Below are 72,089 nucleotides of genomic sequence, written 5' to 3'. Positions count from 1 at the left end.
TGTTCCCTATATTTGCATTGGTGGCGAACTATGATGCCCAGTGGATGTAATATGTGTAATAGCCGTGATAGCCTAGCGTTAGTTGCTTTCTTATTTATTTCCTTGTTGTCTTGTTTATTTGTTTGCTTGTAGTCATTGCAGTTCTTTTCCGCGGTTAGCTAGTCGCTGCAATAACCTATTTTTTAAAACTAGGCCACAATAATCATGGGCTAATATTTACTGTAGTGACACTGGGCCTCCTACTGGCCGTAGAAACAGTGGGCCTTCTATGGGTCGTAGAAACAATGGGCCTTCACCTTCTACGGGCCGTAGAAACAATGGGCCTTCTGCGGGCCGTATCATCAATGGGCCTTATACGGGCCGTATGATCGATTGGCCAAACATGGGCCAAACAGACGACATTATGGCCGTAAACGGGCTAGAGTTGGAATCGTCTGTTCATGGGCCGACCATAATGGGCCATCATTAATAGGCCGTATTTGATGACGCTATGAAAACACCCAACGTATTAACGGACCACAAACGGGCCGACTGTAACCATGGGCTGAATTTGGCCCACAAGCAGAAAATGACAGTAACGGGCCATAAGTAAACGAATACTAGAAATGAGCCCAAGAATAAATGTGCTCTGAGAAGGCCGAAAGATAGCATGGGCTGGAAACTACCCAACAGAATAACGGGCCGTTAATGGGTATAAAGTGATACACTGCTCATTACGGGCCAGTTTCACCACGGGCCATTAATGCGTGTAAAGTAGGGCTGGAAAAAAGCTCGAAGCTCGCGAGCTAAATGAGTAGCTTGTGACTCGGCTCGAATCAACTCGAACTCGAAGAATAACGAGTCGAGCCAAGCTTTAGTTTAAGATCGTTTATAGACCAAGTTAAATGAGCCAATCTCACGAGTACTCGTGTAACTCGTTAGGCTCGTTACAAAAGATCAGCCACTCTCAATACAAAAAAAGATAAGCCACTCAGCACCCTACGTTCCAGACGCACAACACAAGGCCCAGCCATTGAAGACCCACCCGCCTAGGAGACTCATGCATTACAAGGAAATTACAATTGTTTAGTGATATATATGTTTAATATATACATAATCATTTTTTATCATTTGAGGGTTTTATGTTCATATCTTTAACGAGCTTAACAAGCTAAACGAGCCAGCTCGCGAGTTATATGAGTCGAGTTAATCTTGGGTTTAAGCTCGTTATAGTAACGAGTCGAGTCGAGCTAGCTCATTAACGAAACGAGCTCTAGCGAGTCGAGCCGAGCTGGCTCGACTCAGCTCGAATTCCAGCCCTAGTGTAAAGTGATACACTGTTCATTACAGGCCAGTTTCACCACGGGCCGTTAATAGGCCAAGAGTTACATAGGGCCTCATATGGACCAAAAGACGTCATGGGCCATACGTGAGCCAGAAGTGAAAACCGGCTGGAATCATATTGGGTGGCCCAGATGACGCTACTGGGCCTAATTCGGATAGGGCGTAACGGGCCTTGGGTTAGCGGGCTGTAAATGGGCTATATGCGAACATGCCATTAATAGGCTTTACATGGGCCAGCCCGCCACCTTTTGACCAAGTCAAATGGGTCGGCCTTTTGACAGGAATGGGCCTCTATTGGGCCGTGCGACGTGTCGATGTATCATAGGCGCCTTCTGTCCAATGAGTGGATGACATCTGTCCCAACGATGAGCCGACACGTGTTTCCTCCAGCCAATGATAATTTTACATGTGGAAAATCCCCATTGGTCGGGGCTGTTAACGGGTTATCGTATCCAAAACCCGACCCGATAGCTTAATGGCGTTCCGTTACGGTGGATGCCATGTGTCGGTCACCCTTGACGAAAGCACTTCTGTGATGCGGGATTTATCGTCATGGAAGTGGACACTTCCGTGATGATAATTTTGGTAATGTCATGGAACACTTCTATGACAGCACATGTATGACTATCTTGATTCTGTCATAAAATCGTCATGGATGGACATGCATGACAGAAAATGCAACCTACTGTGACAAACACGTATCATCACGGAAGTGTATTTTTTGTAGTGTAAGTGGCATGCTTTACCATAAACCATTTATATGGAGACATACCCATGGGATTTTTATATGCAGTTCTATAAGCCCATAATGCATCATCAAGTTTCTTGGACCAATTCTTTCTAGATCTATTAACAGTCTTTTGCAAAATTAATTTGAGCTCTCTATTGCTAAGTTCTACTTGACCACTAGACTGTCGGTGATATGGAGATGCAATTCTATGATTAACATCATACTTAGCAAGCATTTTACGAAAGGCACCATGAATAAAATGTGAACCACCATCATTCATTAAGTATCTAGGGACTCCAAACCTCAGAAAAATAACTTCTTTAAGCATCTTAATAGAGTTGTTATAATCAGCACTACTAGATGGAATAGCTTCTATCCACTTAGTAACGTAATCAACATCAACTAAAATATGAGTATACCCATTAGAGGAAGGAAAAGGTGCCATATAATAAAAGCCCCAAACATCAAATGGTTCAATAACAAGTGAATAGTTCATAGGCATTTCTTGACGTCTAGTAATATTACCAATTCTTTGACATTCATCACAAGACAAGACAAACTTACGGGCATCTTTGAAGAGAGTAGGCCAATAAAAACCGGATTGCAATACCTTATGCGCAGTTCTATCTCCAGCATGGTGTCCTCCATAAGCCTCGGAGTGGCACTTGCGTAGGATCTGTTCCTATTCATGCTCAGGTATACAACGTCTAATAACACCATCTACTCCTTCTTTATAAAGATGTGGGTCATCCCAGAAGTAGTGTCTTAAATCATAGAAGAACTTTTTCTTTTGCTGGTATGTGAAACTAGGTGGTATAAATTTAGCAACAATGTAATTAGCATAATCAGCATACCACAAAGCTGTATGAGAAGCATTTATGACAACTAATTGTTCATCAGGAAAGCTATCATCAATAGTAGTGGGTCATCAAGAATATTCTCTAACCTAGAGAAGTTGTCTGCAACGGGGTTCTCAGCTCCCTTTCTATCAATAATATGCAAATCAAATTCTTGTAGCAGGAGAACCCATCTAATAAGTCTAGGTTTAGCATCTTTCTTTTCCATAAGATATTTAATAGAAGCATGATCAGTGTGAATAGTTACTTTAGAATCAACAATATAAGGTCTGAACTTATCACAAGCAAATACAACTGCTAAGAATTCCTTTTCAGTAGTAGCATAATTTCTTTGAGCACTGTTTAGAGTTTTGCTAGCATATTGAATAACATTTAATTTTTATCAACTCTTTGTCCTAGAACAGCACCTACAGGATAATCACTAGCATCACACATGATTTCAAAGGGTAAATTCCAATCAGGTGGCTGAACAATAGGTGCAGAAATCAAAGCTTTGTTAAGTATTTCAAATGCTTGTACACAATCATCATCAAAGACAAAAGGAATATCTTTTTGTAATAGGTTAGTCAGAGTCCGGGAAAATTTTGAGAAGTCCTTAATGAACCTCCTATAAAACCGGCATGACCAAGGAAACTTCCTATACCTTTGATGTCCTTGGGACACAACATCTTTTCAATAGCATCAACTTTAGCTTTGTAAACTTCAATAACTCTTCCAGAAATTTTATGCCCCAAGACAATACCTTCATTAACCATAAAGTGGCACTTCTCCCAATTCAAGAAAAGGTTAGTTTCTTGCATCTCTGCAAACTCGATCAAGGTTGCTCAAGCAATCATCAAAAGAGGATCCATAAACAGAGAAATGATCCATGAAAACTTCACATATCTTTTCACAAAAGTCAGAGAATATAGCCATCACGCATCATTGAAAGGTAGCAGGTGCATTACATAAACCAAAAGGCATACGTCTATAAGCAAAGGTATTGAAAGGGCAAGTAAAAGTAGTCTTTTCTTGATCATCAGCTGACACAGGTATTTGAGAGAAACAAGAGTAACCATCTAGAAAGCAAAAATGTGTATGTTTGGATAATCTTTCTAGCATTTGATCAATGAAAGGCAAAGGTTAATGATCTTTTTAGTAGCTTTATTTAATTTGCAGAAATCAATTACCATCCTATAACCTGTAATAATTCTTTGCGGAATAAATTCATCTTTATCATTAGGAATGACAGTAATACCTCCCTTCTTAGGGACACAATGGACATGACTTACCCATTGACTATGAGCAACGGGATAAATTATACTTGCTTCAAGGAGCTTTAATATTTCCTTTCTTACCACTTCTTTCATCTTAGGATTTAGCCACCGTTGGTGATCAATAACTGGTTTGGCATCTTTCTCCAAATTTATTTTGTGTTGACATAGAGTGGGACTAATGCCCTTAAGATCATCAAAAGTATATCCAATAGGAGCACGGTGCTTCTTCAGAGTTTTCAATAATTTCTCTTCTTCATGCTCTGAAAGGTTAGCAGTAATAATAACAGGATATATCTTCTTTTCATCAAGATAAGCATATTTAAGAGTATCAGGCAATGGTTTAAGCTCAAACACGGAATCACCCTTGGCTGGAGGAGGATCCCCTAGGATTTCAACAGGCAAGTTGTGTTTCAAAATAGGACCCTGTTTAAAGAATACCTCATCTATTTACCTTCTTTCATTCATATACATACCATTTTCATGGTCTAGCAAATATTGTTCTAAGGGATCAGTAGGAGGCACGGCAATAGAAGCAAGACCAATAATTTCATCTTTACTAGGCAATTCTTTATCATGGGGTTGTCTATGAAATTTAGCAAAATCAAACTCATGAGACATATCCCCTAAACCAACAAAAACAATATCCTTATTGCGGTCTTTCTTAGCATTAACAGTATTCAAAAAGGGTCTACCAAATATAATGGGACAAAAGTCATCTTGTGGGGAACCAAGAACAAGAAAATCAGTAGGATATTTAACTTTCCCACACAAGACTTCAACATCTCTAACAATCCCAATCGGTAAAATAGTATCTCTATTGGCAAGTTTAATGGTAACATTGATATCTTCTATCTCAGCAGGTGCAATATCATGCACAATTTCTTGGTATAAGGAATGAGGTATTGCACTTGCACTAGCACCCATATCACATAAGCCATGATAACAATGATTTCCTATTTTAACAGAAATAACAGGCATGCCTACAACAGGTCTATGTTTATTTTTAGCATCAGGTCTACCAATTCTAGCAGCTTCATTGCAGAAGTAAATAACATGCCCATCAATATTATCAGCCAAGAGATCTTTAACCATAGCAATACTAGGTTCAACTTTAATTTGCACAGGGGGTTTAGGTGTCTTAATATTACTTTTGTTAACCACAGTTGAAACTTTAGCATGATCCTTTATTCTAACAGGAAAATGTGGTTTCTCAATATAAGCAGCAGGAACAATAGGATCATCATAAGTGATAGTCTTTTCTTCAACATTAATAGGTGCAACTACTCTTACTTCAATGGGAGGATTATATTTAAACCACTTCTCCTTAGGGAGATCAACATTAGTAGCAAAGGATTCTCAGAGTCAAGTCCATATTTAGTGCTAAATTCACGAAAAGCATCGGTATCCATAAAAGATTTAACACAATCTAACTTAGGTGTTATACCTGACTCCTTACCTTCGTCGAGGTCCCAATCTTTAGATTTGCGTTTAATTCTTTCCAATAAATCCCATTTGAATTCAATAGTCTTCATCATAAAAGATCCAGTACAAGAAGTATCGAGCATGGAACGATTACTGAGAGAAAGCCGAGCATAAAAATTTTGAATAATCATTTCTGTTGAGAGCTCATGATTGGGGCATGAATATAACATTGAGTTAAGCCTCCCCCAAGCTTGAGCGATGCATTCTCCTTCGCGAGGCCAAAAATTATATATATAATTACGATCACGATGAACAAGATGCATAGGATAAAACTTCTGATGAAATTCCAATTTCAATCGCGTGTAGTCCCATGATCCCATATCATCACATAGCCTATACCATGTCAATGCATATCCCTTCAAAGATAAAGGGAAGGCCTTCTTCTTGATAACATCATCGGGCATATCTGCAAGCTTAAATAATCCACAAACTTCATCCACATAGATTAATTGTAAATCGGGATGCAATGTTCCATCTCCTGCAGAAGGATTAGCTAGCAGTTTCTCTATCATACCCGAAGGAATTTCAAAGTAAACATTTTCAGTAGGTTCAGTAGGTTGAGGAGCAACTCTTTGCTCTACTGGTCGGGGTGAAGATACCCCGAACAAGCCCCTCAAAGGATTATGTTCCATAGTAACAAGTGACAGTAAATTTCAGCACACTATATAAATTTTTCCTTACCAAAGTCCACCTACCAAAGGCGCTTCACTCCCCGGCAACGGCGCCAGAAAAGAGTCTTGATGACCCACAAGTGTAGGGGATCTATCGTAGCTTTTCGATAAGTAAGAGTGTCGAACCCAACAAGGAGCAGAAGGAAATGATAAGCAGTTTTCAGTAAGGTATTCTCTGCAAGCACTGAAATTATCGGTAACAGATAGTTTTGTGATATGGTAATTTGTAATGATTAGCAAGTAATAAAAGTAAATAAGGTGTAGCAAGATGGCCCAATCCTTTTTGTAGCAAAGGAAAAGCCTGGACAAACTCTTATATGAAGGAAAGAGCTCCCGAGGACACATGGGAATTATGGTCAAGCTAGTTTTCATCATGTTCATATGATTCGCGTTTGATACTTTGATAATATGATATGTGGGTGGAACGGTGCTTGGGTGTTGTCCTTACTTGGAAAAGCATCCCACTTATGATTAACCCCCATTGCAAGCATCCGCAACTATAGCAGAAGTATTAAGGTAAACCTAACCATAGCATGAAACATATGGATCCAAATCATCCCCTTACGAAGCAACGCATAAACTAGGGTTTAAGCTTCTGTCACTCTAGCAACCCATCATCTACCTATTACTTCCCAATGCCTCCCTCTTGGCCCAAACAATGGCGAAGTGTCATGTAGTCGATGTTCACATGACACCACTAGAGGGATGACAACATACATCTCATCAAAATATCAAACGAATACCAAATTCACAAGACTACTTATAGCAAGACTTCTCCCATGTCCTCAGGACAAACGTAACTACTCAAAAAGCATATTCATGTTAATAATCAGAGGTGTACTAATATGCATAATGGATCTGAACATATGATCTTCCACCAAGTAAACCAACTAGCATCAACTACAAGGAGTAATCAACACTACTAGCAACCCACACGTACCAATCTGAGGTTTGGATAGAAAGATTGGATACAAGAGATGAACTAGGGTTTGATATGAGATGGTGCTGGTGAAGATGTTGATGGAGATTGACCCCCTCCCGATGAGAGGATCATTGGTGATGATGATGGTGATGATTTCCCCCTCCCGGAGGGAAGTTTCCCCGGCAGAACAGCTCTGCCGGAGCCCTAGATTGGTTCTGCCAAGGTTCCGCCTCGTGGCGGCGGATTTTCTTCCCCAAAGCTTGCTTATTATTTATTTCTCGGACGAAAGACCTCATATATCAGAAGATGGGCATCGGAGGGCCACCAGGGAGCCCATGAGGCGGGGGGGGGGGGGGCGCCCAGGGGGTAGGGTGTGCCCCCCACCCTCGTGGCAAGGGTGTGGGCCCCCTCTGGAACTTCTTTTGCCCAATATTTTTTATATATTCTGGAGATAACTTCCGTGAAGTTTCAGGACCTTTGGAGCTGTGTAGAATAGGTGTAACACCCCGGATGTAACCTACCTTATTTGTACTCCAACTCTTGCCATTTCTGGCACTAAGTTATGTTATTTCCTTGTTGTCGGGTTTTTTCTCCGCGTGTTTTGTCTTTGTCATGCATCTCATATCATGTCATCATGTGCATTGCATTTACATACGTGTTTGTCTCATGCATCCGAGCATTTTCCCCGTTGTCCGTTTTGCATTCCGGCGCTCCTATGTCCCCCGGTGCTCCTTTCTATCTCTTTTCGTGTGTGGGTGTTAAACATTTTCGGATTGGACCGATACTTTCCAAGCGGCCTTGGTTTACTACCGTTAGACCGTCTGTCAAGTTTCGTGCCATTTGGACTTCGTTTGATACTCCAACGGTTAACCGAGGGACCGAAAAGGCCTTGTGTGTGTTGCAGCCCAACACCCCTCCAAAGTGCCCCAAAACCCATCTAAACCTCCTCCATCATCTAGAGCGTTCGATCATGATCTCGTGGCTGCAAACCGCACCTCATTTGGAGCCTCCTAGCTCCTCCTACCTCTATAAATAGATCCCTCCTTGAAATCCCAGGTCTCCTCCCCCCTAACCCTAGCAATTTCCCCCGCAGCGTGCCGGACAACATCCGGGCGCGCCGGACATCGCCACCGCCGCCAACCGGGGACTGCCACGTGTCCCGAGCCGGCCCCGACTTTGCCGTCGACCCTGCGGGCCTGCGAGGCCCAGCGCCGGCCCTCCCGGCCTGGCTCCTCCCACCGCTCGACGCCGCCCGCTCCTCGGATCCCCGCCGCCATCGCCCTCGGCGCTGGCACGCTTTGCCGCTCCATCTGTCGCAGGCCACCGCGTTGGCCGCCGCGTCCCTCGCCGGCGTCGACGACCGCGGCCGCCGTCTCCTCACCGGACGGCGCTGCCCCGCTCCGGCTTCCCAGAGCTCCGCCGCCCTCACCGCCCGGCGCACCGGTGAGCCCCTCCTCTCCTCAGCAAGTCCGACCACCACCGCGGCCATTTCCAGCGAACCTCGTCGTGCGAAGCTACAGTGCCCGATCTGGATCTGAGATCCGCGCGGTTGACTTTTTCCCTCCTAACCCTAATTATTTTGCAATCTTTGACACATCATAACTTCCTCATCGTAGCTCCGATTCGTGCGTGTAGCATATCAAATTGTTCGTCTCGACGAGTACATAATTTCATCTCATTGCATCATTTTCATTTGATCTCATCTTGATGCCCGAAATGCTGTTGGAAGAGGGCTATGTGAGGATAGTTTTAGATCTGTTTCAGCAAATGCACTTTTGTCATTTTTGCCATGATTAATGTGTGCATGCTATGATCCTGAGCTCTACATGTGTTTTGAAGAATGCCATGCCATCTTTACAAGGGTGTATGCCATGTATTTTTGTGATTTTTGTGGTGACTATCACAAGCATGCAAAGTATCATACTCAATGATGCTGATTTCAAGGACTTAGAATTTCACTAAGTCCTTGCCCTGTCATTATTTTTATGCCATATGTTCATGTTGTTTCCTAGTGATCCGTGCCTCTTTTGAGCATGATCAGTAAGGATGTTTTGTAGATAATCTTGTGCTCTCTCCATCCATGTCTTTGTTTGCCATTATGGAGCACCCTAGCTTGAGTCAATCGAGCTCTACTTTTGCTATAAAATGTTCCTGGCAGATTGTTAACATGTTTTGCAATTTTGCCGAGCTTGTTGTTGTTGATCCGTGAATGCTATGATGTTGTTCTTGCCATGTCTAGCTTCTATGCCATGTCTATTTTCTGGGTGTATGCTTAGTTTCTCTTGCAATGCCTCGTAGTGAGTGCATCGAGCTCGTAAACATGCCTACTCGTTATATGTTTTGCCATGCTCCAGTTTTTCGCTAAGTCTGAATCTGTTTATGTTGTTGCTATGTTCACATGCTTGCAATTGTATTTTCTGGTCCCTTTTGGCTCATGATCACTAAGGGACTTTTGTTGTATGCTTCGAGTAGCTTCATGCCATGCCTTGCTTTGCCATGATATGTTCTTGTAGAATGTAGTTATCATGCTCTAAACATTGCTTCCTGGTGATAAATTCCTGACATGCTGTTAATTTCCCTAAGTCTGAAACCTGTTATCATTTGCACTTTTTCCATGTTTGTTTGAACCTGTTAATGAGTGAATTAGCCGTAGCTCAGTGTTCATCTTTTGTCAAGCATCATGAGTGGATCCTTGTCATGTATTTTTTTGCCATGTCTGAGTGCAGTAGCTTATTTATCTTGATGCATTTAGAAGGCTACTTGCTGTTAATCGCGGACCGGTGCCATATTTGTTTTGCTTGCCATTTCCAAACCGTGCATCCGATTCCGGTGATCTTTATATCGATTTCAACCAAAATCAACTCCCCTTTCCAGTGGCACTCTTGGATTTCCAAGTTGAGGCCAGGTTCAATCATTTCCTTTCCAACTCATGCATATGCATCACATATCACATCCCGCATATCATACCATGTTTGCATCATGTTGTTTGTGCATTGCACGTGGTTGATTGTGTTCCTTTTTGCTGTTGTTCTTGCTTGGGTAGAGCCGGGAGACGAGTACGTGATCGAGGAGCCCTTGAGTACACTTACAAGGATCAAGGCAACTCTGAGAACTTTTGCAGGCAAGATGACCATACCCTCAAAATCACTTCTATCTTTGCTTGCTAGATGCTCGCTCTTTTGCTATGCCTATGCTACGATACCTATAACTTGCTTATCATGCCTCCCATATTGCCATGTCAAACCTCTAACCCACCTTGTCCTAGCAAATCGTTGTTTGGCTATGTTACCGCTTTGCTCAGCCCCTCTTATAGCGTTGCTAGTTGCAGGTGAAGATTTGGAGTTCGTTCCTTGTTGGAACATGTTTATTGTTGGGATATCACCATATTATCTTCTTTATCTTAATGCACCTATATACTTGGTAAAGGTTGGAAGGCTCAGCCTTATGCCTGGTGTTTTGTTCCACTTTTGCCGCCCTAGTTTCCGTCATGTCGGTGTAATGTTCCCGGATTTTGTGTTCCTTACACGGTTGGGTTATAATGGGAACCCCTTGACAGTTCGCCTTGAATAAAACTCCTCCAGCATTGCCCAACCTTGGTTTAACCATTTGCCACCTAGCCTCTTTTTCCCTTGGGTTTTCGGAGCCCAAGGGTCATCTTTATTAAACCCCCCTGGGCTAGTGCTCCTCTGAGTGTTGGTCCGAAATGGGCAGCCTGCGGGGCCACCTCGGGGTAACTCGAGGGCTGGTTTTACTCATAGCTTGACCTATCTGAGTGTGCCCTGAGAATGAGATATGTGCATCTCCTATCGGGATTTGTCGGCACATTCGGGCGGTGTTGCTGGACTTGTTTTACCATTGTCGAGATGTCTTGTAACTGGGATGCCGAGTCTGATCGGATTGTCTTGGGAGAAGGAATATACTTTTTTGACCATGAGAGCTTGTGATGGGCTAAGTTGGGACTCCCCTACAGGGATTTGAACTTTCGAAAGCCGTGCCCGCGGTTATGGGCAGATGGGAATTTGTTAATGTCCGGTTGTAGATAACATGAAACTTAACTTAATTAAAATGCACCAACCGCGTGTGTAACCGTGATGGTCTCTTCTCGGCGGAGTCCGGGAAGCGAACACGGTGTTGCAGTAATGTTTGACGTAGGTTGTTCTAGGATCACTTCTTGATCATAGTTGTTCGACCGTGCTTTTGCCTTCTCTTCTCGCTCTCATTTGCGTATGGTAGCCACCATATATGCTAGTCACTTGCTGCAGCTCCACATCATACATTTTGCCTTCCCTATAAGCTTAAATAGTCTTGATCGCGAGGGTGTGAGATTTCTGAGTCCCCGTGACTCACAGATTCCTTCCAAAACCAGATGTAGGGACCGATGATACCGCTCTAGATGATATGACTAAGCTCAAGTGGGAGTTCGATGAAGACTCTCATCGTTACTACGTGTCTTTCCCAGATGATCACAAGTGGTGCCCAGTTGGGGCGATCGGGGACTATGTTGCATTTGGGGTTTATCCTCATTTTGGTTCCCTAGTCGGACCTTGAGTGTATTTGGATGAATGTAATGTTATTTATGATATTTGTGTGACGTGGCGAGTGTAAGGCAACTATGTATCCTTTTTCCCTTATTGTATTACATGGGTTGTTGTGAAGATTACCTCACTTGCGACATTGCTTTCAATGCGGTTATGCCTCTAAGTCGTGCTTCGACACGTGGGAGATATAGCCGCATCGAGGGCGTTACAAGTTGGTAATCAGAGCTTCCCCCGACCTTAGGAGCCCCCTGCTTGATCGAATCATTGGCGTTGTTGAGTCTAGAAAGATGTTTTGAGTCATTTAGGATTATATATATTGGAGAGTTAGGAATTCTTTTTACTCCTCAGTCCCTTTGTCGCTCTGGCAAGGCATCTTGATGTAGAGTTTTGACTCTTCTCTTCTCAAATTTCACTAAAAAAAATTTAGGATCACGCGGGTATCTTGGAATCGTTCCGATGGTTTTGTGATGAGAACATTGTTCTTGGTGCCTCCTGACATCTAGGGGTTGTGGCAGTGTCCCGGGGAGTTGAGCTCCGAGGTGTTGTCGTCACAATTTTATCGTTGAGATTCTGGAATACCTGAGTTTCACCGACATCAAAAATCTCTTTTATGCAGTTGTTGGTGAGATAACCTCGATGCCACCCAGTACTGGGGTAGGAGTTCGGGAGTATTGCCATAACTTGTATAACGAATGCTTTTCAAAGGTTGAGGTAAATGATTTCCGAAGTTTTCTTGGTTATTTGTTGAAGGATGGATACAGCTGGATGTAGGATTTGCTAGCTTTGGGTGAGATATTATGCTTCCCCTGTATCCCCAACACCTGATTGCATAACCGGAAAGGTTCGGGAGTTTCATAGGTGGGAATTCTTGTAGCTCTAGCATTTCTTCCGTGAATACTTGGTTTGGGATTGGGTAATCCTCACTAAGTATTTGTTCTTGTCCGTACCTTGTTGTTTTATTCTTCTACCTCTATCTAAGTGGCTTCTCAATTTATGGAAGTGTGACCATGTCGATTGGAATGTGTTCGTTCATTTTGTTTGGATGTGAAGACTATATGTGCAATTTTGATCCATTTGATTCAGCTTAAATATTTGTCTGTCAAGATGCTAACGGATGTCACCCTCTTCAGGATGGCTCCTGCTAAGGGTCAGAATCAGAATCAGGATCCGCCACCACCACCTCCACCTCTGGAGGCATGGAAAGCTGTGATGGCCGCTACCAATGCAAACACGCAGTTGATCATGCAAATTCTGCAAGAGCGCAACCAAGGGAATCATGGCCATGGCAACAATCAGAATCAGTTTGCTACACTCAATCAGTTCCTCGCTAATCAGCCAAAGACCTTCAGCAACTGTGTCGAGGCCTCAGACACTGATGATTGGCTCGTGGATATCTGCAAGCATTTCGAGTGCAGCAATGTCAGGCTTGAGGACTTTGTCAAGTTTGCCTCCTTCCAACTCAAAGACCAAGCTGCAGAATGGTTTCAGCAATACAAAGATTCCAGAGGTGGCTGTGTGATTACCTGGGATGAATTCCGTCAAGACTTCAAAGCTCATCACATTCCTCAGAGTGTTGTTGAGAGCAAGCGTGAGGAATTCCGCAACCTAAAGCAAGGCAGCTTGTCTGTTTACCAGTATAACATTCTGTTCCAGAGGCTCACTCGTTTTGCCAAGCAAGACGTCCCTGACGAGAAGAGCATGATTTATCAGTTCAGGGGTGGCCTCAGAGAAGATCTTCAACTAGCTCTCGTCCTTTTTTGAGCCGAAGAAGTACGATGAGTTCTACAATATGGCAATGAAGCAAGAGACTGCTCAACTCAAGTGCGATGCTTCCAAGAAGCGAGTCAGAGATGCAACTCCTTCTTCCTCAACTCAAGTGGCTTCTAAGCAGCAAAAGTATTGGGTGCCTCCTCCTCCTTTCCGTCAGCCTTATCAGCAGAAGAGAAAAGGTGGCGATGGATCTTCCCACCCACCCAACCCAGGCTTTCAGAACAAGACTTCGTCTCAAGCTCCAAGATCAAGTGCTCTGTATCACCGTCCTCTCTCAGAGGTCATGTGCAACAAGTGTCAGCAGAAGGGTCACTATGCCAACAAATGCTTCAATCAGAGGCGTCTTCCTCCTCCTCCTGTGAGATCTTCCAGTACCGCAGTGGTCAAGCATAACCCCAAGCACGCCAAGGTCAACTTGTTGAACGCAGCTCAGGCAAAGGACTCGCCAGATGTGATTATGGGTAACCTTCCTGTTAACGATGTTCCTGCAAAAGTACTTTTTGATATGGTGCATCGCATTGTTTCATGTCAAAGTCATTTTTTGCCAAGAATGAATTCGTTTCTTCTCATTTGGGTAAATCAATGGATATCGTTTCTCCCGACAAATGTTTGAGTGCCAGTTTGGAGGTTCCAGATGTTACTATCATGTTGGGCGACTATAAGTTTCTTTCTTCCCCAATGGTCCTCGGTAACTCGGATATCGATCTTATTCTTGGAATGAACTGGCTTTCTAAGCACAAGGCTCAGCTTGATTGTGCTGCCAGGAAGATTCAATTGACTCATTCGTCTGAGGATGTAATTGTCTTTGCCGCTCATGATGATACCATCTGACTATTTTCTCTCAATGAGAAGGGTGAGCTGGATGCCATTTCTCAGATTCCAGTCGTTTGCGAATATCAAGACGTCTTTCCAGAAGAGCTTCCATGAAAGCCTCCGCACCGACCAGTTGAATTCGTCATCGATCTTGAGCCTGGCACGGAACCTGTTTGCAAACGTCCTTACAAGCTTGGACCTGAAGAGTTGAAGGAGCTGAAGAAGCAACTCGATATTCAAGAGCGAATGGGTCTCATCCGACCAAGTTCTTCTCCATGGGGTTGTGGTGTTCTTTTTGTGAAGAAGAAGGATGGAACGGACCGACTTTGTGTCGACTACCGTCCATTGAACAAGAAGACTATAAAGAACAAGTACCCACTTCCAAACATCAACGAGCTGTTTGAACAACTCAAAGGTGCTCAAGTATTCTCCAAGCTTGATCTCCGTATGGGCTATCATCAGATTCGCATTTGTCAACAAGATATCCCCAAGACAGCATTCAGAACAAGCTATCGTTCATATGAATACACTGTCATGTCTTTCGGCCTTGTCAACGCTCCGCCAACATTTCTCGCATGATGAATTTCATCTTTAACGCCTACACAAATGACTTCGTCTTGGTCTACCTCGATGACATTTTGGTCTTTTCCAAGAACAAGGAAGATCATGCCAAGCACTTGCGTTTGGTGTTGGATAAGCTCGGAGAACATCAGTTCTATGCCAAGTTTCCAAAGTGTGAGTATTGGCTCGATGATGTTCTCTACCTTCACTAGTGCAGAACCGGGCAATAGCACCGGTTCGTAAGGCCCTTTAGTGCCGGTTCGGTAACCAGCACTAAATTGTGGGCACTAAAGGCCCCCCCTTTAGTACCGGTTCAGCACGAACCGGTGCTAAAGGGCAACCACGTGGCACGAGCCAGCTCCATGGGCGCGTAGGACATTAGTACCGGTTGGTAACACCAACCGGTACTAAATGTTTGGGTGTGTTTTGGTTTTATTTTTTATTTTTACTTTAATTTTGTGTTTTCAATTTAATTTAGTGATTGTTTTACATTATAATGAGTTGTTAAATCATTAGGTGAATGTACTGCAGATTAGTTTGACTGGATGTGTGGATCCTAGCTAAGTCATCAAGTATATGTCATATCCATATTATATATACTTGATCACCTAATTAAGTGATCGAGGTAATATGGATATGGCATATACTTGATCACTTAGCTAGAATCCATCCAGTTGAAACTAATACGCAGTTTCTTTCATAAATGATATAATAACTCATCATCATCATCATCATCATATTAATATGAAAACTCTTGCATCATATATATCATCACCAGCAACAGTTTTCATAGCAAAGATATCATCGAGTTCAACATGGTAATGATATAATAAGCGTTCATAACACCACAAAAGCAAATCACTCTTTGAGATTAAGTTCAGGACGAAGAACACGGACATGAGAGGACAAGTACTAAGAGCATGAACTAGCTAATTAATCACTCATGCTGCTCTCTCTCTCAGGTAAAATAGCATAGAACATGTATAGCTTTGCTGATTCATCATATCGAAGCATGCAGATGAACCTGTCTCCTAATCGTGGGTTGCGCTTCTGATAGCTGCCCCTAGTACTTCTCTGTGATCGTTCACAATTTTGCTCCAGTCTTTTACTATTAAGCATTCCTCGCTATTAGAAATCCTGAATGCACTAAAGTGCATTGTAGGATATCTTGGCCGTAAGCTAACAATATTCATGGTACCTTTAGTCTCAATCCAATCAGGCACAACATTCATCGGGAGTCCCTGTTGAAGAACATCATATAGTAACATACTTAGCAATGAAGTTTAGCTTAAAAAATAATGTATGCAAAAGATGCACTGAGGAGAAATAGTAGAAATCTTACCATCTTTCCTAAATATATGTGACCGTAGTTCAGTACGAACACTATTGGTCGCACGTTTTGAGTACTAACATTTCTAAATGCAGGAAAGAAATTTGTCTTGACAGCATCAAGATCCTTAAGCCATGAAACATAATGACTTTTCTCCTTGCAGTTTAGTTCAGCCCCAGGACAGTGGACGGTCCTGTCTACCAAGCGCCGGACATGTTTGCTTGATTGGAAGTAAGCTGTCAATATAAATTGAGATCTATTAATTATTCAACTGGTTCAAATAATCTCATATCAAAGACATAAATATGGTTGAGAAACTCACATAATGGTAGAACTGGAGGCGTCTGCACATCGACCCAGATGTCTCTATTACCTTCAATATCATCTTCCGGACGAATATCAAAGGTGATAACCATATCAGGCTCAAATGCATAAGCCTTGCATAGTGCTTGCCAAGTTTTGCATTCAAAATAGGTGTATGTGTCTGCATTGTATAATTTGACGTTGATGGTATAACCATGCTCGGTCTTCAAGTAAACTCTTTTTACCTCCATAGTTTCGTTAGGACTGAAACCTATCTTATCCAAGACAAAAATTCTTGCATGGCAGGGGATACGCTAGTAGAATAGTGAAAAATTAAAATTAAAAGTTGAAGCAAATGAAGCATAAGTCATGCTTAATTACAAAAAAAGACTTGTCGTTGTGACTTACTGTATCCACTTCGAAGTTCTCATCCAGCTTGATGCTGAAGCGTCTATCATCAACTAGAAAATTTCTGCCGCACGGGCCGCGCCGATCTTCGCAGTATTCACACATAATGAAATCGTGTTCGTCGTCAAACGACATTCCTATGTTCATAGGTGAAACATTAAACACTTATTAGTTCTATTAATTCAACTAATTCTGTTAATTCAACTAGTTCAACTAATTAATTGAACTAATTCAACTAAGCACCTACGAAAAATATACCTAATTAATTGAACTAATTCAACTAACTAGTTCAACTAGTTAATTCAACTAATTCAACTAAACTAGTTATATTAATTTTCTTACTAAAAATAAGGTAGCTAGTTCTATATAATAAAATGTTAATTAGATAATGAAATCTCATATAACTAAATTAAATATATATCTAACATATAATTTATATCTAATTCATCTAACATTTGACATTAATATCTAACATATGTTCATATATAGGTGAAACATTAAACACTTACTAGTTCTATTAATTCAACTAAATAAACTAGTTCTATTAATTCAACTAAGCATTTACTAAAAATAAACTAGTTCTATTAATTTCTTACTAAAATAAAGTAGGTACTTCTATATAGTAATATTTTGATTAGATCATCAAATCTCATATACCTAAATTTTCTTACTAAAAATAAACTTGTTCTATTAATTTTCATACTAAAAATAAACTAGTTATATTAATTCAACTAGTTCAAATCTCATATATATATACCTAATTAATATCTAGCTAATTCATCTAAAATTGACATTAATATTTAACATCTTTTCCATATAATTCATATAACATTAACATTCTAACATTATTATCTACGTAATTTATATAACATTAATCTAAACAACAGAAAATAGAAAATAAGTAAAAACAATGTGTGTGTGTGTGTCTGTGTGTGTATATGTGTGTGTGTGTGTATGTGTGTGTGTGTCTGTCTGTCTGTGTGTGTATGCGTGTGTGTGTGTACGAGCGGGGGGCGGCCGCGTACGGGCCGCAGCGGGCGATGCGATGGGGACAGGCGGCGGGGGCGACGGCGGTGACGGCGACGACGGGTGGCGGGGGCGACGGCGGTGACGGCGACGACGGGCGGCGGGGGCGGCGGGGCCTGTGAGGGCGGCGCGCGATGGGCGACGGGTGCGGCGACGACGGCGATGTCGCGCGAAGAAGTTGGATTGAGAAGAAGTGGTGGTCGATGAAACTGAATTTTTCGTCAGTGCCATATATATAGGAGGGGTCTTTAGTACCGGTTGGAGCCACCAACCGGTACTAAAGGCCAATTTTCGCCAGGCCAAGGGGCGGGAAACGGCCCCTTTAGTAGCGGTTCGTGCCACGAACCGGTAGTAAAGGCCCAATCATTAGTACCGGTTGGAGTCACCAACCGGTACTAAAGGTTGTGCGCTGCCACCTGCGGTGCATAATGTTTAGTCCCACCTCGCCAAGCGAAGGGCAGCCGCACTGGTTTATAAACCCAGCCGCGGCTGCTCCTTCGAACTTCTCTATATAGCAGGCTTCTGGGCCTAACTATGGTGCGATGCCCTGTGAGTATGTTGGCCCTTCTGGTGCATTTGCACACCCTAGGTCTGGCAGGCCCACTGGGCAGCGCCCCAACAAATTTTTTATATAGTTCTTTCTTTTCTGCATTATTTATTTTCTTCTATTTATTTTTGAGTAATTTTTTATAGAGTTTTTTTCTGCATTATTTATTTTCTTCTATTTATTTTTGAGTAATTTTTATATAGTTTTTTCTTTTCTGCTTTATTTATTTTCTTCTATTTATTTCTGAGTAGTTTTTTTTCTGTATTTAGTTTCTTTGTGACCCTCTCTACTCTTTCGCACATGCTATGCGGGTGAAATGATGATATCATGCCAAGTTTCAACATTTTTAGAGTTCATTTTGTAGTGATTTTCAATTTCACGGTCATTTAGCTCTTTAACAATTAGGTAAATGACTGAAAAACAACAAAAGATGTCAAAACATGTTGAAAATTGATGACGTCACTTTGAATGCTGCATACTGAACACAAAAGAATTCCGGAGTTCAAATAAGTTTAAAAAACATTGAAGTGCCCGTGTAACATATGAGTTCTCGTCCGAAACCCTGATACTCCGAAAGAGTTTGTCCAGTTTGTACACGAAGTGCATCCAGTTTTTGCCGTGACCCTCTCTACTCTTTCGCACATGCTATGCGGGTGAAATGATGATACCATGCCAAGTTTCAACATTTTCAGAGTTCATTTTGTAGTGATTTTCAATTTCACGGTCATTTAGCTCTTTAAACAATTCGGTAAATGACTGAAAAACAAATGATGTCAGAACATGTTGGAAATTGATGATGTCGCTTTGAATGTTGCATACTGAACACAAAAGAAGTCCGGAGTTCAAATAAGTTTAAAAAACATTGAAGTGCCCGTGTAACAGATGAGTTCTCGTTCGAAACCCTGATACTCCGAAAGAGATTGTCCAGTTTGTACACGAAGTGCGTCCAGTTTTTGCCGTGACCCTCTCTACTCTTTCGCACATGCTATGCAGGTGAAATGATGATACCATGCCAAGTTTCAACATTTTCAGAGTTCATTTTGTAGTGATTTTCAATGTCATAGTCATTTAGCTCTTTAAACAATTCGGTAAATGACTGAAAAACATATGATGTCAGAACATGTTGGAAATTCATGACATCGCTTTGAATGCTGCATACTGAACACAAAAGAAGTACGGAGTTCAAATAAGTTTAAAAACATTGAAGTGCCCGTGTAACAGATGAGTTCTCGTCCGAAATCCTGATACTCCGAAAGAGATTGTCCAGTTTGTACACGAAGTGCGTCCAGTTTTTGCTGTGACCCTCTCTACTCTTTCGCACATGCTATGCGGGTGAAATGATGATACCATGCTAAATTTCAACATTTTCACAGTTCATTTTGTCGAGATTTTCAATTTCACGGTCATTTAGCTCTTTAAACAATTCGGTAAATGACTGAAAAACAACAAATGATGTCAGAACATGTTGGACGTTGATGACATCGCTTTGAATGCTGCATACGGAACACAAGAAGTCCGGAGTTCAAATAAGTTATTAAAAATAAAAAATAGGTGCAATGCTGGTTAATTTGCTTCAAGCCTTTCGGAATAGTGTAGACTCTACTGCACATAGCTCAGTGCAATATATGCTATTCCGAAAGGCTTGAAGCTAATCAACATGCAGGTGAGCATTGCGCCTCTTCATCATTGTCTCTGCACTCACGGCTTATAAACCGCTCATACTGCCTCTCTCTTGGCGAGGTGGGACTAAAAATCAGCTTACTAAGAAACTCTAGTACCGGTTCATGCCATGAACCGGTACTAAAGGTCTTCGTGGGGGCCCCAGCCTAACAACAGCCGCACTGGCCTCATTAGTACCGGTTCGTGGCATGAACCGGTACTAAAGGTTGCCCACGAACCGGTACTAATGATGCCCGCCCGCCTAGCCATTCGAACCGGCACTAATGGTCATATTAGTGCCGGCTCAAATTCAAACCGGCACTAATGTGCTTCACATTTGACCCTTTTTCTACTAGTGCTTGGACATATCATCTCTGCCAAGGGCATAGCGGTTAATCCTGAGAAGGTGTCTGCAATTGTGAATTGGGAACCACCTCAGAATGTGAAGCAATTCTGCAGCTTCCATGGTCTTGAAAGCTATTGTCGAAGGTTCGTTGAGAACTTCTCTAAGATCGTGAAGCCTCTTTCCAACCTTCTCTAGAAGCATGTCAATACGTATGGTCGCCTGAATGTGACATCGCTTTCAACACCCTGAAAGTCAAGTTAGTCACTGCTCCAGTTCTAACTCCTCCTGATGAATCCAAACCATTTGAGGTCTTCTATGATGCTTCTCTTCAAGGTCTTGGTGCAGTGTTGATGCAAGAGAAGAAAGTTGTGGCCTATACCTCTCGCCAGTTGAGGCCCAACGAAAATTACTACCCCACTCATGACATCGAGTTGGCGGCAGTTGTGCATGCTCTTTTAACTTGGAGACATCTCTTATTGGGAAGAAAAGTGGACATCTTCATTGATCATAAGAGTATCAAGTACATCTTCACTCAGCCTAATCTCAACATCAGGCAGCCTCGTTGGGTCGAGATGATTCAAGAGTATAATCCAAGTATCGAATATACTCTAGGTAAGGCCAATGTAATTGCTGACGCATTGAGCAGGAAGGCTTACTGCAACAGTCTGATTCTCAAGCCTTACCAACCAGAGCTTTGTGAAGCTTTCTGCAAACTCAATCTGCAAGTTGTTCCTCAAGGTTTCCTCGCCAACCTCCAAGTCTCTCCTACTTTGGAAGATTAGATTCATGAGGCTCAACTTCTTGATGCTATGGTGAAGAAGGTCAAGATTGGGATTGCCAAGAGTCAACCCAAGTACAAGTGCTATCGTCGTGATGACAAGGATACTCTATTCTTCGAGGATCGCATTGTTGTGCCTAAAGGTGACCTCCGTAAAGTCATCATGAACGAGGCTCACAATTCACTCCTCTCTATTCACCCTGGAAGTACAAAGATGTACCATGACCTCAAGGAGTCATATTGGTGGACTCGAATGAAGCGCGAGATTGCTCAGTTCGTGAATGAATGTGATGTCTGCAGAAGAGTGAAAGCAGAACACCAACGACCAGCTGGTCTCCTCCAACCTCTTGCCATTCCAGAATGGAAGTTTGACCATATTGAGATGGACTTCGTGACTGGATTTCCAAAGTCCAAGCGTGGCAATGATGTTATCTTCGTTGTCATCGACAAGCTCACTAAAGTGGCTCATTTTCTTCCTATCAAAGAATCTATCACAACAGCTCAATTGGCAGAGCTATATACCTCCCGGATTGTCTCTCTGCACGACATTCTGCAGTTGATATCTTCAGATCGTGGCAGCATCTTTACCTCCAAGTTCTGGGATTCTTTTCAGAAGGCCATGGGCACCAACATCCGTTTCAGCACAGCTTTTCATCCTCAAACTAGTGGCCAAGTCGAGCGAGTAAATTAGGTTCTTGAAGATATGCTCAGGGCTTGCGTCATCTCTTTCGATATGAAGTGGGAAGATTGTCTTCCATATGCCGAGTTCTCCTACAACAACAGCTTCCAAGCGAGTTCGGGCAAGGCCCTGTTCGAGATTGTGTATGGCAGGAAGTGTCGTACTCCTCTTAACTGTTCAGAGACTGGTGAACGTCAACTTCTTGGCAATGACTTGATCACAGAGGCAGAAGAGATGTGAAAAGTCATTCGTGGTAATCTCAAAGCCGCGCAATCGCGCCAGAAGAGTTACTATGATAGTAAGCATCGTGACTTGGCTTTCGAGATCGAAGACCATGTCTACCTCCGCATCTCTCCAATGAAAGGTACTCGTCGCTTCGGTATCAAAGGGAAGCTTGCCCCTAGATATGTGGGTCCTTTCAAGATCATCAGCAAGAGAGGCAATCTCGCCTATCAACTTGAGCTTCCCTCTAACTTTGCAAACGTGCACGACGTGTTTCATGTCTCTCAGCTCCGCAAGTTCTTCAAGACTCCTAATCGCACAATCAACTTCGAAGACATTGATCTCAAAGAAGACCTTTCTTATCGTTACCACCGCGTTGCTATTCTTGAAGAAACTAAGCGCAAGACTCGCAACAAGTCTATCAAATTCCTCAAAGTCAAGTGGTCACATCATTCCGACCGTTAAGCCACCTGGGAACGCGAGGATCACCTCCGTTCTGAGTACCCGGAGTTTTTCCAGTCCTAGATCTCGGGACGAGATCCTTTCGTAGTGGTGGAGTGTTGTAACACCCCGGATGTAACCTACCTTATTTGTACTCCAACTCTTGCCGTTTCCGGCACTAAGTTATGTTATTTCCTCTTTGTCGGGTTTTTTCTCCGCGTGTTTTGTCTTTGTCATGCATCTCATATCATGTCATCATGTGCATTGCATTTACATACGTGTTTGTCTCATACATCCGAGCATTTTCCCCGTTGTCCGTTTTGCATTCCGCCGCTCCCTCTGCCGCAGGCCACCGCGTCCCTTGCCGGCGTCGACGACCGTGACCGCCGCCTCCTCACCGGACGGTGCCGCCCCGCTCCGGCTTCCCCGAGCACCGCCGCCCTCGCCGCCGTACGCCCTCGCCGCCCGGTGCCTCGGCGAGCCCCTCCTCTCCTCGGCAAGTCCGACCACCACCGCGGACATTTCCGGCGAACCTCGTCGCGCGAAGCTACAATGCCCGATCTGGATCTGAGATCCGCACGGTTGACTTTTTCCCTCCTAAACCTAATTATTTTGCAATCTTTGACGCATCATAACTTCCTCATCGTAGCTCCGATTCGTGCGTGTAGCATATCAAAATGTTCTTCTCGACGAGTACATCATTTCATCTCATTGCATCATTTTCATTTGAGCTCATCTCGATGCCCGAAATGCTGTTGGAAGAGGGCTATGTGAGGATAGTTTCAGATCTGTTTCAGCAAATGCACTTCTGTCATTTTTGCCATGATTAATGTGTGCATGCTATGATCCTGAGCTCTACATGTGTTTTGAAGAATGACATGCCATCTTTACAGGGGTGTATGCCATGTATTTTTGTGATCTTTGTGGTGACTAGCACAAGCATGCAAAGTAGCTTACTCAATAATGCTGATTTCAAGGACTTCGAATTTCACTGTCCTTGCCCTGTCATTATTTTTATGCCATATGTTCATGTTGTTTCCTAGTGATCCGTGCCTCTTTTGAGCATGATCAGTAAGGATGTTTTGTAGATAATGTTGTGCTCTCTCCATACATGTCTTTGTTTGCAATTATGGAGGACCCTAGCTTGAGTCAATCGAGATCTACTTTTGCTATAAAATGTTCCTGGCAGACTGTTAACATGTTTTGCAATTTTGCCGAGCTTGTTGTTGTTGATCCGTGCGTGCTATGATGTTGTTCTTGCCATGTCTAGCTTCTATGCCATGTCTATTTGCTGGGTGTATGCTAAGATTGTCATGCAATGCCTCGTAATGAGTGCATCGAGCTCGTAAACATGCCTACTCGTTATCTGTTTTGTCATGCTCCAGTTTTCCGCTAAGTCTGAATATGTTTATGTTTTTGCTATGTTCACATGCTTGCAATTGTATTTTCTGATCCCTTTTGGCTCATGATCACTAAGGGACTTTTGTTGTATGCTTTGAGTAGCTTCATGCCATGCCTTGCTTTACCATGATATGTTCCTGTAGCATGTAGTTATCGTGCTATAAACATTGCTTCCTGATGATAAATTCCTGACATGCTGTTAATTTCACTAAGTCTGAAACATGTTATCATTTGCACTTTTTCCATGTTTGTTTGAACTAGTAAATGAGTGAATTAGCCGTAGCTCAGTGTTCATCTTTTGTCAAGCATCATGAGTGGGTCCCTGCCATGTATTTTGTTGCCATGTTTGAGTGCAGTAGCTTATTTATCTTGATGCATTTAGAAGGCTACTTGCTGTTAATTGCGGATCGGTGCCATATTTGTTTTGCTTGCCATTTCCAAACCGTGCATCCGATTCCGATGATCTTTATATCGATTTCAACCGAAATCAACTCCCCTTTCCAGTGGAACTCTTGGATTTCCAAGTTGAGGCCAGGTTCAATCATTTCCTTTCCAAATCATGCATATGCATCACATATCGCATCCCGCATATCATACCATGTTTGCATCATGTTGTTTGTGCATTGCACGTGGTTGATTGTGTTCCTTTTTGCTATTGTTCTTGCTTGGGTAGAGCTGGGAGACAAGTACGTGATCGAGGAGCCGTTGAGTACGCTTACGAGGATCAAGGCAACTTTGAGAACTTTTGCAGGCAAGATGACCATACCCTCAAAATCACTTATACCTTTGCTTGCTAGATGCTCGCTCTTTTGCTATGCCTATGCTACGATACCTACCACTTGCTTATCATGCCTCCCATATTGCCATGTCAAACCTCTAACCCACCTTGCCCTAGCAAACCGTTGTTTGGCTATGTTACCACTTTGCTCAGCCCCTCTTATAGCGTTGCTAGTTGCAGGTGAAGATTTGGAGTTCGTTCCTTGTTGGAACATGTTTATTGTTGGGATATCACCATAGTATCTTGTTTATCTTAATGCACCTATATACTTGGTAAAGGGTGGAAGGCTCGGCCTTATGCCTGGTGTTTTGTTCCACTTTTTCCGCCCTAGTTTCCGTCATATCGGTGTTATGTTCCCGGATTTTGCATTCCTTACACAGTTGGGTTATAATGGGAACCCCTTGACAGTTCACCTTGAATAAAACTCCTCCGGCAATGCCCCACCTTGGTTTTACCATTCGCCACCTAGCCTCTTTTTCCCTTGGGTTTCCAGAGCCCAAGGGTCATCTTTATTAAACCCCCTGGGCCAGTGCTCCCTTGAGTGTTGGTCCGAAATGGGAAGCCTGCGGGGCCACCTCGGGGTAACTCGAGGGCTGGTTTTACTCGTAGCTTGACCTATCTGAGTGTGCCCTGAGAACGGGATATGTGCAGCTCCTATCGGGATTTGTCGGCACATTCGGGGGCTGTTGCTGGACTTGTTTTACCATTGTCGAGATGTCTTGTAACCGGGATGCCGAGTCTGATCAGATTGTCTTGGGAGAAGGAATATCGTTCGTTGACCGTGAGAGCTTGTGATGGGCTAAGTTGGGACTCCCCTGCAGGGATTTGAACTTTCGAAAGTCGTGCCCGCGGTTATGGGCAGATGGGAATTTGTTAATGTCCGGTTGTAGATAACATGAAACTTAACTTAATTAAAATGCACCAACCGCGTGTGTAACCGTGATGGTCTCTTCTCGGTGGAGTTCGGGAAGCGAACACGATGTTGGAGTAATGTTTGACGTAGGTTGTTCTAGGATCACTTCTTGATCATAGTTGTTCGACCGTGCTTTTGCCTTCTCTTCTCGCTCTCATTTGTGTATGGTAGCCATCATATATGGTAGTCGCTTGCTGTAGCTCCACATCACACCTTTTTCCTTCCCTATAAGCTTAAATAGTCTTGATCGCGAGGGTGTGAGATTGCTGAGTCCCCGTGACTCATAGATTCCTTCCAAAACCAGATGCAGGGACCGATGATACCGCTCCAAATGATATGAACAAGCTCAAGTGGGAGTTCGATGAAGACTCTCGTCGTTACTACGTGTCTTTCCCAGATGATCAGTAGTGGTGCCCAGTTGGGGCGATCTGGGACTATGTTGCATTTGGGGTTTATCCTCATTTTGGTTCTGTAGTCGGACCTTGAGTGTATTTGGATGAATGTAATGTTATTTATGATATTTGTGTGATGTGGCGAGTGTAAGCCAACTATGTATCCTTTTCCCTTATTGTATTACATGGGTTGTTGTGAAGATTACCTCACTTGCGACATTGCTTTCAATGCGGTTATGCCTCTAAGTCGTGCTTCAACACGTAGGAGATATTGCCGCATCGAGGGCGTTACAATAGGTCTCTAAAATTTGCTCCTTTTCTAGCCCAGAATCCCAGCTGCTTGCATTCTCCCTCTTCATGTAAACCTTGTAAAATAAGAGAGAATAGGCATAAGTATTGTGACATAATGTGTAATAACAGCCCATAATGCAATAAATATCGATATAAAAGAATGATGCAAAATGAACGTATCACCCCTTCTCCGTCCAAGCGTCCCCGAACTCCACCTGCTTCCCCTCCTCCCGCGGGTGACGACACGGAGGTCTTCTTAGACCTCGGGTCTCTTAGCCCGAGGAGGAAGAGTAAGGCCGCGGAAGAAGAGGCGGAGGATGAGTAAGTGTCTCGTCTTTTGTCATCTCCGCCCCTCGGACCATGCCACTTCTTTTGATTTGTCTTCATCTTCGCATGGATAGGGAGACGCTGGCCCAGAGGGTGGCGAAGAGGGACAAGGCCTCAGCGGGCGGCCAGCCCCCGGCGGGCACCTCGAGTACACCGCTGGTGGTGGTGGTGGAGAGCAGCCCCCGGCGCAGCCCCCAGTGTGCATTCATCACTCGCTCCCCATTGACGTGTGCTGGGGAACGATTTCTTGGTGCTGACCTTGCCATGATTGCAGGAGGAGAATGGCAGCAGGAGGAGCCACTCAGGGCCACCCCCAACATGCCGCCCCCATCGACCACGCCGCCCCGAGGGGCGTTCCCGGCAAGGGTGCCAAGCACCGAGCCCATGCGCACGGAGGAGGAGGGGGTGAACCCGGGCGCCAACGGCTCTGTGCCAACATTAAATGTCGATGGGGAGGGGGCCACTCCGTCCCAGCTTGGCACAGGTGAGTTGTTTGCCTCCCGTTCCCGCTAGTTTTTCTTCTTTCAAATTTTGATCTTGACTTCGCCTCATTCTCCTTCTCGGTACCCAGATACTTCCTCGGCGGGCCGGGAGGACGTGGACACCATCATCGGAGAGGTCGCCAGAGAGGCCGTGGCCGAGGCCGGCGAGATCACCGCTGAGGAGGCCGCCAAGGACGTTGCTGAGGACGCCGCTGAGGGGCCTGTCGGGGAGGCTGGCGAGGCCACTGCCGAGAGGGACGATAAGGGGCCTGCCGGGGAGGCCAGCAAGGCCGCTGCCAAGGATGAGGTGGTCGATGACCAGCCTTCCTCCTCCGTCGCTTCTGGCTCGGGAAAATATCTGAAGGTGGGCGACGACTTGTTCGTCCACCTCCTGTTGGGGATATTACTACTGGGCATAAACCGGCCAGGACAAGCCGGGTTAACTTCATCAGTAATTGAGTGTGATAAAAGCCCATGAGGGCAGATGAGGGCTAAAGGCCCATAATCAGTTTAAGGCCTATAGCTATAAACCGGCATCGTATGTAACTTGTGTTATAAGTTAGGAATAGTGGAGACCGAACCGGACGCATCTATGAGCCGGTATCGGGACTTTGTAAACCGACGGGTGTCACCCATGTATATAAGGGGACGACCCGGTGGCAGTTCAAGGACAGACAACAACTCGAGACATAGGCGAAGCTTATTTGCTCCCTAGTCATCGAAACACCCATCAATTCCATCACAACTAGACGTAGGCTTTTACCTTCATTGAAGGGGCCGAACTAGTATAAACTCTCTTGCGTCCTTGTGTCCGCTTTAACCCCTTCAAGCTAACCCGTAGCAATGGCTCCACGACTAAGTCCTTTCTCTAGGACATCTGCCGTGACAAAACCATGACAGTTGGCGCCCACCTTGGGGATATCGCACGATGGTTTCTGATTCTTGGAGGGCCGCTTTGAAGGACTCGAGGGCTACGCTGTAGGCCGGATGACTAAGAGTCGTCGCGGCAAACTCTACATCGACGACGCAGGCTGGGGCCCCGAGGTCAGCTCAATTGAGTACGGGTACCGGGTCCCCTTTGGTAGCATTCACGTTTTCATTGGCAAGATCGGTGAACCGGGCCCTGAGCCGGACATCTGCACCGACCTCGTCGAGACGGCTCAGCGTGCGCGATCCGCCCGGGTTAAACCGGCCATGAAGCATGCCTTCATGGGAATGATCCATGGAGGGAGTTATGAGGATGGATCGGAGCTTTGCGGGGCGACTGCCGTTCGTTCCGGTGACGAATCTTCGACCGGAGAAACCGAATCTCTTTATCAGCTACAAGATGGCCGGATTGAGAGCTATTCCGATGGCGACAGTATCCCGGACCCCTCTGATCTGCCTAACCAGGTTGGAATATTCATGACCGGAACACAAGCAGCGCTTCACTCTTCGACAGCCGCGCAACGATCTCCGGTTCAGCAGCAGCAATGGTTGCCGGGGCGGGAGGCCCTGTGCGCCCACCGGCTCAGGTTCTATCAGAACTATTTGATGCGTTGGTTGTGCTTATGACAGAAGTTAATCCGCCAGATCAGGACGCTCACAACACGGAGATTGCAAAGGTAAAGGAACAAATCACCCAGGCCAAAACGGATCTGGCGGCTGAGGACACCAGGATGGCCGCAGAGCGGGCCGCTTTAGACGCACAGGCCTACAGGCTTATGTTGGATCAGAGCGCGTCGCATGAAGTCATGAGGAGGAAGCACCGGTCCCGCTTACCTCCGGTTTTCGAGGCCAGAGACCTTTTCAACACTCCAGGACCAAGAGCCAGTAATCCGCTAGAGGGGAACTGGGCAGAAGCCCCTGGGACCGGTGCACCGGTTCAGCCCTGTCAGATGGACCCGCCTCGTCAAAACACCATTATACCTCGGGATGTTTTAACACCTCCGGGTCACTACTCCAACCCAATGGACAATCTTGTTGCCGCTGCTGCACGACTGGAGGCCATTCAAGTTGAAGGTGACTCGCCGCAAGCAGTAGAGACGCGACGGGTCAAGGAACTTTTGAGGACAGCTTTGGCCCAACAGGGGGCGTACTCGTACATCCGCGACCGAATCCATTCGACCCCCCGTCCAAGCCGGAGCTATAGCAGACATATGGATGAACCAGCAGTGTCGAGTAATGAACGACGCGGAGCACCCCGTTGTAACAACCCAATGGGTGGTGCTGATGACGCTCAGGAAGTGGTGAACCGGGCCTGTGCGCGTAGGGAGGCCGAATTAGCCGCACAACATCAGGCTCGGCAGCTCACGCCGGTTCGTCCAACCATTTCGATCGAACCTGGTGTTACTTCTAGTTCTTTGGGGGTGCCTTGCCTCGTCCCCGCTTTACGCAACGTGCGCTTGCCCAAGGATTTCAAAGGCCCACGCATGGTACCAAATTATATGGCGGATCAACCACCAGAGACATGGGTAGAGAGCTATGAGATGGCCATGGAGATGCTTGATGTGGATGACACGGCGTGTGCGAAATACTTCACCATGATGCTTGAAGGAACGGCCCGTACTTGGTTAAAAAGCTTGCCCGCTAATTCTATCAGTTCATGGGCCCAATTACGAGCCCGGTTTATGAACAATTTCAAGGATACCTGTAAACAGCCTATGTCGATAGTGGACTTAGCTGCATGCGTCCAGGAGGAAGGAGAGTCAACGACTCATTGGGTGCACCGGGTTTCACAAGTGTTGCACTCCTCAGACCGCATCAACACTGACACCGTAGTATTAACCCTAGAAGGCAACTGCCGGTTTGGGCCCCTGAAGTTGAAATTGGGACGGATGAAGCGTCATTGCACCGACATGGGGACCCTCATGGCCACTTTGGTAAAATATGCTGATTCTGATAGTACCAAGGATCCCGAATCTGATGATGACAAGACAGGGAAGGGGAAAGAACAGCAGCTCCAAAGGTCAGCAGCATCACTGGGTAGGCAATGGCGGAGATGGCAAGCGTAAAGCGGATGGCAACATGGATTTTGTGGCTAATACCAACGTATAGGACAATGGCCAGCGGTGCAAGGGTAGGCCGAAAAATCGTAGTGGAGCGCCCAACCCCAACCCAAACCGCCTGAACTATCTGCTAAGCCAGCCCTGTCCAAGACATGGGACGAAGGAGGAGCCAGCAAACCACCTTTATAAGGATTGCTTTATTATGCAGGTGTTCAAAAATTCTAATAATTTCCGGTATGATCATGGATCTAGCGGTGGCTCAGGGTCCGGGCTGGGTTACGGTGGAGGAAGTTCCGGTTCAGGATTTAATGGTAATCCGGGCGGACATAATGGTCAAAATAGTCAGAACAACCAGGGTGGTTACAACCAACAACAGCAACAGTCAAGTTACCAAAGCAACTCAAAGCAGTTGAGTAATGGGCAGTACCATGTCTTTACCACTAGCTTGGACAAGCGAGACCGGAAGGTTCATAGGCGGGCAGTCAACTCTGTTGAACCGGCCACACCCCGTTATCTACGTTGGTCTGAACAGCCAATCATATGGAGCAGAGAGGATCACCCACTCCAGGTCGATAATCCGGGTCAGTTGGCTCTGGTGGTGGCGCCTCAGGTGGGAGGTTATAAGTTCACCAAGGTGCTCATGGATGGAGGGAGCAGCATTAACATCCTATACTATGAGTGAAGGAAATATGCCCTAGAGGCAATAATAAAGTTATTATTTATTTCCTTATATCATGATAAATGTTTATTATTCATGCTAGAATTGTATTAACTGGAAACATAATACATGTGTGAATACATAGACAAACAGAGTATCACTAGTATGCCTCTACTTGACTAGCTCGTTAATCAAAGATGGTTATGTTTCCTAACCATGAACAAAGAGTTGTTATTTGATTAACGAGGTCACATCATTAGTTGAATGATCTGATTGACATGACCCATTCCATTAGCTTAGCACCCGATCGTTTAGTATGTTGCTATTGCTTTCTTCATGACTTATACATGTTCCTATAACTATGAGATTATGCATCTCCCGTTTACCGGAGGAACACTTTGGGTGCTACCAAACGTCACAACGTAACTGGGTGATTATAAAGGAGCATTACAGGTGTCTCCAAAGGTAGATGTTGGGTTGGCGTATTTCAAGATTAGGATTTGTCACTCCGATTGTCGGAGAGGTATCTCTGGGCCCTCTCGGTAATACACATCACATAAGCCTTGCAAGCATTACAACTAATATGTTAGTTGTGAGATGATGTATTACGGAACGAGTAAAGAGACTTGCCGGTAACGAGATTGAACTAGGTATTGGATACCGACGATCGAATCTCAGGCAAGTAACATACCGAAGACAAAGGGAACAACGTATGTTGTTATGCGGTCTGACCGATAAAGATCTTCGTAGAATATGTAGGAGCCAATATGGGCATCCAGGTCTCGCTATTGGTTATTGACCGGAGACGTGTCTCGGTCATGTCTACATTGTTCTCGAACCCGTAGGGTCCGCACGCTTAAGGTTACGATGACAGTTATATTATGAGTTTATGCATTTTGATGTACCGAAGGTTGTTCGAAGTCCCGGATGTGATCACGGACATGACGAGGAGTCTCGAAATGGTTGAGACATAAAGATTTATATATTGGAAGCCTATATTTGGATATCGGAAGTGTTCCGGGTGAAATCAGGATTTTACTGGGTTACCGGGAGGTTACCGGAACCCCCCGGGAGCCATATGGGCCTTCATGGGCCTTAGTGGAAAGATGAAAGGGCTGCCCATAAGGGCTGCGCGCCTCCCCCCTTCCCCTAGTCCTATTAGGACTAGGAGAGGTGGCCGGCCACCCCCCTCCCTCTTTCCCCCCTTGGGAATCCTAGTTGGAATAGGATTGGGGGGGAGTCCTACTCCCAGAAGGAGTAGGACTCCTCCTGCGCCCTCCTCCTTGGCCGGCGCCCCCTCCCCCTTGGCTCCTTTATATACTGAGGCAGAGGCACCCCAGAAACACACAAGTTGATCATTGAGATCTATTCCTTAGCCGTGTGCGGTGCCCCCTGCCACCATATTCCTCGATAATACTGTAGCGGAGTTTATGCGAAGCCCTGCTGCTGTAGTTCATCAAGATCATCACCACACCGTCGTGCTGACGGAACTCTTCCCCGACACTTTGCTGGATCGGAGTCCGGGGATCGTCATCGAGCTGAACGTGTGCTCGAACTCGGAGGTGCCATAGTTTCGGTGCTTGATCGGTTGGATCATGAAGACGTACGACTACTTCCTCTACGTCGTGTCAACGCTTCCGCAGTCGGTCTGCGTTGGGTACGTAGACAACACTCTCCCCTCTCGTTGCTATGCATCACATGATCTTGCGTGTGCGTAGGAAATTTTTTGAAATTACTACGAAACCCAACAATGAGACCTTCCGTTGTATGGGACTTATAGATAAGAATCTCAAACTGTCCAATACGATGTAGTGCATGGCAGATCAGCATATCCCGTTGGTAAGATAGCTCTTGAAGTGGCCTTTGGGGACGATCATGATTCCAGGTCGGAGACATTAACGTTTGAAGTGGTGAAAATCCAAAGTCCATATCATGCCCTGTTTGGGCGTCCGGCATACGCCAAGTTTATGGCTCGGCCCTGTTATGTGTATTTGCAGCTCAAGATGCCGGGTCACAAGGGGACAATAACGGTTCACGGAAGCCGCAAAATCGCTTTGGAATGCGAGGAAGGAGACGCGGCTTATGCAGAGTCGGTTTGTGCCACCGAGGAGTTGAAGTACTATAAAGACAATGTTGATCCGGCGGACATGACTCCATTGAAGAAGCCAACTACGGAGCATGATCCGGCCCTGAATTTCAAATCGGCAGCAGAAATTAAGCTTGTTGACTTCGTACCTGGCGATTCGTCCAAGCAGTTCAGCATTAGTGCCAACTTGGGTCTGAAATAGGAAAGCGCGCTCATCGAGTTCATCCGTGAGAATCGGGACATTTTTGCATGGAAGCCCTCTGACATGCCAAGTGTATCGAGGCAACTCGCTGAGCACACACTTAATGTGGATCCTAAATACAAACCGGTGAAATAGTTCCTCCGCCAGTTTAATGAAGAAAGACGCAAGGCGATTGGAGAAGAGGTAGCCAGGCTCTTAGCAGCTAGTTTTATTGTTGAAGTTTTTCACCCTGAGTGGCTTGCCAATCCGGTGCTAGTCCTTAAGAAAAATGGCACCTGGCGTATGTGTGTGGATTACATAGATCTTAATAAAGCTTGTCCAGCAGATCCTTTTGCCCTCCCCTGTATTGATCAGATCATTGATGCTATGGCGGGTTGTGAGCGTTTAAGTTTTTTGGATGCATATTCTGGCTATCATCAGATCAAAATGGCAGTTAAGGACCAGGAGAAGATGGCATTCATAACTCCCTTTGGAGCCTTCTGCTATGTGTCTATGCCCTTTGGGCTCAAAAGTGCCCAGGCAACTTATCAACGGTGTGTACAAAATTGTCTTCACAAGCAGATTGGCCGTAATGTGCATGCTTACGTGGATGATATAGTGGTTAAATCCAGGGAGAAGGAGACTCTGGTTGATGATTTGAAGGAAACCTTTGAGAACCTAAGGACGTACAAGATGATGCTTAATCCGGACAAGTGTGTCTTTGGTGTACCCGCGGGCAAGTTATTGGGTTTTCTGGTGTCCAACAGGGGAATTGAGGCTAATCCGGAGAAGATCACAGCCATCACCTCCCTGGCTAAACCGAAGTGTATCAATGATGTTCAACGCCTGGCAGGCCGGATTGCCACGTTAGGCCGGTTTATCAACCGCCTTGGTGAGAAGGCGATCCCTTTGTATCAGATGTTGAAGAAGACGGATCAGTTCGTCTGGAGTTCTGCTGCTGATGAAGCATTTGAGGACTTAAAGCGGCAATTGGCCAATCCGCCTGTGCTCGCCGCTCCCATTGACAAGGAGCCGTTACTGCTATATGTTGCTGCTAATGCTCGTGCGGTCAGCGTGGCTATTGTGGTGGAACGAAAGGAGGCAGGTAAGGAGCATCCGGTTCAACGTCCAGTCTATTATATCAGCGAGGTACTCATTGAGTCCAAGCAAAGGTATCCGCATTGGCAGAAGCTGGTGTACGGAGTTTTTATGGCAAGCCGGAAGCTTAAGCAATACTTCCAAGGGCACCCAATTACGATGGTCAGTTCTTCTCCTTTGGGAGATATCATTCAGAACCGGGAAGCAACTGGCCAGATTGCAAAGTGGGCTATAGAGTTGGGCCGTACAGTTTGAAATATGTGCCTTGGACAGCGATTAAGTCTCAAGCACTTGTTGATTTCATCAATGATTGGACGGAAATGCAAGCACCTGAAGAAAAGCCGGATCATATGTATTGGACCATCCATTTTGACGGATCCAGGCAGTTGGAAGGCTCGGGGGCTGGAGTCGTATTAACTTCCCCATGAGGTGATAAGTTTTGTTATGTTCTCCGTTTAATGTTCCCTTGTACTAACAATGCAACTGAGTATGAAGCCTTGCTCCATGGTCTTCGGATGGCTAAGGAGATGAATCTAAGTCGAGTTAAGTGCTTCGTTGATTTGGACCTTGTGGCTCAGCAAGTGTCTGGCACTTGGGACTCCAAGGACCCACTCATGGCAGCATATCATCGTGAGGTGGATATTGTTGCAGGTTATTTCAGAGGCTATCAGGTGGACCACGTGGACCGGCGGAAAAAAGAAGCAGCAGACGCTTTAAGACGGCTGGGCTCTCAGCGCAAACCGATCCCACCCAATGTTTTTCTGGATGTGCTGCACAACCCGTCGGTGAAGATCCCTGGTGAAGAGGATTTGGCCATTCCTGATCCGGAGGCTCAATTGGTGGCAGTTCTTCATGTTATTCCGGATTGGACGCTTCCTTATCTGGCGTACAAGAACCGGGGCAAGTTGCCAGAAGATGAGATTCTGGCCCGACAGATAATCCGGCGATCCAAGTCCATGGCTGTCATCAACGGTGAGTTGCATCATTGCAGTGTATCAGGAGCTTTTCAACGTTGCGTGTCTCCTGAAGAAGGCCGTGAAATTTTGCGGGAGATCCACGAAGGAGATTGTGGTCACCATGTCGGTTCGAAGTCTCTGGTGGCCAAAGCGTTTCGCCATGGTTTCTATTGGTTAACTGCTCATGCTGATGCGAAGGATCTGGTCAGACGATGTGATGGTTGCCAAAGGTTTTCAAGACGTGCTCATGTACCGGCTCAAGAATTGAGGATGATTCCAATTACTTGGCCGTTTGCGACTTGGGGGCTAGATATGGTTGGGCCTTTCAAAAGGTCCAAAGATAAGAAGACCCACCTCCTGGTGGCAGTGGACAAGTTTACAAAGTGGGTGGAGGCAGAACCTGTTAGCAAGTGTGATGCGGCCACGGCGGTTCAGTTCATCAAAAAGGTGATTTTCCGGTTTGGCTTTCTGCACAGTATTATCACAGATAATGGTACCAATTTATCCAAAGGTGCTATGAAGGAGTTCTGTGAACGGGAGCACATCCAGCTCGACGTTTCATCAGTGGCACATCCACAGTCCAATGGTCAAGCAGAAAGAGCTAATCAAGAGATCTTGAGAGGCATCAAGCCCCGGCTCATGGTTCCTTTGCAGAGAACGCCGGGTTGTTGGGTAGAAGAATTACCATCTGTGTTATGGAGCATCAATACAACACCCAACAGATCAACAGGATACACACCGTTCTTCATGGTTTATGGAGCGGAGGCGGTTCTCCCCAGCGATATCCGTCATGACTCACCTCGTGTCACGGCTTATGTTGAAGTGGACAACGAGACAGCACGACAAGATGCTTTGGACCGGTTGGATGAAGAGCGTGACATCGCAGCCACCCGGTCGGCGATTTACCAGCAGGATCTTCGTCGTTATCACAGTCGCCGAGTCAGAACCAGAGCCTTCCAGGAAGGAGATTTGGTGCTTTGGCTCATCCAAGATCAGACTGATATGCATAAGCTATCCCCACCTTGGGAGGGGCCTTTCGTGGTCAGCAAGAATCTGCACAATTGGTCGTACTATCTGATCGATATTCGAGAGCATAAGGACTCACGTACATCAGAGGAGGAGACTAACAGGCCGTGGAATATAGCTCATCTTTGGCCTTACTATACCTGAGCCATTGGCTATACTTATGTACATACAATGTATATATTATGATTAAGTAAAATAAACCGGAACCTCAGCTAACGTGGGGTATCTGTTCTTTTACATCATGTGAGGTTACACGGAGTTGCTCTAAAGCGGCCTCCGGTTTACCCCTTGAGTTCGCTTTGCTAAAAGCATCGTGTTATATCACTTGGAGGATTGGTCGTGTCCGAACCAATACCATGCCTCTTGATAGGCGAAAGCCACCAGATCACTTGGGGATTTGGTCATGTCTGAACCAGTCATGCCTCTTGATCGGCCTAAGGCCACAGAATCACTTGGGGGCTTGGTCGAACCCGAACCATGACCACGCCATTTGGTCGGCATAAAATGCCACAAGAATCACTTGGGGACCTGGCTAACTAGAACCATAGTTACACCTAACGGGAGCTTGGTCGTGTTTGGCCATGGTTACGCCATTTGATCAGCTTAAATAAATCTTTTTTGGCAAACGCTTTTTTCATTACTTTTGCTTCATACTTTTCTTTGAAAGGGTTTTTTTTGCTTTTTATTGTGTTCTTTAAACCGACAAAGTTTTTTAACCAATCAATTGACGGAACACAGTTCACGTCAATCCGGAGACTATTTGTCTGGTTTGATCCTTGTTGTTAACATCCTCTTATGGAGTAACACGGTGTTCATTATAATCCGGCACGGTTTACATGGTAACCAGCGTCATATACATATACAGGAGTTGTTATTTCCTCCAACAGTGTGGGTTTGCAAAAGCTCCGCTTCAAGGTTGGCCAAGCCAACTTCACACTCAATGGTGGCAGATATTATGTATCTCAAAATTTTTGATCATATACTTAAAATTTTGTTTTGGATGTTTTGACTTTATATATACAAACATCATATTCCGCCTGATGGTACAACCGCGGTGGCACTTAACGAATTTCTTATTTTAGAAAGTATTTTGGAAAGTTCATTACCACAGGAAGAACAAGTTATGCGCGAAGGCATATCAACATCAAAGGTATCAGCTAGCCTATTACAAGGCAACATGGTGCCCATAATAACATAATTGTTTTGCACAAAGGAGAGACAGTTTTAAAACCGGCTTCCGGTTTAAGCTTGGCCACCAGCCTGGCCCGATGGTTGTGGGTCATCCTGCGCCGCTTCAGCTTCCGTTTCTCTACCCAGTGGCTGAAAATCCACAGTTGTCCAGTCGATTCCCATCAATGCTTGAAAAACAGCTTCGTCATGGATTAGCGAAGACGGGTCAATATCGGGAGCGTAAGTATGCTTACGGATTGGAGGGATCAGGTTTTCCGATTCATGGATTGGTGCAGCTATTCGCTTGTTCTGGCTGTCATATTGGGCTTGATAATGAGACAAATCTGCTTCCTCAGCCAGTTGACAAGCTAACGGACGTACCTCCCGGTTTATGGCTCGCAGATCCGCTTCACAAAATTCGGACCCGTCTTCCTTCAAACTAGGATAACCTTGAGCCGCTTCAATAGGATCAAAATCTGACACCCAGGCTTTTGCTCGGATTAAAGCATTGATTGCACCGGTTTGATCAGCAGATTTCTTCAGCTCTTCAACCCGGGCAGGAAGCACTGACAGTTTCATCAAAGTATCTTGAATCAAAGTAGGCGCCGGTTTGTTATGAGATGTGGTACAGATGATTCGCTCGGCACCAGTATACAATTGTTCAACCAAGGTATAGGTGGCTTTCAATTTCTTCCGCACATCTGACCCCAAGTGACCAATGCGTGTCCCTGAAATACCATAAAAGGTTAATAAACCATGGACTCTGTAAGAAGGCAAAACCAATTTAGAAGGCAAGCTGGCTTACCAAAGATAGCAGTGGTCATGGCATGAACATGCCGCTTTATGCTGGTCAGTTCATCCGTCACTGGTTTTAGTGCAGCCTCGGCATCCTCGGCTCGTTTGATCAAAGCGGACTTTTCAGTGGTCCAATCCGCCCGTTTCTTCTTGAAGTTCTCCTTAAGTTGTTCCATGGCGCTCAACAAATTGGTAGAAGGATTCAAGTACCAACCACATAACAAGTTATGTGCTTAGCACTTGGGGGCTAATGCATATTCGATCTGCATCTTTCAATTGTTTACAAAGTCCCAAGCTCAATACAAGTATTCAACTTGGCACTTGAGGGCTAATGGCTATTTGATCATATGTATTCTGATGCGGCAGTTTCAATTACTTAAAGTACCGGTTTAACTACGCTAAGTTGAACCGGCCCTTGGGGACTACATCAGCAAATTTCAAAGCATCAAGATTCATATTATTAAGTCCCGGTTTGAAAGGATATTTCAAATCGGCCCTTAGGGGCTAGGAGAGTCAGCAAGAATGAAAGCATACAAGCAGGAAGGAGCATATGGAAGCTACCTCATATTTATCCTTCATCATGTTAACCAGACCGGCTTCATAGTCACGGCTGGTATACAGCCGGTTTAGATAGCCGGAATGGATATCTTGGGCGTTCAGAGCAGCGTAAGCCGTCAGATCAGCATTCCACTTGCCTTTGCCAAAAGCAGCTAATTCTTCCTTGGCAGAATGTTTGGATAAAGCGACAGGATTGCTTGGCTCAGTATGGCCAGTGCCAGTAATGACAACTTCATCATCATCATCATTGGTACCGCCGGTTTGCACTGGAGCTGTTGGCTTGTCAGTAGGTTTTGCGGGACCGGTGGAGCTTTCAACCCGGAGGGAACCTATGGGCTGATGGATAGGACCTGAGGTATCAGTAAGTCTTTCCTCAGCAGTAAGATCATCATCTGGCTGCGGTGGATCATTGGGAATATCCTCAGGAATAGCCGCTTCAAGATTGGGTGTGGTGCCTGGTTCAAGAATGACATCTTCTTTGGCCGCTTTATCCAGGCGGGCCTTCTTGCTCGGCCTAGGTTTGGCCCTGAGAAGAATAACAAAATTAAATACAGCATATGTTCTAAGGCAATATTCTGCAAACATCACAATAAATATAGCTTACCCAAGCACCGTTTTGAGCGGTGGGAGCTGAGTAGCCGACAACTCGCTAGAAGATGAGTGGGAAATAACCTGATAATTGGAGTCAGACGGATTAAGAGGTTGACGAAAGCAGCCCGCTTTAGGACAAGCACTGACAAGCGAATTAGAGACCTCGGAATGACGTTTCCGAACCGGACTGTTCGGTAAACCGGCGGAGGTAACTACCTGGCCGCTGTGCCGGGTGGTGCGGCGAGCTTCGTGTTGTTGAGTCTTCATAAGAAGTTTAGGATCCAAATAAGCAAGAGGATGAGAAAATTTAACTTTCTAGTTTGCCTGACGGATTTTTTGTGAAGGCAAAGTTTCTGAATCGGAAGAGAGAATAATCACCTCTGCAACATCCGCATGGCTGGCTTCGACATCATCCTGACAAATATCATCATCAATAAGATGCATGAAAAATAAACCAAGTGAGTCAAGCTCTACCTCAAAGTCTGGATTATCCACCTCGTCATCAGGGGCCGGATTAGAAGAGGCAGTGGTTCTTTTCCGATGGGCAGTCTTCTTCACAGCTTTAGTTTTTTGCCGGGTTGCTCTTTTCGGTTTATCTGTTTTCTCTGGTTTCTCCTGCGGCAGCTTTTTGCTCCAAAACGGATCATTGCCCTGGTTATGCAGACACTGATATTAAAAACAATGACCAGACATATCAATAACAGATTCAGGAAAGAGAAAAATCAAAGTCTTATAGCTGGCGGTTTGTTGGTGGCACAGAAGGGAAGCAGGCCAGTTCTAGCGCAGATGTGCTCCGGTTCATTCAGTATCTTACGCACAGCCTCTGTGATTTCTTCACCGGAGAGCTGGAGTCTTGAATGTCGCAGTGGGTCATCCACACTATCAGTATATTCGCACATCAAACCGAAGCGCTGACTAAGGGGCAGTATGCTCCATGATATCCAACAGCGAGCAAGGTCAACCCCTGTTAAACCGTTGGCCATAAAGGCTCTGAGCTTTGACAGCTGAGGAGCATATTTGCTTCTCTCCTGGGCAGTCAATCATTGAGGAAAAGGATGGGTATTGCTGAGCCGCTCCGGACAAAAGCCAGGCAAGGGATTCTCACCAGCAGGGGAGGTATCTTTGTAGTAGAACCATGTCTGATTCCACTCCTTGGGGTGACTGTGCAGCTTGGCGTGAGGGTATGTGACCTCTTTCCTTTTTTGAATCGCCATGCCACCCAACTCCGTATTAGAGCCATCAGTAAACTCAGTACGGCGGTTTAGATGGAAAAGATCTCTGAATAATTCCACTGTGGGCTCCTCTTGAAAGAACACCTCACAGAGCACTTGGAAGTGGCACATATTTGTAACAGAGTTGGGGCCAGTGTCTTGCGGATGGAGTTGGAAATCAGCTAGAACATCCCGGTAGAATTTAGAACCGGGCGGTTTAAAACCCCGGGCTAAGTGGTCTACGAAAACAACAACCTCTCCTTCTCGAGGTATGGGGGGCATTCTTTGCCAGGAGCCCTCCAATGGACGGTGCCTTTGCTGCCCAAGGCGCCAATCAGGACTAAATCGTCCAATTGATCCTCTGTGATGCGAGAAGGGGCCCAATTGCACTCATACACTTGCTTGGCCATGATGAAATCTACAAAGTACATTGATATATGCAATGTTAAACCGGAAGCAGATCTATCTAAACCGGGGTTTATGAAGCAACAGCATCCCGGCGGTTCAACAAGGGGACTAATGATATATGATAGATTGCTTTTTCAAAGGTGAACCGCCTATGTGGTAAAGAGGATACAGATCTAAGGCAAGAATGACTAAGGAAGGCAAAAACAGATTTCATAAGGTCGCAGTGAAATTTTGGATCTACCGTAAGACAGGAAAATAAAAGGATTTAGACCTAAAAGATCAATCTCAAAGCAATTCACAAGGGACCAGATCAGTGTTTTATGCGCATAAAGGTTTGCTTTGGTAACAGAAGATAAGCCATTATGGAGAATACATCAGGTTTGAAGTTTTATTCATGGACTAAAGAAGAAACAAAGGAAGAACAGCGCCAGAGTCTCGATGAACTTCGATGAACGAGGAAACCCTAGAACAGATCTGAGGGGGAAAGGAAAGAAGATTTACCGGAGCTGAGGAAGAAGCGGAAGGTCGCCGCGATGCTCTGGTGTGCTCAGGTTGATGCAGCGGCCAAGGTTGATGCAGAGGTCGACGGTGGCGGCGGAGCTCCGAAGCCGGGCGACGCGAGGAAGATGAAGCAGAAGGGGTCGGAGGGAAAGAGAAAGGAAATGACCCTTCGGTCCTATTTATAAAGAAAGGGATATGTCAGGCGCGAGAATCAAGGAGCCGCGAGTTTGGAAACAAAGCTGCGGCCTTAATTGTCGCAGGCTTGTTAACAGGATAAGGTTCTTTATAACCAGTGATGTCACACCGGTCTACTGCGAGCAGAGAAGATGACATCATGACGGTTCAACAAAATACAAGAAGATGAAGATTTTTGCTAAGGAGTGACATGAACCTGTTCAAATCAATTTGGGGCCTAATGTTGGGGATATTACTATTGGGCGTAAACCGGCCAGGACAAGCCGGGTTAACTTCATCAGTAGTTGAGTGTGATAAAAGCCCATGAGGGCAGATGAGGGCTAAAGGCCCATAATCAGTTTAAGGCCTATAGATATAAACCGGCGTCGGTATGTAACTTGTGTTATAAGTTAGGAATAGTGGAGACCGAACCGGAAGCATCTATGAGCCGGTATCGGGACTCTGTAAACCGACGGGCGTCACCCATGTATATAAGGGGACGACCCAGCGGCTGCTCAAGGACAGACAACAACTCGAGACATAGGCGAAGCTTATTTTCTCCCTAGTCATTGAAACACCCATCAATTCCATCACAACTAGACGTAGGCTTTTACCTTCATTGAAGGGGCCGAACTAGTATAAACTCTCTTGCGTCCTTGTGTCCGCTTTAACCCCTTCAAGCTAACCCGTAGCGATGGCTCCACGACTAAGTCCTTTCTCTAGGACATCTGCCGTGGCAAAACCATGACACCTCCCATGGACGGCGAGCACCACGGCGCCCGCCGAGGGGGAGATGTTCGACGATGAGGTGCTTACCGCCCCTGGGCTTGAGGTCATTGAAGGACCGAGCGTCAGTGGAGGCGGTTCCCAGGAAGAGTGGCTCCTCCAGAGCATGAGCACCAGCTTCCACAAGCTTCAGGCACTTCACCGTGCCCTCCTGGACAAGGGCAAGTCCAGGATGGCAGCAGTGGATAAGGCGGAGGCGGACCTCGAAGGGCACGTCACCGAGACTGTCGGATTTCGGGTTCCGGCAGACCCTTGAGGTTCGAACACTAGGGTGTGCACGGAGATTTTGCCTCCTACCTACCTGCACCCCTCCGCCGTGCTAGGATCTAAACTAAGGAAAGAACAACACAAGAGACACAGGGTTTATACTGGTTCGGGCCACCGTTGTGGTGTAATACCCTACTCCAGTGTGCGGTGTGTGGATTGCCTCTTGGGCTGGTGATGATGAACAATACAAGGAAGAACAGCCTCGCGAGGGTCTGTTCTTGGCTGAGGCGACGAACTGCTGGGAGGAGTTCAGCCACCTTTCTCTCTCTCTCTCTCTCTCTCTCTCTCTCTCTCTCTGACCTACCGAACCGGAACCCCCTTGCTGTGTGGGTGGCTGGTCCTATTTATAGAGGCCCTGGTCCTCTTCCCAAATATTGAGCGGGAAGGGAGCCAACAATGGCGGGCTAATTTGAAGGGGGATAGCAAGTATCAGCTATCCTGACAAAAGTAGTCTTCGCCTGCGCAAAGCTCTGGTGATGACACCGTCTTGGGCTCCACGGTGACCTCCGTCTCGTAGTCCTCCTGGTCTCGGTCTCGTTGCACCGAAATGGCAACCTTTGCCTGATGCCTCGGTACTCCGCGGCTGCGCTTGCCCCCTTTGCACCAAAGAGGAAAGGAGGACGCTGCGCGGGCTGGCACCCGCCTGGCGCCCTGAGTTGTCATGGCTTGCATCATGGGCACCTCGTGAGGTACCCCGCCTTGATCTCTCCGCCTCCTCGTGAGCCAGCCTGACGAGGCCGTGCCTGAGGAAGCTTCGTGTCGTCCGCCTCGCGAGGCTTGGCCCCTCGCGAGGGTCTTGGGTTTGTGTTGGTGAAGATGGGCCGTGCTGGGCCCCCCTTTGAGCCACGCCGCAGGCCGCAGGCAGGCAAGTCTGGGGACCCCCGTTCCCAGAACACCGACAGTAGCCCCCAGGCCCAAGGCGCGCCCGGACTTGGCCGTGCAGGGAGGCGGAAGGGCAAGAGCGAAGCGCCACGGGCCCTAACAGCCTGCGGCCTTGGGCGCCGCGTGGCGGTTGATTGGACATGGGCGTCTCCACTTCCCCACGACGCCTCGGCAACTACACGGATGGAACAAGTCCCTGCATGCAAAAACGGGTCATGATTACCAACAATCGTGGAGGCCGGCGGTTGGCCTTCGCCGGCCATAAGTACGGGACGGCGCGCACCCTTCCAGTCCACTCCTCCTCGCTTCTCCTTCTTCCCGATCCTTGCTCCGTCTTGCCGTGATGGCTCCAATCTGCCGGTTCTCGATGGCAGAGAAGGGAAAGGCTCCCCGAGAGGGGCCAGACCCCCTCCCGCCGAAGAAACGGCTCATCCCTCGTGGCCCGGACGAAGGGGCCCTTCAGGTGGTGCCGAGGCCTTGGGGCGAGCGGGTGCCGTCGGGGTTCCCGCTTCCATTGCACGCCCACGTTGAGGGCCCTGAAGGAGCTGATGCTGACCGCCACGGGCGGCGCCGTCGTCGGCGCCGGCGGGTCATGAAGGTGTGGGTCGTCCCCCCTGGGGTCCACACCGAGGGCTCCTCCCAAGAGTTCGTGCTCCACGTCGCCATTCCTCTTCAGTCTTGGATTCGCCTGCCTCCCTTCTTCGCCTCAATCATCCTGCAGGGGGAGCCCCTGGAGCTCTGGCTGCAGCATGCCGGCTGCAGCACCCTCGCGACTAAGGCAGAGGTCACGGTCGTCGCCCTGGGCGAGGTCTACATGACCCGCGGCTGGAGGAAGATCGCCCGGGTTTGCAGGACAAGGGGAGTCTTCGTGATCCACTTGGACTACGACAGTGCTTCGGTGATGCTCTTCAAGGTCTTCGATGCGAGCGGGCGCCGGCTAGAGTGCTGCCCCGGGGAAGGTGGCCAGGGCCCTGCTACGACGAGGACTGGGCACGCCACCCACTCCCTTGGAGGCTCCTCGGGTGGTGGAGGCGTCGGAGGTTCCAGCAACTCCGGCGAGTTCTTCGCGACTCCGGAGACGAGCGACGACAGCTACGAGCCCCCGCCAACTCTGATCTAGATGGGGTTGGCGTCGGTGCTTGACGGCCCACTGTTGATGATGGTGTCTTTTGCAGGGACGTGCGTAGTTTGTGTCCCTTTAGGATCCATTCCCTGCGAGGAATCAAAAACGCGTCCCGTAGGGGCTTGTAAGGTGCCTGTGATCCTGTCTTGTATATATAGCACTTGTCATAGAATTGCGCGAGTTGCTCATTCCATCTTAGCTCAGTCCTACCTTTCGAACCTCACGAGGGCTTGGTGCTCTGCGTCGACAGGTCCTAGTCCCAAGGCGGCTTCAGCCGTCGCTGGTATGCCAGGTCGCGATGCCGTGGTCAAGGCCAGGAGGTGAGCGAGCCGGAGTCCGATAAGAGCCCCTGAGTCGCGATGCTCAGGAGGTCCCCTTTGGCGCCCAAGCAGCCGTCGTTTGGTGAGAAAGGGGAGTGGCGTTGGTAACAAGGGATAGCATTAGGTGCAGGGATGGTGCCACGGTAGCTGGCGCTTCCGGGCGATAACTTATCTCAAGGATCAGGGGCCACTCTCTGGTGTGTGGCCGGGTCCATGCGTCAGCAGAAGCGGGGTTGCTTGGCGAGGTCCTCATGTGTCTCCTCCCCCTCGCCTTAGCTCCCCTTTCTGCTCTACGTCCTCGGGTCCCAGCGCTCGAGCGAATCTCAGCCGTCGCTGGTATGCCAGGTCGCGATGCCGTGGTCAAGGCCAGAGGGTGAGGGCTGGAGAGCCAGTAGGAGCCCTGAGTCGCGATGCTCAGGCACCCCCCTTTAACGTGCAAGCGGTTCGCGCGGACGAGAGCAAAGGAGGCACAACGAGAGCCTCGCCTGACGCAGCTCCTTCAGGAGGTCCTGCAGGTCCATCATAGAAAAAAGCAAGGGGTTGCTATACAATTGACGGTCAGCCGTTGGTTGCTTCCGAGGGGTAGTGAGGCACTAAAGGCTTGACGAGGTGACGCTGTGCGGGGCTGCCACGGCCAGAGCTCAGCCATCCAGGTTTGTCGGCATTGCAGGGACGGACCCATGCGCAAGCGTCGTGCCGTTCGGGAGCAGTTCCGTTAGTTGGCGTCAGCTGAGTAGGCAACTAGGTAAAACACGTTAGCCGCGAAGGAGTGGATTCGTTCGAATAGATGCTGGGAATGCGGAGATCACTGGGTCAGGCCCGAGCGACTTGGGGGTGATGCAGCCTGAGGGGCGACCCCAACAAGGTAAGCTAACAACATGGAATAAAGGGATATACACCGCGGGGACAGACCCACGCGGCCTAGGAATAATGCAGCCCTGGGGGCGCTCCCAGCTGGAAGTAAAACTTGAAAGATGTCACCTGATGATGTTGAGGACGAAGGGGTGTTGGTGTAGCAGGCTCGGGGGGCTGCGGGAGCCGATCCTCACGAGCCCCCAGGCCCAGGGGCCTCGGGAGGCTCTGGAGGCGCTGGCGGATCCTCGCGGGCCATCTCCATCTCTGCCAGGGCTGCGGAACGCCTGGCCTCTCGTGCCTCTGTGATGCCCCTCATGAGGTGCTGGTACGCGTCAGCCGCGTTAGGCAAGCCGTAAGGCATGCGAACGTAGCTGTGGGGTGGACCTCTGCAGCGCCCCACTCGCGAGAGCCAGAGGCGCTCCAGAGAGACGACTCGGTTGAGCCCTGGTATGTCGATGTAGACGCGCAGCGCACCATCCTCGCCTAGATGGGGGGCCACTGCTGGTAGGTGCCGGGCGCCTCTCATGACTCTTGATTCCTATAGCTCTTGAATGGCCTTGCTGACAAACTCCTGTGGGTCTGGATCTCCTTGCCTTGCTCCTTCTTGAGGGAAACGTGCTTCAAAGCATGCCTCCATGAGGTGCCCAAGCGCCTCCCTCGTGACCCTGGCTAGGTTGGTGGCTCTCCAGGGGAGAGCCCCCGAGCCCTGCCTGAGGAGGGCGCCGGGCGCGCTTTCCTATGCGATGGAGCGAGGCTCCCCCTAGGCAGGCGCGGGCCCAGAGGGGCCTGCCTCCTGAGTGGTCGAGCCGGACGATGTCTTCTTCTTCTTGGGGGTGGCCTCAGGAAGCCTCCTGCTTCCGCGATCCGGGTCTTCCAGTGATGCGGCCTGAAAGGCTCGTTCCAGGGAACACACCGCGTCCTTCTCTTCACATGGCACCGTGATGACTCCGCTGCTTCCTGGCATCTTGAGGACGTTGTAGCCGTGGTGAGTTACGGCCATGAACATGGCTAGCGCTGGGTACCCAAGGATGGCGTTGTACGGCAGGTGAATGTGAGCGACGTCGAAGTCGATGAGCTCGGTGCGGTAGTTGTCGCGTGCCCCGAAGGTGACAGGGAGGCGGACCTGCCCAATCGGGACCGTGGAGCCGTCGGTGATACCAAAGAAGGGCTTGGTTGGCTGAAGCTGGCTGTAGGGCACTTGGAGGTTGTTGAATGTCTCCATGGACAGGACGTTGAGCCCTGCCCCGCCATTGATGAGGGTCTTGGTGACCACCACGTTGCTGATGATTGGGGAACAAAGCATCGGGAGGACTCCGGCTGTTGCCGCACACTTGAGCTGATCTGCTGAGCTGAACGTGATGGCGCACACCGACCACCTGAGAGGGCATGTGGCTTCGAGCCTTGGGAGTACTGCGTTCACTTCGCGGGCGAACTGCTTGAAGATGCGCTGAGAGGCCGGGGCTTGACCTCCGCCCAGGATGCAGGCGATCACGCGCGGCTCCTGGAAGCCCCCAGCCTCCTCGTCTTGATGGCGGTCCTCATTTCTCCTTGGCTGCGGCGGCAGCGGTGGGAGGCCTGCGTTGCCTGGCGGGCGATCCTTGCGAGGATGATCCCTCCAGTCTCCCTTGCGAGGCTGATCTCTCCATCCTCTCTCGTGAGGCAGGTCTTGCCAGCGATCCTCGCGAGGTTGATCACGCCACCCTTGGCGCAGCCCACGGTCTTCCCAGCATCCTGCGTTTCTTCCTCCTCCTTGACCGTAGCCCCGGTCACCGCAGTCGGGGCGACGGTCGATCCTTCCTTCATGCACGGCTTGGAGTTCTTGGCATTCGTTGGTGTTGTGGGTGTGGAGGTCATGGTACACATAGTACCGGCTGCCCTTGGGAGGTTCGGGCTGATCTCTGCCCCGCTTGGTGTCTAGTTCTGCCGCGAGCACTACAGCTCCCTTGCGCTTCACATCCTTGGCCTTGAGCTTCTTCTCTTTTGGGTCTGCGGCAGGCAGCTCGAGGAGGGAGAGACGCCCCTCCTCAGCCCTGGCGCACTTGTTTGCCAAGTTGAACAGCTCCAAGGAAGTGCACAGGTCTTCATGCATCGCCAGCTCCTCCTTCATCTTGACATCGCGCACTCCGTCAGAGAAAGCTGAGATGATGGCCTCCTCAGTCACCTTGGGGATCTTGAGGCGTGCGTTGTTGAAGCGCTGGATGTACTTCTGTAAGGTCTCCCCGGGTTGTTGATTTACGCGGCGCATGTCGCTCACGGCGGGGGGCCGGTCGCGAGTACCTTGGAAGTTGGTGATGAAGCGGGTGCGCATCTCTTCCCAGGAGGAGATTGTGCCTGGAGCCAGGTGCGGGCCCCGTCCTTGAGCGCCATGGGAAACCAGTTCGCCATGACCTTCCCGTCTCCGTTGGCAGCTTCGATGCCCAGCTCGTAGAGCTGGAGGAACTCCGCAGGGTCGGCCGTGCCGTTGTAGCGAGGAGGCAGGTGTGGGGACCCCGACTCATAAGTCGAGATCACCGAATGCACGTGTAGAGTGATCCCAGAGATCAATGCTCACTGAACACACAGAAGCTGAATAACAAGAGTCTTACATCCATACATACCGTCTTACACAAATTATGACCATTATGGTCAAGTCTTACATTGATAAAGCCTTAAGGGCTGAACATCAAATGAAACACAAGCAACGGAAATCTTCGTCGATAAGTAGAACCCATGCCATCTGCCTTAACCCTACAGGCATTCTGACTGGGAAACGTCCTAGTTCGCATGTTCGTCTCCAAAGAACTCTTCTTCGAACTCCTGTTCTTCCATGCCTGGCCAATTAAATAACCAGTGGCAAGCCAATGAGTACTTTGAATGTACTCGCAAGCAACCCATGTTTTGGTTCAAGGTACAACAATGCATGATATAGGTAAATTTTTGCGGAAAGCTAGTTTTGAGTGCAATGACATGTTCAACAACTTGTAAGACATGCATCAGGAGAATTCAATTAACCATGAGGATAGGTTACAGATATCAACATAAATAGAGTGGGCATCAACCCAACTCAATCACGTCAAGTCCTTTGACTTGACCCAAAGTAGTTCTTCCCACTTATCCAAACACACACACTGGTTTGTAAACATGTGGACGTAGTTTAAGCAGCACCGCCCAACTGTCCTTGACTGTGGACACGGCTATTCGAATAGTTTTACACTCTGCAGAGGTGGCACACTTTACCCACAAGATCCGGGGAACTTCCGTGTCATCCACGACCCGTGATACCTCAAGTACCCGGGGTAAGCACCCGATCACTATCTTTCCCTAGACGACACTAACAAGGAGTCCACTCATTGTTCCGTATCCTCATGATATACAACATACGAGACTCACTCGAGATCGTAACATCTGAGAGGGGACACAACGGTGTATCCAGTGCCCTGTGAAAGCAGTCATGGCCACCCGACATGGCACGACCCCGTCCCGAGAGAGCGCACCAACAACTCTCCCGTCACTAGTAATGTGGGCTCCAAACTAGTATCGGCCTAGGTAATCAATAATGCCCTTTCCCATATAAGGGTAGAGTGGTTGCGCATGTAAGGTTGGGACAGTCGACAAATCTTAAATCTAATCTGTTTTCGAAAACAACACACACCCTTGCCTCGGTACACCACTTCGTCATCAAGTGGTTACCCATCTCATTATCTCCCTCGGGCATAAGTGGCACCCGACGGGGTTTTCAAAAAGTCCTTTTGAAAATACTTTGTCTCCATCACCATGCATATACCCATCCCTTTTGCGTAGCACTACTTAGCCTCCTGTCTACTCCCACCGGCATAACCCTCATAAGAAGGCAGGGTCATGCACAATGCAAGTATCAACAAGGAGGAAATGAAGGCAACCCACCAAAGTGGCTACCATCTCATCATGATTCCGATGCAACAATAATAATGTGCTATATGAAATGCATAAAAAGGGTTTCATAGACATGGTCAAAGGGCTGCTTGCCTGGCTCAACAAAGTCTTCTGGGTCTTCAAAGTCTTCTGGTCCAACTCCTTCGTCAGCAACTCAATCTATCGTCGCAAAATAATAACAAGAAAATAAGGCAATAATAAAACAGAAAAACCAAAGTGCTCAGAAAAATGTCAATTCATTTTTGTTAAATACTAGGTTTAAAACTAAGAAGGGGAAAATTCCTAATTTTGGATTTGGAGTAGCAGAATAGGAGAAATGGGTTTTCAAAGGTTTATTTAAATGCTTAAAATCACATTTAAATATTTACAGTGAAGAAAAGGTTGTTGGATTTGAATGAAAGTTGCACCATTAAATAGGTTGCAATACTTTAGGAATTTAGGAATTGGAATTAATTTATTTGGACATATATTTTATCCTGTGGAATATTTGCAAGTTTCCAGAAAAAGAAAAGGAGAAACAGCACTGTGCAACTGGGCCAGAAGGGCCACAGTGCAGCAGTCCCAGATGGGTTTCAGCCCACGCCAGGCTGCCATGTCGAAGGCGTAAAGGCAAAATACGCCTTCAGCCGACGCAGTGAACCGGTACGCGCGCGCATGCGTTTTAAACCTGACGGGTGGGTCCCACCCGTCAGGGCATGAGGCTGACGGACAGGGCCCATGGCCGTCATCGTCTACCTCCGTCCAGAGGCGACGGCGAGCTCGCCGGCGGCGATATAGGGCACGGGAGGATGCGTGGGTGGTACCGTTGTGCTCAGGGAGCATCTGTCATTCGGATGGAGGTGGAGTTGGTCGCCGGGGTGGCCTGGTTCACCGGCGATGAGGTCTTGCGGCGGAGGAGCTTCGGGTGGTGGTCGTTCCGGTCGACTCCGGCTGCAAACGAGGCGGGGGAGAGAGGGGAAATGATCAGTGGGAGGAGGCAGTTTCAGATCGGGGCAGAGGAGGAGGGGGGGAGGCCTGTACCTAGCGAACTCCGGCGAGCCGAAGCGGCGGAGCTCGAGCTCGATCTCGAGCTCGGGCGGTTATGGAGAGGAACTAAGGGCGCAGGGGGATGTTTTTGTGGTGCAGAGAGCGAGTGGTGAGGAGAGAAGGGCTCGGGGAGGCCTTTAAATAGGCGAACGGCGGGGTGCCGTGGACTCGTGCATCGGCAGGCTCCTGCTCATTGCTGTAGGGCTCGGGGGAAGAGGGCGTGGTGTCTGGGGTGTTCCTGGATGTCGACTACGTCGGGAGAGATAGAGAGAGGGAGTGGCGAGAGGTCAGAGGCGTGCGCGTGTGAGCCACGCCATTGGCGTGCTCGAGCGGCCGGTGTTTGCTAGCGCGGAGGCGCGGGGAGGAGGAGAGAGGAGGGGCCGACCGCGTAGCGTGTTGCGGACGCCGAGGCGCATCGGCAGGCGCGTGGGGGAGGCTCGAGGTGGTCGGAGGTGGTTGGAAGGGGGCGGCTATAGTGCGGGAGCGCACTGTAGCGCGCTCCAGAGCGCCCAAATGGCCGGCATGGCCATTCTTTATGCATGGTGAGCGCGTCTTTTGGTGTCTAGCAGGTCTAGGAGTGAGTAAAGAAATGGGGTGGTGCATTGGATGTCATGGATGGCCACTGGAGTGAGGAGGGATATGAGGAAGAGGGGTACAGGGGCTGTCCAGAGGGGTAAATGAAGTGGTTTCACCCCTCAATCATTGAGCTGAGGTGCAGCCATTGTTACTGGAGGTAGAGGAGGTCTAGGAGGGGCTGTGGTAAAAATTTCAGTTCAAGGAGAATAGTTTTAGTGGTCAAAATGGTGATTTTTGAAAAGTGGTAGAAGGTGTATGATAAAGGTTTTGGCAAGAAAATAATTTCCAATTGCCATGAGACTCCACAGGGGGAAATGACACATATAATTAGGGCCTCTCACCAATTTGGAGCTTATTTGGGCAAAGTTGCCAATGCAACTTTTGTAAACCCTAGAAATGAGCAGAAATAGACTTGTGTAGATCTAGTTGAGCATAACACTTCTCCTTGATGCACTACTTGGTGTAGTGGCCTCATTTGGTCATGTGAACATGCTCACAAAAGTTGGGGTTAAGGGGAGAAAGTTGGTAGTACAAACTTGCTCAAATTAGGTTCTGAACAGAAAGGGTTATGGGGCATTTTGGTGGACCAAAATGACCTTGATTGAAGTGAGGCTTTGCAAGATCATCACAATATGCATTTGTGACTTGCTGGATTTTTCTTGGATTTTTATGGAAATATTTCCTGTAGAAATATTTCAAATCCTTGAATTGGGCAGAAATGGTTTTGGGAGGTTTTGTCCAATATTTTGAACATGACCATGTGTTGAAACTCTTATATATGGGAAATATATGCCCACTGAGTTCCCCTGATTTTTTTCAAATATTTTTAAAATAATAAAATATTTTTTCCCTATTAAAGACCATTTCTGGCCTTTAGAAAAAGCTTTTAAATAAAATAGGAAAATAACTTTTAAAATTATATTTTTGGGGTTTATGGGAATCCTATATCTAATAGGTTTCAAATATACCTTTTGAAATATTTTTCATACCCCAAATCAGGTACTTGCAGTGCAAACCTCAATCCAGGGGTTTTTGGAAAACTAATTTTTGAAAATACTATTTGGCCAAATTATTTTTGTAAGAAAATACTATATTGTACTATACACATGGCATGATCATTGGGCAGAAGTTTGGGGCAAGGAGATGAAGTATAGAAGGTGGAGTAGTTGACTTTAAAGAGCACTTGAAAAATCACAGAGAGAAAACCAACTCCAAAAGAAAAGCCAAATAATGCAAAAGTTTTTGTTGGCCCAACTTTTCTTGCTTTATTAATGCAAATGACATGATACAAAATGCAGGGTGTGACAGACCTACCCCCCTTACAAGAATCTCGTCCCCGAGATTCCTAAACTAGGCTTTAAAGAGATACGGAAACTCGGATCTAAGGTAGTCTTCGCGTTCCCAGGTTGCTTCTACTTCAGTGTGGTTGCTCCACTGGACCTTGAAGTACTTGATCGTGTGGCTTCGAGTGCATCGTTCAGCCTCATCCAAAATGCAGATGGGCCTCTCACGGTAAGTCAAATTGGGCTGAAGGTCAATGGCTTGGTGATTGACGTCCTTGTAAAGATCAGGCTTGTCTGGAACTTGGAGACACTTCCGTAGTTGTGACACATGGAATACGTTGTGCACATCAGATAGTTCAGGTGGCAGTTCCAACTGGTAAGCCACTTCTCCGCGTCATGCGGTGATCTTGAAGGGGCCAATAAATCTTGGTGTGAGCTTTCCCTTAACGTGGAAACGCTTGGTTCCTTTAAGAGGAGTTACTCGCAGGTATACATGGTCTCCGACTTGGAAGTCTACTTGTCGGCGACGAGTGTCAGCATAGCTCTTCTGTCTCGACTTGGCGGTCTTCAGTTGCTCTCTGACTAGCTGAACTTGATCTTCTGCTTCACAGAGGATATCGGGCCCAAACACTAGCCCTTCTCCGGTTTCTGACCAATTGAGGGGTGTGCGACACTTGCGTCCATACAACACCTCAAATGGTGCCATCTGGAGGCTTGACTGATAACTGTTGTTGTAGGAGAACTCGGCAAAAGGGAGGCAATCTTCCCACCTAGCTCCATACGCTAAGACACAGGCTCGGAGCATGTCTTCGAGTATCTGATTCACTCATTCTGTCTGACCTCCGGTCTGTGGGTGGAAAGCAGTGCTGAAGGACAACTTGGTCCCCATGGCCTCTTGGAACTTCTTCTAGAACCTTGAGGTAAACTGGGTTCCTTGATCTGACACAATCTCCTTGGGAACACCATGAAGACTTACGATTCTGTTGATGTATAGAGTCGCTAGCTGGTTGCCATCATAGGTAGTCTTCATAGGAATGAAATGGGCTACTTTAGTCAAATGATCGACTATGACCCAGATGGAGTCATGTCCCTTGTTTGACCTAGGTAGTCCAGTGATGAAATCCATTCCGACTTTATCCCATTTCCACTCGGGAACCTTGAGTGGTTGGAGCAATCCAGCAGGTCGCTGATATTCAGCTTTGACCCTTTGGCATACATCACAATTTGCAACATAGGTGGCAATCTCCCTTTTCATGCCATGCCACCAGAATCTTTCCTTCAGGTCTTGATACATCTTAGTCCCTCCGGGTTGGATGGTATATGGGGTGTCATGAGCTTCTTGCAAGATCAAATTCTTGAGCTCAATCTTATTTGGTACGCAAATGCGATTCCCAAACCACACAATTCCTTGCTCATCCTCTGAAATCCTGGGGCCTTGCCTGCCTTGATCTTCCTCTTGATGCCTTCAATACTTTCGTGTCCCTTCTGAGCTTCCTTAATATCATCCATCAGGGTAGGCTTGACTTCAAGGTTGGCTAAGAATCCTGGTGCAACCAGTTCCAACCCAAAGCTTTCAAGTTCTTCATACAAGGCGGGTAGCCTTTCCTTAAGCATAGCATTCAAGGAACAAGCCTTCCTGCTTAATGCATCTGCTACCACATTAGCCTTTCCAGGGTGGTATTGAACACTGAGGTCATAATCCTTGATCAACTCTAGCCACCTTCTCTGCCTCATGTTCAATTCCTTCTGAGTGAAAATATACTTTAGACTTTTGTGATCCGTGTATATCTCACACCGCTTCCCTAGGAGGTAATGTCGCGATGTTTTCAGGGCATGAACTACAGCTGCCAACTCAAGGTCATGAGTAGCATAGTTCTCTTCATGAGGCCGTAGTTGCCTTGAAAGGTAAGCTACGACTCTGCCCTCTTGCATCAGAACACCTCCCAGTCCGGTTCTCGACGCATCACAATATATCACAAATTCCTTGTGTATATCTGGTGTGGCCAGGACTGGGGCGGTGGTCAGTCTCTTCTTCAGCTCCTGGAAGCTCTCCTCACACTTCGCGTCCATTCAAACTTCTTGTCCTTCTTCAAGAGCTGAGTCATGGGTCGGGCAATGCTTGAGAATCCTTCAACGAACTTGCGGTAATATCCCGCGAGTCCGAGGAAGCTTCTGACTTCCTTCACATTGCTTGGGGATTGCCATTCAGTCACGGCTTCAATCTTAGTGGGATCGAGCGACAATCCTTCTTTGGTCAAAACATGACCCAAGAATCCAACTTCACGTAGCCAAAATTCGCACTTGCTGAACTTGGCATACAGTTGGTGCTCTCGAAGCTTGTCTAGGACCATCCTCAAGTGTTGCTCGTGCTCTTCATCCGTCTTCGAGAAGACAAGAATGTCATCAATGAAGACAACGACAAACTTGTCCAAATATTCCATGAAGACCTTATTCATGAGATACATGAAGTAAGCTGGGGCATTTGTCAATCCAAAGGACATGACCGTGCACTCATACAGGCCATATCTGGTTACAAATGCCGTCTTCGGAATATCTTGGGGTCTGATTTTCAGCTGGTAGTACCCAGATCTGAGGTCAATCTTGGAGAACACCTTGGCCCCATTGAGTTGATCAAACAGATCTTCAATCTTGGGAAGTGGATACTTGTTCTTGATTGTAACTTCATTGAGGGAGCGGTAGTCAATGCATAAGCGGATGGTACCGTCCTTCTTTGCCACAAACAGAACAGGTGATCCCCAAGGGGAGGCACTAGGGCGGATAAATCCCTTCCTCAACTGCTCTTCCAGTTGCTTCTTCAATTCTGCTAACTCTTCCGATCCCATTCTATAAGGCTTCTTATAGATGGGTCCTGCTCCGGGTATGAGTTCGATGATGAACTCAATGTCTCGGTCAGGAGGCATTCCCGGTAGCTCATCAGGAAAGACATCGGGGTATTCGCATACTACCGGCACTTGCTCCAATCCAACTTCTGACAGAGAGTTGACTTGGTTGGCTTGAGCAGAGGAGGGGTTGGAGGCAAATTTAACTTCGACTCCTTGGTCATTGGTCACAGTGACGGTCCGGTTGGCACAATCTAACAAGCCTTGGTGCTTGATGAGCCAATCCATTCCTAAGATCACATCCAAGCCTTGCGATCTTAAGATGATAAGGTCTGCTTGGAAGTCTACCCCATTAATGACAATCCCGACTCCTTTACATCCTATCTTGGCTCTCATCTCTGCTCCGGGGGTTTGTACCACCATAGGGTTATTCAGGGGTGTAGGGGTCATGCCACTTTTTAATGCAAACTTTTGGGTGACAAATGAATGCGTGGCTCCAGAATCAAACAAGACAGTTGCAGGTGCTGAGTTGACAAGGAACGTACCCAGCACGACGTCCGGGTCTTCCTGGGCTTCTTCTGCAGTGACATGATTCACACGACCCTTGCCGTTGTTGGGCAGGTTGCGGGGAGCTTGGTTCCTTGGTGGCATTCCACGGCCTTGTCCTGGGTTCTGCGCATTGGGGCGCGGGGCGTCGGGCTTCTTGTTGGGGCAATACTTGGAGTAGTGTCCTGCCTGACCACATCCGAAGCAAGTGACTTGATTGGGGTTGCTGCTCTTGCCGGCATTGTTATTGGGGTTGTTGTAAGCTGGCCTGGGGTTGGAGTACTGCTGAGGTGGATAGTTGGTGCGGGGTGCAGGAGCTCTTGGCTGCTGATAGGTTGGCTTGACCGGGGCTGGCTGCCACGGGCGAGGCTTCTGGTTGCTGGAGCTACCCTTGCTGATCATCTTGCGCTTACGGGTATCATCCAAAGCACGTCGCTTGTCCTCAAGCATGAGTGCCTTGTTCACCAGATCAGGAAAGGTCGGGCAGTCACACACAACAAGCGAGTACTGCAGAGTCTGGTTAAGGCCTTCCATGAAGCGCTCCCTTTTGGCAGCATCAGTGCTGACATCTTCAGGGGCATACCTTGAGAGAACACTGAACTTCTGCATGTACTCCTTGACAGTGCTACTACCTTGCTTCAGGGCTCGGAACTCACGCTTCTTGATGGCCATGATTCCGGAGGGAATGTGGGCCTTGCGGAATTCTGCCTTGAAGTCATTCCAAGTGATGTTTCGCTCAGCATGCATGGCCTTGAATCCATCCCACCAAGCTCTAGCAGTTCCCCCGAGACAGTGAGCAGCATATGCCACCTTCTCACGGTCCTCAGTGCATCCGACTAGTTCCAACAGATCCTCAATGGTGCGGACCCAGTCGTCTGCATCCAGGGGTTCAGCAGTCTCGATGAAGGTGGGTGGTGCATGCTTCTTGAACTCCACCAACGTGGAACGTCCATTGCCGTTTCCCACCGGCTGGCGATTGACAGCTTGAGCAATCATCTGGAGGGCTGCAGTGTTGGCTTGGCGTTCCTCTCGGAAGGCTTGGAGAAGCTGAGCCATGTCCATGTTTGGAGGTGGTGGCGGTGGTGGAGCTTGTCCTTGGGTTTGGTCCTGACTGGCTCCTTCTCCGGCTTCTTGCTGCTGGGTAGAGGTACCAGTACGAGTTACAACAGGCATCCTGTTGGAGCGGTCAAGGTCTCATGATTGGGAAAGATGGGGAAAGCAATATAGATGGGACGCCTAGTAAGGGGGTTGGTATGACACTAATTGTTTTCATGCAAGGGCCAAAAGGCCAAACACATTCATTAAAATCCAAATGGGTGATGTAGTCGCTTACAAGTTCCCGAAGGAAAGTACGACGTCCATCAAACACATCAAAAGCAAACACAATACTACATGGTTTCATATGAACCATTACAAGGACTCGACTTCGCATAGGGGTACACGACCTATCCTACCGTAGGGTTACTAACGGGCATATCCGGGTTGCGAATGATGCCTAAGTGGTGGAATGCTCGGTCGCGTAGTCTGGCTCTTCTGGGTCTTCCTCCTCGTCATCGGTGGCCTGACTTTCCTCTTCACTTGAAGGGGTGGGGGAGTGGAGGAGCTCAACACGGCGTTGCTTTGCCGGTGGTGCGAAGAGCTTGCGGTATTCCTTTGCGCTCATGCGGTGTTGCTGTGGTGGTTCTCCATCCTTTGGGGGTCTTCCGCCTCTGTATGCGATTGCGGGTTGTCCAGGGGGAGCACCTTCCTTCTTGATCCTATCCGTCTTTCCTTGTGCTTGAAGAAGAAGTGCCTTGGTCTCATGAAGTTCCTTTCGGAGTTCCATTGATTCAGAGGCCAAGTGTTGTGCCAAACTATCGGCACAAAGGCTGAAGTAGGTCTGGAATCGGAGTGGAAGTCCTTCTTCTAATGGTGGAGCTGGTGCACTGCTCTCATCCTCACCTTCCTTCCGATAAGGCAAGAAACGGGTTGCCAACTCGTCTGCCATCTCTGGAAGAAGGTCTCGGAGGCGGGTGAGTGCCTTGAGGGTTGCTGTCTCGACGGCAAGAACCAATGTTGCCATTTGGGGTCCCTCGAAGAACCAGCTTGTTGGAGAGTCATTGGCCTTCACGATCACTTCCACATGATACTCCATCTCGGTGTCATTGATCCAATGCTCATGGTAGGCGAAAATGGGGGCTCAGTGAAACTGGCACTTCTTGAGGCTATCCTCGAGAAGCACGGGAAATCCTGTGGTCAGGAAGTCTTCAGGTACGGCAGCCATCTACAAAGGTTGAATGGGAGAGGTCAATAAGGGAAATATATCTTGGGTTGGGTAAGCTTTAGAAAAGAAGAGAAGTTTAGATGGTCTCAAGCTAACTAACGCCCATGCTAACTAAGGCTTCCTATAGTCAAGATGGCTCTGATACCAGCTCTGTGGGGACCCCGGCTCATAAGTCAAGATCACCGAATGCACGTGTACAGTGATCCCAGATATCAATGCTCACTGAACACACAGAAGCTGAATAACAAGAGTCTTACATCCATACATACCGTCTTACACAAATTATGACCATTATGGTCAAGTCTCACATTGATAAAGCCTTAAGGGCTGAACATCAAATGAAACACAAGCAGCGGAAATCTTCGTCGATAAGTAGAACCCATGCCATCTGCCTTAACCCTACAGGCATTCTGACTGGGAAACATCCTAGTTCGCATGTTCGTCTCCAAAGAACTCTTCTTCGAACTCCTGTTCTTCCATGCCTGGCCAATTAAATAACCAGTGGCAAGCCAATGAGTACTTTGAATGTACTCGCAAGCAACCCATGTTTTGGTTCAAGGTACAACAATGCATGATATAGGTAAATTTTTGCGGAAAGCTAGTTTTGAGTGCAATGACATGTTCAACAACTTGTAAGACATGCATCAGGAGAATTCAATTAACCATGAGGATAGGTTACAGATATCAACATAAATAGAGTGGGCATCAACCCAACTCAGTCACGTCAAGTCCTTTGACTTGACCCAAAGTAGTTCTTCCCACTTATCCAAACACACACACTGGTTTGTAAACATGTGGACGTAGTTTAAGCAGCACCGCCCAACTGTCCTTGACCGTGGACACGGCTATTCGAATAGTTTTACACTCTGCAGAGGTTGCACACTTTACCCACAAGATCCGGGGAACTTCCGTGTCATCCACGACCCGCGGTACCTCAAGTACCCGGGGTAAGCACCCGATCACTATCTTTCCCTAGACGACACTAACAAGGAGTCCACTCGTTGTTCCGTATCCTCACGATATACATCATACGAGACTCACTCGAGATCGTAACATCCGAGAGGGAACACAACGGTGTATCCGGTGCCCTGTGAAAACAGTCATGGCCGCCCTACCTGGCACGACCCCGTCCCGAGAGAGCGCACCAACAACTCTCCCGTCACTAGTAATGTGGGCTCCAAGCTAGTATCGGCCTAGGTAATCAATAATGCCCTTTCCCATATAAGGGTAGAGTGGTTGCGCATGTAAGGTTGGGACAGTCGACAAATCTTAAATCTAATCCGTTTTCGAAAACAACACACACCCTTGCCTCGGTACACCACTTCGTCATCAAGTGGTTACCCATCTCATTATCTCCCTCGGGCATAAGTGGCACCCGACGGGGTTTTCGAAAAGTCCTTTTGAAAATACTTTGTCTCCATCACCATGCATATACCCGTCCCTTTTGCGTAGCACTACTTAGCCTCCTATCTACTCCCACCGTCATAACCCTCATAAGAAGGTAGGGTCATGCACAATGCAAGTATCAACAAGGAGGAAATGAAGGCAACCCACCAAAGTGGCTACCATCTCATCATGATTCCGATGCAACAATAATAAAGTGCTATATGAAATGCATAAAAAGGGTTTCATAGACATGGTCAAAGGGCTGCTTGCCTGGCTCAACAAAGTCTTCTGGGTCTTCAAAGTCTTCTGGTCCAACTCCTTCGTCAGCAACGCAATCTATCGTCGCAAAATAATAACGAGAAAATAAGGCAATAATAAAACAGAAAAACCAAAGTGCTCAGAAAAATGTCAACTCATTTTTGTTAAATACTAGGTTGAAAACTAAGAAGGGGAAAATTCCTAGTTTTGGATTTGGAGTAGCAGAATAGGAGAAATGGGTTTTCAAAGGTTTATTTAAATGCTTAAAATCACATTTAAATATTTACAGTGAAGAAAAGGTTGTTGGATTTGAATGAAAGTTGCACCATTAAATAGGTTGCAATACTTTAGGAATTTAGGAATTGGAATTAATTTATTTGGACATATATTTTATCCTGTGGAATATTTGCAAGTTTCCAGAAAAAGAAAAGGAGAAACAGCACTATGCAACTGGGCCAGAAGGGCCACAGTGCAGCAGTCCCAGATGGGTTTCAGCCCACGCCAGGCTGCCATGTCGAAGGCGTAAAGGCAAAATACGCCTTCAGCCGACGCAGTGAACCGGTACGCGCGCGCGTGCGTTTTAAACCTGGCGGGTGGGTCCCACCCGTCAGGGCGTGAGGCTGACGGACAGGGCACATGGCCGTCGTCGTCTACCTCCGTCCAGAGGCGACGGCGAGCTCGCCGGCGGCGATATAGGGCACGGGAGGATGCGTGGGTGGTACCTTTGTGCTCAGGGAGGATTCGCCGTTCGGATGGAGGTGGAGTTGGTCGCCGGGGTGGCCTGGTTCGCCGGCGACGAGGTCTTGCGGCGGAGGAGCTTCGGGTGGTGGTCGTTCCGGTCGACTCCGGCTGCAAACGAGGCGGGGAGAGAGGGGAAATGATCAGTGGGAGGAGACGGTTTCAGATCGGGGCAGAGGAGGAGCGGGGGAGGCCTATACCTCGCGAACTTCGGCGAGCCGAAGCGGCGGAGCTCGAGCTCGATCTCGAGCTCGGCGGCTCTGGAGAGGAACTGGGGTGCAGGGGGGCGTTTTGGTGGTGCAGAGAGCGAGTGGTGAGGAGAGAAGGGCTCGGGGAGGCATTTAAATAGGCGAAGGCGAGGTGCCGTGGACTCGTGCGCCGCGAGAGCTCCTGCTCGTCGCCACAGGGCTCGGGGAGGAGCTAGCGCCGTGTCTGGGGTGTTCCTGGCGTGGACTACGCCGAGGGGAGCTAAGGGAGAGAGCGGGGAGAGGTCAGAGACGCGCGCGTGTGCGCCGCGCCATTGGCGCGCCTCGGGCGGCCTCGTGTTCGCTAGCGCGGAGGCGCGGGGAGGAGGAGAGAGGAGGGGCAACGGATGGTAGCATGCTGCGGACGCCGAGGCGCATCGGCAGGCGCGCGGGGGAGGCCCGAGGTGGCCGGAGGTGGTTGGAAGGGGGCGGCTACAGTGCGGGAGCGCACTGTAGCGCGCTCCAGAGCCCCAAATGGCCGGCATGGCCATTCTTTATGCATGGTGAGCGCGTCTTTTGGTGTCTAGCAGGTCTAGGAGTGAGTAAAGAAATGGGGTGGTGCATTGGATGCCATGGATGGCCACTGGAGTGAGGAGGGAGGTGAGGAAGAGGGGTACAGGGGCTGTCCAGAGGGGTAAATGAAGTGGTTTCACCCCTCAATCATTGAGCTGAGGTGCAGCCATTGTTACTGGAGGTAGAGGAGGTCTAGGAGGGGCTGTGGTAAAAAGTTGAGTTCAAGGAGAATAGTTTTAGTGGTCAAAATGGTGATTTTTGAAAAGTGGCAGAAGGTGTTTGATAAAGGTTTTGGCAAGCAAATGATTTCCAATTGCCATGAGACTCCACAGGGTGAAATGACACATATAATTAGGGCCTCTCACCAATTTGGAGCTTATTTGGGTAAAGTTGCCAATGCAACTTTTGTAAACCCTAGAAATGAGCAGAAATAGACTTGTGTAGATCTAGTTGAGCATAACACTTCTCCTTGATGCACTACTTGGTGTAGTGGCCTCCTTTGGTCATATGAACATGCTCACAAAAGTTGAGGTCAAGGAGAGAAAGTTGGTAGTACAAACTTGCTCAAATTAGGTTCTGAACAGAAAGGGTTATGGGGCATTTTGGTGGACCAAAATGACCTTGATTGAAGTGAGGCTTTGCAAGATCATCACAATATGCATTTGTGACTTGCTGGATTTTTCTTGGATTTTTATGGAAATATTTCCTGTAGAAATATTTCAAATCCTTGAAATGGGCAGAAATGGTTTTGGGAGGTTTTGTCCAATATTTTGAACATGACCATGTGTTGAAACTCTTATATATGGGAAATATATGCCCACTGAGTTTCCCTGATTTTTGTCAAATATTTTTAAAATAATAAAATAATTTTTCCCTATTAAAGACCATTTCTGGCCTTAGAAAAAGCTTTTAAATAAAATAGGAAAATAACTTTTAAAATTATATTTTTGGGGTTTATGGGAATCCTATATCTAATAGGTTTCAAATATACCTTTTGAAATATTTTTCATACCCCAAATCAGGTACTTGAAGTGCAAACCTCAATCCAGGGGTTTTTGGAAGACTAATTTTTGAAAATACTATTTGGCCAAATAATTTTTGTAAGAAAATACTATATTGTACTATACACATGGCATGATCATTGGGCAGAAGTTTGGGGCAAGGAGATGAAGTACAGAAGGTGGAGTAGTTGACTTTGAAGAGCACTTGAAAAATCACAGAGAGAAAACCAACTCCAAAATAAAAGCCAAATAATGCAAAAAAAAATTGTTGGCCCAACTTTTCTTGCTTTATTAATGCAAATGACATGATACAAAATGCAGGGTGTGACAGCAGGTCTGGCTTGAATTTGCCGGGCCACGCGACGCTGCGTAGTTCGGGGGTGTAGGCGCGGCAGCCAGCTGTGGCCACAGGAACTCTTAGGTGATGGAGAGCCTGGTCTTGCATGTCCCCGCGCGCGGGAGCAGGGGGATGGTCGAGACGTGCTGGAGCAAGGAGCGCCCGGGCAGCTTCTGGCCGGCGAGGGACTTCTTGGCAGCTCTGTTCTTGCTGTGCTGGCACCTGACGGAGCGGGTTCCGCCCAGGGGCCATGCGCCTTGGAGCCATGGCGTCTTCTTGAGGAGGAGGCGGCCGGGGCGCCGCCGGAGCCTCTTCGCCCGCGCGGGGCAGGGTGCGGTGCATCGGAACGGACGGCGCGGAAGAGCCCCCTGCAGCGCGGACGAGCTCGGCGACGCGGTCGAGCCATTCCTCGTAGACGTCGTCGACGGGACGGTAGCGCAGGAGCTCGTTTGCCGCGATGAGTGCAGCCTGAGCCTCCATGGGCGCGCGGAGCGCGCGGGACGAAGATCCAGCTGGGGTGAGCGAGGGAGTTGCGGTGCGGCCGTCTTGCCGCACGAACGGATGCTGGGATGATGCTTGCCGCTCGTCCCCCGCCGGGCCGGTGGCGGCGTTGACGGTGGGTGACGGGGAACAGCGTGGATGCCCGCCGACAGGGGCCGTCTGGGCAACGCGGGAAGCGAGTGCGGCCCGGCGCTCGGCGCGGGCCCGATGAGCATCAGACATGGGCGTGACGGTCGGAGGAGAACGGGGCGGTGGAAGACGAATTCCGGCACACCCCTACCTGGCGCGCCAAATGTCGGATTTCGGGTTCCGGCAGACCCTTGAGGTTCGAACACTGGGGTGCACGCAGAGATTTCGCCTCCTACCTACCTGCACCCCTCCGCCGTGCTAGGATCTAAACTAAGGAAAGAACAACACAAGAGACACAGGGTTTATACTGGTCCGGGCCACTGTTGTGGTGTAATACCCTACTCCAGTGTGCGGTGTGTGGATTGCCTCTTGGGCTGGTGATGATGAACAATACAAGGAAGAACAGCCTCGCGAGGGTCTGTTCTTGGCTGAGGCGACGAACTGCTGGGAGGAGTTCAACCACCTTTCTCTCTCTCTCTCTCTGTCTCTCTGACCTACCGAACCGGAACCCCCTTGCTGTGTGGGTGGCTGGTCCTATTTATAGAGGCCCTGGTCCTCTTCCCAAATATTGAGCGGGAAGGGAGCCAGCAATGGCGGGCTAATTTGAAGGGGGACAGCAAGTATCAGCTATCCTGACAAAAGTAGTCTTCGCCTGCGCAAAGCTCTGGTGATGACGCCGTCTTGGGCTCCACGGTGACCTGCGTCTCGTAGTCCTCCTGGTCTTGGTCTCGTTGCACTGAAATGGCAACCTTTTCCTGATGCCTCGGTACTCTGCGGCTGCGCTTGCCCCCTTTGCACCAAAGAGGAAAGGAGGACGTTGCACGGGCTGGCACCCGCCTGGCGCCCTGAGTTGTCATGGCTTGCGTCATGGGCACCTCATGAGGTACCCTGCCTTGATCTCTCCGCCTCCTCGTGAGCCAGCCTGACGAGGCCATGCCTGAGGAAGCTTCGCGTCGTCCGCCTCGCGAGGCTTGGCCCCTCTCGAGGGTCTTCGGTTTGTGTTGGTGAAGATGGGCCGTGCTGGGCCCCCCTTTGAGCCACGCCGCAGGCCGCAGGCAGGCAAGTCTGGGGACCCCCATTCCCAGAACACCGACAGAGACGCAGGCTTGGTTTCGCCAGGCCTGAGAGGAATTTAAGGCTTGCCAGGACCAGCTGGCCGAGCGCAAGCTGGAGCTTGTCATGAAGCAGGCCAATGTCGAGAAGGCCCAAGATGCGGCGAGTCGACAGACCACCAAGGAGGAGGCCGCTCGGTGTTAGCACCAGTCCGTGCTGAACTCCCAGGAGGAGGACCTTGCCGCTCGCGAGGAGAAACTCATCGCGACGCTCCGCGGCAAGGACGAGGAGGTCAAGGATCTTGTCGTGCAGCGGACCCGGGAACTAGAGCAGAGGCACGAGGAGGCCCTCAATGCTCAGGCCCAGGCCCACGCCGGCAAGGTGAACGAGCTGGAGGTGGAGCGGGATGAGCTGAAGAAGCAGGTCCTTGAGCTGACGAGGGAGAGGGACGTGGCCAAAGGCACTTTGGCTGGTGCACAAGCCACAATCATCGAGAAAGCCGAGCTACTCTCCACGGCCAACTAGTTCATCAAGGACCTGGAGCTAAAGTTGGAGGGTCTTGAGGGGACGCTCTCTGAGGTCAGGGCCTAGGAGGAGACCCTGACCAAGAATCTCGAGGAGGAGAGGCAGCTGCGGAAGAACGCCGCCGCCAGCCACACGAAGTTTGTGGCGGGCAAGAAGCTCTGGGTCCTGCCTCGTCGATGTCACCGGCAAGATCACCATGCAGCTAGCTACCATGGGGATGTCCAACGTGAGGTATGTCCCAGAGCCGAACGCGAGTCCTAATGTCAGGCTGACTCTATTCTCCGAGGGTGTTCTCGGGGCCCTGGAGCAGCTCCGCTCCAACAGGGCGGCCTCTCTAGCCGAAGAGGCTCGGAGGCTTTGCCGGGGTGCCATGACCAAGGTCCTCACCAAGATGGCGTACTAGAACCATGACCTCGACTTCGAAGCTTCATTGGATAACTTGCCGGACGACGTAGACCCTGTGCCGCTCGAGGAGCGCATCGAGCCCGTACATCATCAGTCGCATCGACGGAGTTCGGAGGGTACAAGGCCAGCGCTGGGACTAGGCACCCCGTTTCTTATCGCCGCTACAGGTTCATGACCAAGACAATTTTTATCTTTAGTTAAAACCGCAGCAACAAATGATGTAATATAACCCTGCAGTATTGTTGAAACGATGCATGTTATTTTCCCGTTTGATCTCCCTTTGTATGTCCGCCCTACGTTAATCTGGTAGGTTTGCCGACATGAAAACCCAGGCGGCGCTTTGAGGACGGATCCTCAATGGCCTGTCGGGTATGCTTGCTGTCGGGCAAACCACCTCACTGCTCTTAACGCAGCCGCTTGAGCTGTCGAGCGGACTCGAGATAGAACGAGAGCATTGCCAATCGCAGAAGGTCACCCTGCCGTTCTCGATGAAGCCGCTCGAACTGTTAAGTGGACTCGAAACAGAACGAGGGCGTTGCCAATAGTGGTAGGGGCCCATTGTGTGCAGGTTTTCCATACACAGGGCAAGATCGTCGAGGACGATAACCTTATATATAAAAAGGAATTACTCAAAGTTTTGCATGACTTAGCTTTTCTGCCGCTGCGTGAGCGTTCGCCACGCCCACCGACGACGCCATTTGTTCGGTCATCTTCTTGCTTGAAGTGACGACCACGATGAAGTCGTTGCTTCAACCAGATCAGATTTTCACAACTAAGCACCCCCTACCTGGCGCCCAGAGATGTCGGTGGGAAACGACACCTATGGGGTCACTGGGATCCCTTCTACGGTTGGCGGGCGCGGGGTTGTGCAAAGAGCAGGTCTGATGGTCAGCACACAAATCGTTTACCCAGGTTCGGGCCGTGGAGACGCGTAAAACCCTAGTCCTGCTTTGATGTATATTTAGGTGTTCTTATGTTCTTGAACTAGCTGCGGTGGCTCTCTAGTCCAAAAGATCCGAATCCCTCTCCAGTACGCCTCGGGCCTCCTTTTATAGACAAAAGGGGTCGCCACAGTGGCACACAGGAGGTGGAAAGGTGTACAGGGGCTAAGTCTATCCCCTAGCATCGTTGGACAAACGCATTTAATGCGCTGCCGACGTGCCCCTCTTGCTTTATTGGGGATGGCAAAGGAGCTCATCCCAGTTGTCGCCACCACGCGTGGCTCCGACGCGCGTCCAAGATGATGAGGCGTTGTAGCGCCACGTTGGCTAGCTGTTGGGTTGGCGCGGTGGTGGAGCCTTCACGAAGATCTGCATGCCACCATGCAGGTGCTTGCTGAGTTGGTGTAGAGGCTGCGCGCTGCCATGCAGATGCCTACCCAGCTGGTCGAGCTGGCAGCTGTATGGGAGCGGTGGTGGAGTCTTGGCAGACACGGGCCTGGCTGCGGCCCCGCAGGCGTCCTCGGCAAGGGTCATGTTGAGGGCCCAGCAAGGGTCTCGCTGCGGCACCATGGTCGTCCCTGGCAAGGATCTTGCCGGGGGTCTCGTGGATTTCCTTGGCAAGGATCTCGCCAAGGATCGTCGTCTTCTGGTTCTCATCTGGTCTTGTGTATCTATGATCTCTACAAAGATCTGCATGCCACCATGGAGGTGCCTCCCGAGCCTTGGCTCCAATATGGTTGATGGTGTTGGAACCCCTTGGGCTCAAGGGTGGCGTGCTCTGCCGGCGTCAGGCAAGTTGCCCCGGCAAGGATCTTGCCGAGGCTGCGGAAGCCACCCCAGCAAGGGTCTTGCCGGGAGAGTCCACCTCGCCCTCTTGCTCTCTTTGCATCTCTGGTCTTGGCGTTGCTTTGGTCGTCTTGTGCTCCGGCTTCCCTCCTCTGCCCTGCTTAGTGTGGTCGTGGGCGCGGCTCTGACTGCCCATGCACAAGTAAAGGGGTGCAAAAGGAGAGCCCCTACTTTTGTACACCGACATACTGAAAATGCCAAACTTTTTCATGTTGATGGTTTTCTCTGATTCCTAGCCGTCTTTAAGTAATTTTGAAAATGGCGAGATCATTTGTTTTGTCTTTATCGCGAAACAGATTCTACGAAAATGCATCGCGTGACGAACTTGAACTTCTTGGCATGTCTACTCGAACTTCACTCTGTTTTTGATGTGCTTTTTTTGCTCGAGCTCTCCATCCACTCACCGGAATTGAGCAAGTGATATACCGATGGAAAGCTGCTGTAAACACGTAACTTTCCCGTGTTGATCATTTTTTCATACTTGCGATGGTTTTAAAAGTTTTTCATCTGAAATTCATTCACTATAGTACTTGAACTTCCTACTGTTTTCATGTTGAACTTCTGCAACGTATTTTCGTTTGCAATTTTCTCATCTATTCTTCAGTGTTACACAAATGATATTCCTTTTGTACGAACCTCTCTTACAATAGGTTTTTAACTTTCTCCGACGGAGGACTTGAACTTACACAAATGACATTCTTGCCGTTTTGAAATAAATTAGAAAATGATGAGATCATGATTTTTGCCTTCATCGCGAATGGAAATGCACTGCGTGAAGTAGTTGAACTTCTCGGGCATGTCTATTTGAACTTCACACTGTTTTTCATGTGCCATTTTTTGACGTCATGTTTTTTGCACTACATGAAGTAGTTGAACTTCTAGGGCATGTCTGTTTGAACTTCACTCTATTTCACTTTATTGTATTTTTCTTATATGAAATACACACCATGTAGTACATGAACTTCCGGTTGTTATCACTTTGAACTTCTCTCTGGTTTCAGAGAATTGTTTTAAAACACAAAAAACAACATATTTTTTATGTATTTTGGACATCTAAATACATGGTAAACCTCTATCACAAGAATTTGTTTGAACTTTTCCTCGCCGAGCACTTGAACTTCTAGCAACCATTTTTTTTCATTTATGAGTTGTTTTTAAAAGTGCAAAAAAGGGTGTTGTGTTTTTTATTTTTTGAACAGACAAATCCTAGGTTTTAATAAACTCCGAACTTCTCTATTGTTTCAATTTGAACTTCACCTTTTTATATTTTGAGTAAAGAATTGTATTCGATTTTTATATGGAAAAAATCAAAATATGGAAATACAAGGTGAACCTCTCTCCCAAGAATTTTTGAACTTCCCCGGAAAGGGCACTTGAACTTCTTTCAACAAACGTTTTAAGCTTTTAATTTTCTATACTTTTATTCTCACCTGAAATGCATTCCTTGCAGTAATTGAACTTCTCATTGTTTTCATTATGAACTTTTGTCACATTTTTGTGCATAAGTTGAATTTTCACGCAACTGAAGGTCGGACGTCATTTTTTGCCATTTTAAAACATGTAATTGGAGGTCGGACGTCCCGCGGTATAAATTATGAACCGTGCACGGAGGTGCACGTGAATTTCTTGCAACAAATCTGAGTTTTTTATATACTTCGAACTTCTCTGTTATTTTAATTTCAACTTCTTAGTCATATGTTAGAAAGGAAATATGTTTCTAAATAAGCATCAAACATTTTTTTTGTAAATTGAACTTCATAGTTTTACTTTAATTTGAACTTTGTCATTTTTATTCTTCATGCAACCCCTGCTCCATTTTTCTTTTGCATTTTTTTCTGGAGCATTTCTGAAACTGAAACCAACATATCAAAACCCCGACTTTTTTTGCCCCCACTGATATTATTGAACGTCAGAAAAATAGTATAGAACTAGAACTAGACAACACATTTAAAAACTAAATAATGGGAGAGATAACAATGTTAATGACGTATGTGACAAACTATTTGTTTACCTGGCTGGTCAACCTTCGTCAAAGTTAAAGTGGAATTGGCAAAACACACAAACAGACATACACACATATGTAGAGAGGGAAATTATATGTGCACACACTTAGTAATACATGAACCTTCTGAGAAGTAATACATGAACTTCTTTGTACTGACTTTTTTCTCGTGTTCACATGCACATTTGTTTTTCAAAACAAAAGCTCAAGAGAATACAATTTGGCAAAAAATGGAAACATGCACACATATACAAGTGGTTGGGAAAACAATAAATTGTGTGGATATGGCCGTGGAAATCCGCAACTAACCCTCAAGAAGCAGAAAGGTGCTAGAGGAGGTGCACGGTGACTGGCACACGAGTCTTTTTGTGTGATCTGTTTTGTAGTTTTTGAATTAAAACCAATATATCGAAAAACACTAGTTTTGCATCCATACATATTGTTGAACTTCAGGAAATAATACAGAATAAGAAAGTATACACCATGATGTTTTAGAGCAAAGTTTGTTTATGTTAGAACATGACATTTTCCCCTTAGGACATCTTCTACAATGTTTGAACATGACATTTTTGCTCTAAAAACATTTATTTTTAAAATTGAACTTCATACTTTTGTTTTTCTTAGAAACGGAAAGAATTTGAGTTTTAAATGTTTTGAAGTCAATTATCAAAATGGCCAAAAATGTTTTTTGTCGTCATATTTGCATAATTTATCGGAATGGGTCAAATGATATAGCATTGGAAAGCTATAAAAAATGTGAAACTTTTTCATGTAGAGAGTTTTCTCTAATTCCAAGCAATTCTGAAGAATTTTTTAAATGGAGAGATCATGTGTGATGCCTTCATCGTGAAAATAGAGTTTTCAAAAAATGCACTACTTGAAGAAGTTGAACTTCTGGGCATGTCTGTTCAAACTTCTCCCTGTTTCCTTTCTGTAATGTGGACTTCTTTGTTTTATTCTTATGTACCCCAAAAATCTGAGTTTTGTAATAATTTTTGAACTGCTCCGCCTTTTCAAATTGAACTTCTTGGTTTTATTCTTTATTAATGAGCAAAATCTGAATTTTTATATTGGTTGAACTACTTCATTTCAAATTTGAATTTCATGTTTTTATTCTTTAGTAACGAGGAAAATCTGAGTTTTTTATAAACATTAAATTGCCCCATCTTTTAATTTGGACTTCTTGTTCTATTTTCCATTTATGGCAAAAATCTAAGTTTTGTAAGAAATGAAAATTGAACCATTCCCTTATTTTGATTTGACCTTCTAGGTTTTTTAGAAACGAGGATCATCTTTTTCTATAACTTCAAATTTAAAACAGGAAAAATCCTTTTTATAGAAACAAGGGAGATCAAGAGACTTGAATGGCCCGCGTTCACCAATTTGAACTTCAAGAAAAATTGAAAATACTTATTTACTCGGTATGTTGCAAACGAGACATACATCAAGTCAATTCTTTCATAAGCCAAATACAGAAACAATGGATCAAAAAACATTTTTTAGTTATTCTCTCGGCTTGTTGCCATACCAACAAAGACATGCTGTATCTCTCATTTCTCATGACACCCCGAACTAAAAAAACATAGAAAAACATACTTTTGGAGGATGGTCGTTGCTTCCTCAAGCTTGGGGAAATAACTACAGGAGACCCAAAACTGATTTTTGTATGTTGGCACTTTAGGTGAACGAAACCACATGCTCCTTTTTTTCATCAAGTAGGATAACACAGCGGAAATCGATGGGCGTCTGTGCTCATCTTTTTTTTTCTAGTTTTTGGTGAAGTTCGATTTTTGGCCTACTGATTTGTAGTGGCATAGTAATGCAAGCATATTGCGGGGGCGCCGATGACCGAAAGTATGAAATGAAAACTATGAGGCCCAAATCTCGTTAGAGCATCCGGGGGCACTACATATGTGAACCTCCAGCGGCGGCGTAGTTGAACGAGCCAGAGGTGGCGCTGATGAACGTCATGCTGCAGCGGTGGCTGTCGGCGTTCTGGGAACGGGGGTCCCCAGACTTGCCTGCCTGCGGCCTACGACGTGGCTCAAAGGGGGCCCAGCACGGCCCGTCTTCATCAACACAGACCCAAGACCCTCGCGAGGGGCCAAGCCTCGCGGGGCGGACGACACAGAGCTTCCTCAGGCATGGCCTCATCAGGCTGGCTCGCGAGGAGGCGGAGAGATCAAGGCAGGGTACCTCACGAGGTGCCTGTGACGCAAGCCATGATGACCAAGGGTGCCAGGCGGGCGCCAGCCACGCAGTGTCCTCCTTTCCTCTTTGGTGCAAAGGGAGCAAGTGCCGGCGAGAGCATCAAGCAAAGGCACCCGTGTCGGTGCAACGAGACCAAGACCAGTCCAACAGCAGGGAGGAAGTACTTGTGGAGCCCAAGCCAGCGTCACCACCAGAGCCTTTGGCAGGCGAGGACAAACTTTAGTCAGGATAAGTGTACCAGATGTTCCCCTTTTAAATGGCCAATTGTTGGCGCCCTTCCCGCTCAATATTTGGGAAGAGGCCCAGGGCCTTTGCCTATAAATAGGACTAGCCACCCACAGGGGAGATCAGAGAGAGGAGATCGGATCGAAATCAGAGAGAGAATCGAGAAGAGAGAGAGAGAGAAGGGTGACTGAACTCCTCCTAGCAGTTCATCCCCCCAGCTAAGAACAGACCCTCGCGAGGCTGTTCTTCCTTGTATTGCTCATCATCATCAGCCCAAGAGGCAATCCACCACACCACACACTGGAGTAGGGTATTACACCACAACGGTGGCCCGAACCAGTATAAACCTTGTGTCTCTTGTGCTGTTCTTTCCATAGCTTAGATCTTAGCGAGGCGGAGGGGTGCAGGTAGGTAGAAGGCGAAATCTCCACGCGCACCCCAGGTATCGAACCTCAAGGGTCTGCCGGAA

The sequence above is a fragment of the Triticum aestivum genome, chromosome 5A, assembly GCF_018294505.1.
Source record: "Triticum aestivum cultivar Chinese Spring chromosome 5A, IWGSC CS RefSeq v2.1, whole genome shotgun sequence".
Lineage (NCBI taxonomy): Eukaryota > Viridiplantae > Streptophyta > Magnoliopsida > Poales > Poaceae > Triticum > Triticum aestivum.
This window is presented reverse-complemented; position numbering follows the sequence as displayed.